Source organism: Lactuca virosa, chromosome 7, assembly GCF_052849685.1.
Source record: "Lactuca virosa cultivar CGN04683 chromosome 7, Lactuca_virosa_CGN04683_v6, whole genome shotgun sequence".
In the NCBI taxonomy this organism is placed as follows: Eukaryota; Viridiplantae; Streptophyta; class Magnoliopsida; order Asterales; family Asteraceae; genus Lactuca; species Lactuca virosa.
In genome coordinates this window covers 217,684,258-217,756,346 of record NC_136432.1, presented here as the reverse complement: position 1 = coordinate 217,756,346, position 72,089 = coordinate 217,684,258, and the positions used below count along the sequence as shown (strand labels likewise).

The following is a 72,089-nucleotide window of genomic DNA, read 5'->3' as shown; positions in this document are numbered from 1 at the left end:
CTAGAAAAGCAACGTATAAACCATATTTTTGACCCAACAATCTCCCCCTTGGTTTATAGCTTTCTTTTCTTAATTGACCCAACAAGCTCCCCCTAAAAAGTAGCTGGCTTTTCTTGTTAATATTCAGTGGGAGCTTGGCTTCAGCATCAATCTTCAAATTCTTCACAGCTTCAAGATGAACTAGATGAATCTTTAATGAATGACTTCATCTTGAGCAGTTGGGCTTTTCTTCAGAATTTGACATTGAACGCACATTGGGTGAGGAGGCTTCTTGTACTGATTCTTGAAAGATAGCGCTTTCAGAATCTTCAGAGAGAACATCAGAGAGAACTAATCTTCTGTATCACTTCAGCAGGTACAAGATAGCAGCAAATTGATTGAGGAGGCTTCAATGCAATCTGTCACATAATCTTCAAGTCAGCTACACCTTGCTTCTGGGGTTGAAGGATTGAATATTGAAAGAATAATCTTCATTTCTTGCTCCTTCGAATGAGAATTCTTCAATGATCACGAATGAAGCCTTGGCTCAGAAATCTTCGACACAAACTCCATGAGTTTCATCTTCACCTGAATTCACTTTTCAAGACAAAACAAAACTAAAAAAAAATTTAGCACACAATATTTTTGGGTTTTTCATATTTTCTGAAAAAAAAAATAAAACAGAAACAAAAATATTTTTGGATTTTTGATTTTCTTGAACAAGAAATAAAACAAAATATAACACTATTTTTTTTTATTTTGAATTTTTTTATTTTTATTTGATTTTTGATTTTTTTTTTTTAAATTCTCCCCCTAAATTTGTTCATAGAGGAAAACTATGAACAAATTTAACAAAAACAAAAATATTTGAGATCAAAGGTGTCAAGCAATCCAATATCGTTTATCAGCACACTCCTGCATGTCTAGATCTGGTCAATCACCGGTATTGTGGTCCACTTAAACACAAAGGATGTTGACAATTTGGACATATTATAGGTGACAAGTCATTGTGATATATATTCCTAAATGGACATTTAGCTGACGACGACCAAGGATATTGTTGACCACTTAAATTAAGCAGCAAGATGTACAGACAACCTATTAAATGGTTCAATTTTAGATGTACTAGTACATGTTTCCCACTTCCTGATATACCCCAGTAATCAAGAACTTCCAAAGAACTCCTTACTTTAGGTGAGTATTCAATCATTAAGAAAGAAGTCAGACATAGAAGTGCATATGTTGTATCCCAGGTCGGATGTCTTCCAATCACACAGAGGGAACAACATATGACTAACAGAGATAGAAGGATTGAGATGTAGAATGTTGCATATGTTGTGTCCCAGGTCAGATCTTCTGATCACGCAGAGGGGACAACATATGACTAACAGATAGAAAGAATTTCATAGATAAGGAGATGCGTAGAATTAGAGTTGCATATGTTGCAATCCAGGTCGGATATGTTCCAATCACGCAAAGGAAGCAACATATGACTGATAGATAGAAAGAAAGAAAATAATTTCCTACAGACCTACTTTATCAGAACCCCCCATTTGCCCTATCAATATCGGAATTAAGGACATAAGTCCATACATCAAGGAAATGTTGAGCCACAGTTCTAGATAATTAACTTTTAGTGTATCTCGCAGGTTCCCATGTTTATCTCACTGCTCAATCTACCCGAGCGTCGTATGGTCAGTCCAAATGAAACTATCTAAGTCTATATTGTCTAGTCCTTTCATGGTCAATCAATGTCTAGTCCATTTGAATCCTTTGTGCCTACCAGCACATTGAATACAGAGTCTAGACCATTCAGCTTTAGTGCATTACACGAATTGCATATTGCCCTTTAGCACTTCATATCACTTCCTAATAATAACTACTAATGAAAAACTATTAAGAAAAAGAAAAATTGTCTTTAAAACGAATCAGAGTAAGATAAACTCAGTAGTATAGAGAAGAAAACGCAAACCGTAATTCACCGATTGAATTTGCATCCAGAAGGTTTGAGAACAACACGCATAATCTCATAACAGATCCAAAAATTCTTCATGTCATTAAGCACTAACCCCATTTGTGATCCCTTCTTTTCTTCCTTTCCCGCAAAGTACACATACTCCCAAACAAAGTTATGAATGTTGTACAGTTGAGAGATGCCCCCTATCTTGTGCCTTGAACAGCCACTACCAACAAACCGAAGTCTGATGATATGCCTCCATAGCTGCTCCGACACAGAGCGGGATTAGTTGGTCTTTGGAACCCAATCCATTTTGAAACTGGGTTGACCTTTGTCATTCTTGCATAGTACTCTCTCCCATGACATGTCCTGCTTATCACAAACAGAAGATGTAAAAATATTAGAATCGTTAGAAGATTTGGGAGAGTGAGCCTTTGGAACCCATTTGTAGTTGGGTTTAACCCATTTCTTTTTCGATCTGATGGGTGGCTCAGTACTTGCTTTTGATCTTGATGTCGGCCGTTAAGATGACTTTGACCTAACCGGTCTTTGTTTCACTGGAGCATCTCTTTTATTGGGCTTCTTGGCCGACATTCCCTTCTTGCCTTTGGGATTCGGATTCTTGGCCTTGTGGGTTTGATTCTTGGCCTTCTGCGCGTCCCAGTCACCATTGTCTGAATGTGACCTTGAGGGGTTTCTTTTGGAGTATCTCCCTCTTGGCGCGTTCTGTCGGCCTTGTGCATAGTAGGGAACATATGCGCGATTACGACAATTTCTGGCAATGTGTCCAGGTGTTCCACAGTGAAAACATGTCTTTTTCTTCACTGTGAAGTTGTTTCTTCCTGCCCCTGGTGGCGTATCCTTGCCTTGTCTTTGATTTTTCCCACATGCACGCTTGCAACAAGCCGTCGGTTGTTTCACTTGATTTGGTGGCCTGTATTTCTCAACAGCAGGTTGATCAGAAGCAGCTGAGTTCGAAGAAACATATTCAGAGTTCAAGGAGATGTTGGTTTGTTCAATGGTGTTCTCCTTGTTCTCATCCTCTGCTACTTTACCTGCACATGAAGTAGATGTGCTAGAAACAGGAACATCAGTATTTTCAAACAAATCATCAAATATGTCAAAAAAATTTAACTCAACATGATCTGATGCAGAAACATCACAAGATGTATCATCAATTTTAACATCAGAAACAATAGAGTTTTCATTCGAAACAGAAACAACAAGTTCAGACACAATTTTATTATCAGAAACATATCCTTCAACTTCTTGCTTTGATTGATTTAAGGATTGATCTGCATGGGAAGTAGAAACATTAGTATTTTCAACATTAATAATGCCTCCTGAAACAAAACCAGCTGGTTTGCCATAAACCATGAATGGTTCGTTGGCAATCTCCTCTTTAGACACAGGGAAATACTGATATTTATGATTGAAAGGAGGAGGCACTTTATCGTATCCTAAACCCTTTTGCTGGTTATTTTTGAACTGCAAGCAATGGTCAATCATGTTGGCAACTACCTCGCTTGATACATCAAACCTTTTAAAATCAAATTTTGCAGTTTCAAATTGTCCTTTTAATGTATCAAGCTCAGCAATTAACTCATCATTCTGTCTCTTGATATAATCATAATTTTCACATTTGTTACTATAGTCTTCCTGAAGTCTCCTAAAGTCCTTTATTTTTGTTTCTAACTGGGCCTTTAGGGGTTTCTGTCCTTTCCTGAGTTGGTATCCTTCATATCTCAGGTCCTCAACTTCTCTTTTTAATAAATCAATTTGTTCCCGAAGAAATTTAATCGTAGTTTCACAAGCTGGAGTACATGAAACTTCATTGACCGGAAGGTTTGCGGAACTCATTGTTTTTCCACACTTCAAAGCGTCAAGTTCTTCAATTACAGCAGCAAGACTAAGACGATTGAGATCTTTTGTCTTCTTGATGACATCCACGTTCATATCCCACGACTTTGGAAGTGCATTCAGCAACTTTTTATTTATCTCAGATTTAGTCAAGAAAATCCCAGCTATATTCATCTCAGTAGTAAGTGTAGTAAATCGCTGCAACTAAGCTTCCTGGGTTTCTCCAGGGATATAGTTGAACATGTTGAATTTTTGTCTTAACATATCTTGACTCTCTTTCATGTCTTCATTTCCCTTGTAAACCTCAAAAGCCATTAAAATCACAACTAGAAGGTCAAACCCTTTGACTACAAACCTCAAAAGTCAACCTTAAAAGTCAAATTTAAAAAGTAAAGCTAAAAAGTCAAACTTGAAAAGCTAAATTTGAAAATTTAAAAGTCAAACGAGAAAGACAAAGTTTAAAGTCAAAGGTCAAACTTGAAAGTCAAAGTCAATTTTTGAAGTCAAAAGTCAAAAATAAAAGTCAAAAATTAAAACCTAAAATTTTTGGAAGAAAAAGGAATTTAAAAACAAAAGAAATTGATTTTTGGGTTAAAAATGTAAAAAATTCGAAATTGGAACCGAGAAGGACGCCTTATGAATTAAATGTGAGAGGGGTGACACAAGGAATCAGCTAGTCGAGTTGGGTAACGCGCTGAGTTTATGAACCAGAGGTCCCGGGTTCGATACCCGACACCCTCAATTTCGCTTCGATTTTTTTTTAGTAAAGCGCTGATGCGAGCTTCGGATGTGCGAGGCCGAGATTGTGATGCGAGGACGAGATGTAATCCGAGGCGAGAACCGTAAGCTTCGACCGTACACGTTCGATGTGATGCTGACCGTGAACCACGGACCGAACACGTGACCGTGAACTCCGGAAACCCTAGCTGATGTCCGTAAACGCCGCCACCCCCTCGCTGGTTACGACCAAAAACAACGATTTTTGCCCCTTTTTGCTCCAAAACTCGATCAAAAACCCGTTTTTATCAAAAACACGAAGAACAACCCCCCTAATTTTCAGAGATCTATCCAAAAACGCAAAAATCTTTCGAAAATAAGATCAAATAAGCTCCAAATCTGACAAAATTGACTGATACAATCCAGGCTCTGATACCACTTGTAAGTCCCTAATATGCTTGTGTATCAATCAGATCCGTTTGATGGTGCGGAATCCCAATCAAACAGATGATGTCAGATCAATTTAGAAGAGAAGGAGAAGAAGAAGATGATGAATCTTGTATGTATTAATATGAATGAAGATCCCGATATAAGATTCACACACACTAACACACACTCTCTTTTCTCTCTATGTAGAACACCTTCAAATGCACACACTTAAGCTCCTTTATTTTATGGCAATTATGCACTCCTCACCCTATATATAGTAGACATGGGCCGTGAATGCGTTTACGGCAGTAAAACCTGTTTACGGCCGTAAACACTGACCGTAAACACATATATGGCCGTAAACACTAAGCTGTTTACGGTCCTAGACATAAAAATACATTTTCCTAGAAAAGCAAAGTATAAACCATATTTTTTACCCAACACTTTTACATCAAGACTGAGCAGTCTTTTGTCATCGTCATCATAACTTGCTACTAGATTTTGCTTCAGAGGGGCAACTGGAGCGTTGTTTGCCAAGGGTTGGTACATAGGAACATGGGGAACCTTTTCAATGATATTTTTACTCTCATAGTTAATGGTTTCAAGAACCACCATGGCCTTGGTTTTCCACATGGCGAAGTTGTGTTCATCGAAGAGAGGTATTTTGTTGAGATCGAAGGATTTGGAATTGCTTGAATTCGACATGATAACTTGAGTATATTACAAACCTACTCTGATACGAATTGAAGGTTTGTATTATGATCATATATACTTCAAATATGAACAAGAAAGGTAAAATTAATCTATACGAAATAAACATAAAGTATATAACCCAAAAGTTCTCCAAATGTTCCTTTCACCAAGAAAATAGGTTTTCTCTTCACCAATAAGACGGGGTTTGCCACAAAGACAATTGAGACAAATATACAAACTAACAAACTACCTCTCTACATTAGGGTTTTCCCTAATGTAGTATATATACTAATCTATACATGTATATCCCTTGATTGACGGGATTGTTACCAGATTGGAGGATCAGCAACCATTATTTGAAGGATCGTTATATGCCATTGTACAATGATAGCTTGAACCATAAGTGGGGGAAAACTGGATGTTCTGCTTGGAGGATCAACAACCAGATTGATTTTTATGGTTTCAATGCAATTGGTCTGAGGAAGTAACAGTTTAAGTATACTGAATTCTGAATTCGGGATTTGTCGATATCCTTCATGGTTTCGAGGTAATGAAGGATTGGTCAGACCGTAAGTATATGGTTGGTTGCTGACAAGTTCATGCCTTCAGGGATGTGTGTGTGTGATCCTCTCATCGGAATCTATTAGGAGAAGACCCAGTTGTATCCAATTCTCCCTTTCTGGGACATTGGACATTAGATTAGAGGCACTTGAGCCGCTTAGGTTGAATTTTAGTTGAAGGGTTGGTTACCTCGTTGAATCGACCGTTAATAATAGTAAGGAAGAGCAATTGTTGATTTATAAACCAACTTCAGGGCTTGGTTGATGCATTTTATCCGGAGCTTTGTTCATTAATAAGTGGATCATTGGATTGGTTATCTATCCATCTATAATAGTTGGTTTATTTGTTTTTTGTCAACGATTGAAGTTGTTCGAGGATTTTGAGTTGTATCAGTGGAAGGTGCTTTGGATGCGTTAATCTTTCATCGAGTTTAATGAAATGTATATCCTGGTTTTAGGGCATGTGTACCCTAGGTCGTCTGGTGATCGAATCTTTGTTCTTGCAAGCTCAAGTTGGTGGTGGTCTTTAATAGTGAAGTCGTGGATGGTTTGGAAATTCGAATGGTTATGAAGTTGTCAGAGTGTAGCTGAATCCAAGTGAGGGAGAATCCCTTGGGATTAATGGAAATATTTCCAGGTGAGGACTCTACCAGAGTTTCATATCCAAGGAAAAGAGGATATCGAGTTCTGGTTGTGGTTTGAGTCGAAGATTATGCAAGGAATGATGTTCATCAGTTAGTCATAATCACAGAAGCAGATGTTAAGGAGTTAAAGTTATCTCGTCCGAAGAAATGAAGCATCGACACCGGCGTATTTTTTTTGGGTTTGTGACTAGGTTCAGATTAAGGATTGTTTGAGCACCTATCTGCATGTTCTTGTCTAATTAAGGCTTTGAGTTTCGAAGCATGACCCAAACTCATGATTGGGTCTAGCAGGTTGGGGTTTCAGATCGTGTTGATTTTGGCTGAGTATTATTATGAATTGTTGGCAAGACCATGGGGTAGGCGCATGGCGATCACAGAAGTGTTGTAAGACTACGGGTTGACCTGTAGCATTCACTAGGCTGAGATAGGCTATTGTGGAAGTGTTGTGAGACTACAGTTTGGCCCATAACGTTACCTTGGTTAAGTTAGGTGTTAGGCGTGTCAAACCCAACATATAAAGGGTACAAATGACTCCTTAAACACTACTACTATGCACTAAAAACGTAGTACAAGGTAAGTAGGGTCGATCCACAGAGACACGGGACAAGTGTTTATACCTTTTTGCGTAAGGTACAAAAATGGTCACAGAATGGGGGGAATTTATAAGCAATGATTTAAACTATAGAATAAAGCAATAAGTAAATGATTGATTAAGTGAAATAAGTTCAAGATTTGTAAGTACTCCAACTCTATGCAAGACAAATTAGCAATGTGATTCCATGGATGACAAGATATTTGTTTAATTCTATCTAAGTTGGTACTTGAAAGTGTTAACAAGCTCTAACACTTCCCATTCACCACAATAATTAACCAAAACAAGCTCTTTGATTAATCCTAACCTTACTAACCTAATCTAAACAAGCTCTTAGAATTAGATTGAAAGGTTGCTTTAAACTTTATGTGAATGTTCCCAACAACACTCAATACTCCTCACAAGCTCGGGAGTGTAAAAGTGTGTGAAAAGATTTACACTAAATTCATTCAATAGAAATCAAATTAGTGCTTGTTACCTAGTCCAATTTACAAAACAATTACGGATTTTGCAATTGGATAACTTGAATGATCTAACCCTAATTCAAATGGCCAATAAGAATCACAATTAGAATCAAACATTCGATTGAGACAAAATCAAATTCACTAGATAGAAAATTGAAAGCAAACATCAAGTCATATGATTGAAATCACAACTAAGAAGTCAAGACATGAAGTTGGAGAAGCTAGGGTTCTAGCCAATCATGGCTAGAACAAGATCACAAATCTAGAAAATGAAATTAAAGTTCTTACAAAATGAAATCAAATGTTCCCAAGTGTTAATCAACTTCAAAATCCTCAAGAAAATCGTTTTCTCTGCTCCAAAAGTCGACCCCCTCTTAAAAAAATTGGTTTTCCCCTTTAAGAATGGTGAAAAACTGCTTTAAAACCCGCATTTACGTTTACACGGCCCGCGTAAATTAACACTGTCGTTTACGCGCCCGCGTAAACGCAAAAATACACTGTGCAGAAATCTACGTTTACACGGCCGTGTAAACGCAAGGCTTCCATTTACACGGCCGTGTAAACGTCTGTAAAGCCAAAATCTTCATTTCTTTAATATCTTGCTCCTCGGTGCTCCGCAAGTCCTGAAATTTTGTCCGCAACTTTTATTTACCTCCTCCAACAATATCCTACCTCCAAAAGTCCCTGAAATATCACAAAAGTATTTGAATGAAATTGCCTCATGAAAAATCCCGAAAAACATGCAAAATGCATGAGTTTAAGCCTATATGCAATGTACTTTTATGAAATAAAGCTACAAAATGGGTACATGAAATGCACCTAACAAATCTCCCCAAGCTTAAACCTTTCTTGTCCTCAAGAAAGAACAAGAAAATTTAAACCGGAGAAAATAAAATAAAAGAGAAGAAAAGAAAATCAAAGTTAAACTTTTTTTTTTGAAACTTGATGCAAGAAATCAAAACAAACATGAAAAAATATATCCAACCCAATTAACCCTGTTTTGTACCATAGTTGAGAATGTACCTGTCATGCCTTGAGTCAACTTGGCTTTAGTCTCAAAATATTATATGATAATAGAAATAAGACTTTGGCCACTCCCTAATACAACTCAACAGAATCAAAGATCACAACACTAATTCCCTTTCAATATCATCAAGTGAATTCTTGGAACAAATTATGGTCTTACTCTCGTGAAATTATATGTGACAAAACATGCTCAACCATCTTTGTTTCATAAAATATAACAATGCCCGATTCCAGCTATTTGTTGATCAACAACAATCTTTTTCTGAAAAATCTTTTCTAAAAATTCCCTAATATTTATCCAGATTGGTTACAAACTTCAAACCACTTACACCAGTCAAAGTAATTAACATTCAGTCCAATGTCATAAGTTCAAATCCAAGTCCAAGGGAATCTTTTGACAGCCAAGTATTTGTCCTAAACACAATATTCAATTAAACTATAAACACAATTATATACAAACTTCTTAATTATATTTTGTACAAATAAAGCTCATGGCTTTCTTTGAAATCCGTGTAACGGGCTTCCAACCAACACATCCAAATCAAATGACCTTAGTGTACTAGATTTAAAGAGATCCCTCGGGTTTACTTGCCCGAACCTCAAAGGCCACAGATTAGCTTTATTTGCTATTATTAAGTTCATGACTTTCTATGGAACCCATGTAACAAATTTTCAACTCAATCAGTCCCAAACAATTTAGCTTTAGGCGATTAGATGTAAAACACCCCTCAGAGTTTACTTGTTCGAATCCCAAAGGTCACAGATTAACTTAATAATAGTTTTTCTTTTTTTTTTCTTTTTTTTTAAGTAACACAAATACAAATAACTAAGTTAACACATAACACTCTTATTAATTTATTTATTTATTTGGCCAATTTCTTTATATTTTCGTCCTTGACTTTTCTATTGTGGGACATCTCACGGTCTATTACCGTGAGGACTTCTAAGACATTTTTTAGGGGACTAAAGGTTAACATGCAAAGACCCGTAAGTATAGTTGAAAGTTATGTCCCCAAGCATGGTATATAAAAGGGAATGAGTAGAAAGGACTTTTTAGAGCGCTGGAAGGCTCGGGACATTGAAATTTTGCATTCTTTTTTTTTTATTTGGCATTTTAAGTTCAATTGAGCATTACTACTCATAAGACCGGTCGTATGTCCCAAAGAATCAACTCATACCTACTGTTATGCTCCAATGTTGACAATCTTCTCACTTTCTGTTTTGCACAAGTAGCTTCGGGAGGTGTGTTCGTGTGCGATTAACTTGCTTTTAGATTTTCAATAAAAAGAGCAAGTCTAATCTCAAGGCACATGACTCATTTACCAGCTCAACTGTTTCGAAAAGATTTGGTTGCTTGGGATTGGATCAATTGTTTTTTTTTTCTAAGAATGCAATGCAAAAATTTGGATGCAAACAAAATGCAAAGAAAATAATAAAAATTAGAATAGAAAGAAAATCTTTTTGGTTTTTGAAAAATTTTCTATGCAGAAAAATGAACAAGAAAATAAAAATTAATGCAATATGTACAAAATTAATGCAACCTACATGCAACGGAATTTATGCATGGATGGATACCCCTCCCCAAGCTTAAAATATAGCATCGTCCTCGATGCTTGGAGAGAGGCATAGCCGGCCTATTGAGAGTCGGATGGTGGAGGATGGTAGCTGGGTTGGGAATGGGTCCAAAACAGTCACAGATGCATACCAGTTGAATTTTTAAGCAAAATATGAACGACTTAAGATATGGAAAGAATTTACCAAATCGTTCTTGGAGCCTTGCAATTATGGTGAGAACCTCCTCTTCATCCTCCCCAAGCTATCCGTGAAGTATTTTTGGAGCCGGAGATTCATTTTCTAGGCATAAAAAATAAGTTTAAAACCATTTGGGACATAAAAAAAATTGAAATTTACCAAAGACTAAAATTTTTTAAAAGAAAGGAAACAAATAACCCCGGGTTGCCTCCCGGTTAGCTGCCCTTGTTTTAAGTCGTTGGCTCGACTTGGCCCCTGAATGTGCTTTGTTCTAAGTAGGTGGGCCTTTACAACACATTAACCTTCTCTCCACTTCCTTCAATTGAAAACTTATCTTCTACCTGGCTTTTTTTTTTTTTTTTTTGAAAGCACCTGCTCACAAAATGCTTGGCATAAACAATTAGTAACACCGTGTCCCCGGCAACGGCGCCAATTTGTTAGGCGTGTCAAACCCAACAAATAAAGGGTACAAATGACTCCTTAAACACTACTACTATGCACTAAAAACGTAGTACAAGGTAAGTAGGGTCGATCCACAGAGACACGGGACAAGTGTTTATACCTTTTTGCGTAAGGTACAAAAATGGTCACAGAATGGGGGGAATTTATAAGCAATGATTTAAACTATAGAATAAAGCAATAAGTAAATGATTGATTAAGTGAAATAAGTTCAAGATTTGTAAGTACTCCAACTCTATGCAAGACAAATTAGCAATGTGATTCCATGGATGACAAGATATTTGTTTAATTCTATCTAAGTTGGTACTTGAAAGTGTTAACAAGCTCTAACACTTCCCATTCACCACAATAATTAACCAAAACAAGCTCTTTGATTAATCCTAACCTTACTAACCTAATCTAAACAAGCTCTTAGAATTAGATTGAAAGGTTGCTTTAAACTTTATGTGAATGTTCCCAACAACACTCAATACTCCTCACAAGCTCGGGAGTGTAAAAGTGTGTGAAAAGATTTACACTAAATTCATTCAATAGAAATCAAATTAGTGCTTGTTACCTAGTCCAATTTACAAAACAATTACGGATTTTGCAATTGGATAACTTGAATGATCTAACCCTAATTCAAATGGCCAATAAGAATCACAATTAGAATCAAACATTCGATTGAGACAAAATCAAATTCACTAGATAGAAAATTGAAAGCAAACATCAAGTCATATGATTGAAATCACAACTAAGAAGTCAAGACATGAAGTTGGAGAAGCTAGGGTTCTAGCCAATCATGGCTAGAACAAGATCACAAATCTAGAAAATGAAATTAAAGTTCTTACAAAATGAAATCAAATGTTCCCAAGTGTTAATCAACTTCAAAATCCTCAAGAAAATCGTTTTCTCTGCTCCAAAAGTCGACCCCCTCTTAAAAAAATTGGTTTTCCCCTTTAAGAATGGTGAAAAACTGCTTTAAAACCCGCATTTACGTTTACACGGCCCGCGTAAATTAACACTGTCGTTTACGCGCCCGCGTAAACGCAAAAATACACTGTGCAGAAATCTACGTTTACACGGCCGTGTAAACGCAAGGCTTCCATTTACACGGCCGTGTAAACGTCTGTAAAGCCAAAATCTTCATTTCTTTAATATCTTGCTCCTCGGTGCTCCGCAAGTCCTGAAATTTTGTCCGCAACTTTTATTTACCTCCTCCAACAATATCCTACCTCCAAAAGTCCCTGAAATATCACAAAAGTATTTGAATGAAATTGCCTCATGAAAAATCCCGAAAAACATGCAAAATGCATGAGTTTAAGCCTATATGCAATGTACTTTTATGAAATAAAGCTACAAAATGGGTACATGAAATGCACCTAACAAATCTCCCCAAGCTTAAACCTTTCTTGTCCTCAAGAAAGAACATGAAAATTTAAACCGGAGAAAATAAAATAAAAGAGAAGAAAAGAAAATCAAAGTTAAACTTTTTTTTTTGAAACTTGATGCAAGAAATCAAAACAAACATGAAAAAATATATCCAACCCAATTAACCCTGTTTTGTACCATAGTTGAGAATGTACCTGTCATGCCTTGAGTCAACTTGGCTTTAGTCTCAAAATATTATATGATAATAGAAATAAGACTTTGGCCACTCCCTAATACAACTCAACAGAATCAAAGATCACAACACTAATTCCCTTTCAATATCATCAAGTGAATTCTTGGAACAAATTATGGTCTTACTCTCGTGAAATTATATGTGACAAAACATGCTCAACCATCTTTGTTTCATAAAATATAACAATGCCCGATTCCAGCTATTTGTTGATCAACAACAATCTTTTTCTGAAAAATCTTTTCTAAAAATTCCCTAATATTTATCCAGATTGGTTACAAACTTCAAACCACTTACACCAGTCAAAGTAATTAACATTCAGTCCAATGTCATAAGTTCAAATCCAAGTCCAAGGGAATCTTTTGACAGCCAAGTATTTGTCCTAAACACAATATTCAATTAAACTATAAACACAATTATATACAAACTTCTTAATTATATTTTGTACAAATAAAGCTCATGGCTTTCTTTGAAATCCGTGTAACGGGCTTCCAACCAACACATCCAAATCAAATGACCTTAGTGTACTAGATTTAAAGAGATCCCTCGGGTTTACTTGCCCGAACCTCAAAGGCCACAGATTAGCTTTATTTGCTATTATTAAGTTCATGACTTTCTATGGAACCCATGTAACAAATTTTCAACTCAATCAGTCCCAAACAATTTAGCTTTAGGCGATTAGATGTAAAACACCCCTCAGAGTTTACTTGTTCGAATCCCAAAGGTCACAGATTAACTTAATAATAGTTTTTCTTTTTTTTTTCTTTTTTTTTTAAGTAACACAAATACAAATAACTAAGTTAACACATAACACTCTTATTAATTTATTTATTTATTTGGCCAATTTCTTTATATTTTCGTCCTTGACTTTTCTATTGTGGGACATCTCACGGTCTATTACCGTGAGGACTTCTAAGACATTTTTTAGGGGACTAAAGGTTAACATGCAAAGACCCGTAAGTATAGTTGAAAGTTATGTCCCCAAGCATGGTATATAAAAGGGAATGAGTAGAAAGGACTTTTTAGAGCGCTGGAAGGCTCGGGACATTGAAATTTTGCATTCTTTTTTTTTTATTTGGCATTTTAAGTTCAATTGAGCATTACTACTCATAAGACCGGTCGTATGTCCCAAAGAATCAACTCATACCTACTGTTATGCTCCAATGTTGACAATCTTCTCACTTTCTGTTTTGCACAAGTAGCTTCGGGAGGTGTGTTCGTGTGCGATTAACTTGCTTTTAGATTTTCAATAAAAAGAGCAAGTCTAATCTCAAGGCACATGACTCATTTACCAGCTCAACTGTTTCGAAAAGATTCGGTTGCTTGGGATTGGATCAATTGTTTTTTTTTTTCAAAGAATGCAATGCAAAAATTTGGATGCAAACAAAATGCAAAGAAAATAATAAAAATTAGAATAGAAAGAAAATCTTTTTGGTTTTTGAAAAATTTTCTATGCAGAAAAATGAACAAGAAAATAAAAATTAATGCAATATGTACAAAATTAATGCAACCTACATGCAACGGAATTTATGCATGGATGGATACCCCTCCCCAAGCTTAAAATATAGCATCGTCCTCGATGCTTGGAGAGAGGCATAGCCGGCCTATTGAGAGTCGGATGGTGGAGGATGGTAGCTGGGTTGGGAATGGGTCCAAAACAGTCACAGATGCATACCAGTTGAATTTTTAAGCAAAATATGAACGACTTAAGATATGGAAAGAATTTACCAAATCGTTCTTGGAGCCTTGCAATTATGGTGAGAACCTCCTCTTCATCCTCCCCAAGCTATCCGTGAAGTATTTTTGGAGCCGGAGATTCATTTTCTAGGCATAAAAAATAAGTTTAAAACCATTTGGGACATAAAAAAAATTGAAATTTACCAAAGACTAAAATTTTTTAAAAGAAAGGAAACAAATAACCCCGGGTTGCCTCCCGGTTAGCTGCCCTTGTTTTAAGTCGTTGGCTCGACTTGGCCCCTGAATGTGCTTTGTTCTAAGTAGGTGGGCCTTTACAACACATTAACCTTCTCTCCACTTCCTTCAATTGAAAACTTATCTTCTACCTGGCTTTTTTTTTTTTTTTTTTTGAAAGCACCTGCTCACAAAATGCTTGGCATAAACAATTAGTAACACCGTGTCCCCGGCAACGGCGCCAATTTGTTAGGCGTGTCAAACCCAACAAATAAAGGGTACAAATGACTCCTTAAACACTACTACTATGCACTAAAAACGTAGTACAAGGTAAGTAGGGTCGATCCACAGAGACACGGGACAAGTGTTTATACCTTTTTGCGTAAGGTACAAAAATGGTCACAGAATGGGGGGAATTTATAAGCAATGATTTAAACTATAGAATAAAGCAATAAGTAAATGATTGATTAAGTGAAATAAGTTCAAGATTTGTAAGTACTCCAACTCTATGCAAGACAAATTAGCAATGTGATTCCATGGATGACAAGATATTTGTTTAATTCTATCTAAGTTGGTACTTGAAAGTGTTAACAAGCTCTAACACTTCCCATTCACCACAATAATTAACCAAAACAAGCTCTTTGATTAATCCTAACCTTACTAACCTAATCTAAACAAGCTCTTAGAATTAGATTGAAAGGTTGCTTTAAACTTTATGTGAATGTTCCCAACAACACTCAATACTCCTCACAAGCTCGGGAGTGTAAAAGTGTGTGAAAAGATTTACACTAAATTCATTCAATAGAAATCAAATTAGTGCTTGTTACCTAGTCCAATTTACAAAACAATTACGGATTTTGCAATTGGATAACTTGAATGATCTAACCCTAATTCAAATGGCCAATAAGAATCACAATTAGAATCAAACATTCGATTGAGACAAAATCAAATTCACTAGATAGAAAATTGAAAGCAAACATCAAGTCATATGATTGAAATCACAACTAAGAAGTCAAGACATGAAGTTGGAGAAGCTAGGGTTCTAGCCAATCATGGCTAGAACAAGATCACAAATCTAGAAAATGAAATTAAAGTTCTTACAAAATGAAATCAAATGTTCCCAAGTGTTAATCAACTTCAAAATCCTCAAGAAAATCGTTTTCTCTGCTCCAAAAGTCGACCCCCTCTTAAAAAAATTGGTTTTCCCCTTTAAGAATGGTGAAAAACTGCTTTAAAACCCGCATTTACGTTTACACGGCCCGCGTAAATTAACATTGTCGTTTACGCGCCCGCGTAAACGCAAAAATACACTGTGCAGAAATCTACGTTTACACGGCCGTGTAAACGCAAGGCTTCCATTTACACGGCCGTGTAAACGTCTGTAAAGCCAAAATCTTCATTTCTTTGATATCTTGCTCCTCGGTGCTCCGCAAGTCCTGAAATTTTGTCCGCAACTTTTATTTACCTCCTCCAACAATATCCTACCTCCAAAAGTCCCTGAAATATCACAAAAGTATTTGAATGAAATTGCCTCATGAAAAATCCCGAAAAACATGCAAAATGCATGAGTTTAAGCCTATATGCAATGTACTTTTATGAAATAAAGCTACAAAATGGGTACATGAAATGCACCTAACATTAGGCCATTACATGAGTGGTTGTAAGACTGTGAGAGGACCACATCATTCATATGGTTGAGTTAGATTATTGTCTGAGTTGGGCCTGGTGTGATATAAGACTACGATTTGGACCATAACATTCGCTTGATGTGAAATGGACTTTTTGTTGTTCGTGTGTTGGTTGGTTAAGCCGTCCTTTGTGTGGATGGTAAGGCTGTTGGATCAATGTTGAAAAATAGGCTAGGATAGCCTTTTACGAACAAACTCTTGTTTGGAGTCTCTTTGTGTGGCCCTGTAAGAGTCCTTAGCTTCAAGAGTCGACTTGGAATTCTGTATTCCAGTTTTACTAATAGGACATCGTGGAACATGGAAGATATCGGACAGATCGATTTGAAAATTTCCTGGTAAGCAGGAGTTGATATTTGTTGGTGTAGATCCAAAGTTTGGGACTCATGTTGGGAGTCGCCATCATATTCGAGTGCAACGTTTCTAAAATCGACAGATGGTTATGAATTTTGTTTTGAGTTGTCAAAAGGTCAATGTTGGATAAAGGAAGGTTTGGTCGACTCAAATTGTATATTATGGTCATCATTATTGCGGTTCGAGTGGTTCTGTCCATCTGGAAGTCAGGCATAGTAAGACGTTTTAGATTTCGGGAAAAGTAGCTATTCCTTTCTCTTTTGTTGGCTAGCTGTGGCGTGTTGATGTTCGTTTCTATGTCAGGATGAACGTTTTTCTGCTAGGCTTGATTCGGTAGTGGTGTCGAAAGGTGGTCGTTTATGTGAGGTGATTTTGCAGTTCTGTATTGGATTCCGGTGGTACTGGCAGTCTAGAACCGTGAAATAAAGTATGTTTTAAGGATAGATTTCGATCGATCTAAAATTCGAATTTCGGGCTGTGTACTACTATGCTAAATCTTAGAAAAACCATAACTTCCTCATACGAAGTCAGATTTGGACGTTCTTTTTATGCACGCTCTTCGTTTAAAGTATACTACGACTTTCGTTTAGATCGCTAAGGCTAAAAAATAATTTATCAAAAATTCACTTTTTACGATATGTGGTGCCGTGTCGGTTTAGTTGTAAAACTTCGACGGCTCATAACTTCTTCGTTACAACTCGCATTTCAGCGTTCTTTATATGTACGGAACCCTTGTGAAATATACTATAACTTAGTTAAGACCATTTATTCTATATTATCTTCTATAAAAAAAAGTCATTTTTGACGCTTATTGTCTCTAAATTGACTAACCCGAATCTGCGGGCGTTACATTAACATATGATACTAATGGGTCACACTAACAACAACTTGATATAATTGATTATTTATTAGAAATTGGTTTTAATAAATATTCAATAAACTCTTATAATTAAATTTGAAATTATTTATTTCTAGGAAATAATAATTTTCATTAGCAAGTAACATATTATATATCATATGGTATGATTTAAGTCATGTACATTATTTTAAACTAGAAAGACTTTCGTCTTTTTTCCAAAAGTCAAAGTTTATATTTTATAAAAGAGTTTACAAAATTTATAAACTTTATGTCCTTTTTTATAAAAGACGGGAGGGACAAAAGACATGTACTTTTGATTAGTTTAATAAAAAGTAAGGTATGGCTTGAAGCATGGGGAGACACTTAAGTATAGGGAACATAATGTTCTTAAAGCATTGAGAACTTTGGGTAATGTTTTAACTTTAAGAAAGGCTTGCACTCTTTTCCTTCCTGTAATCATAAAAAAACATAATATGCATGGTGTATGCATATTCTCTCGTATTTTTGTTCATCTTTAGAAAGAATACTTGAATTTATACTCTCTTGAAGTTCATACTTTGGTTATAAACTTCAAGCTTAAGAGTTAAGAGTTTTCTTACAAGACTAGCATCTTATATAAAGTTGACAACTTGTTGGTTTCTCTAAATTCATCATTCTTCAATAACTTCCAATCCTCCTAAGAGGTCCCAAAGAACTATAAAGGTTGTTACTTCTTCATCTTCTTCTTTGGTTGGTGTTTGTTTTCTTTCCAATCTTTGCAAAATGATCCTTGGTGGGTTTAACTTGTTTATGTTATTCAAAAAATATTAAGTCTTCCGTTGCTAAATCTCTTGTTTTTTAAACTAGTTTTTGAGAAAAAAACCCAACATGATCAGTAGTTGGCTTTTGAGACTCAGAGGCATAGATTATGTGAGGCCCTAATTCTCACGCTCCCGAGGGTTTGGATGATTTTTTGGTCTATTGTGATGCCTCTATTTCAGGATTGGGGGTTGTTCTTATGTAGAGGGGTCATCTGATTGCTTATGAGTCGTGACAATTGAAGCCTCATCAGGTGAATTACTCTATGCATGATTTGGAGTTGGGGGCAATAGTTTATTGCCCTTCAGATTTGGAGGCATTATTTGTATGGGGTTAGGAGTACTATCTACACCGAACATAAGAGTTTGAGGTACTTTATGGATCATCCGAATCTGAATATGCGGCAACGGAGATGGTTGGATGTGGTAAATGACTATGATTGTGAGATCTTGTACCACCATGGGAAAGCCAATGTGGTAGACGATGCTTTGAACCGTAAGGGAGGGATGATCCTATCATGGATATTTGTTTGACGATGGTTATTACTTCGCCGTTGTTGGATTTAATAAAAAAGGCTTAGGTGGAGGGATTGAAAAAGGAGAATTGGAAGGGTGAACGAATCAAGGGGAAGATTCCTTTATTTGTTAGAGATATTCGGGGTTTGTTGAATCAGTGTGGTAGAGTTTGGGTTCCGACTATTGGTGGGGTGAGACAGACAGTTTTGGAAGAGGCATATAAGTCAAAAATTTTGATCCATCCGGGGCCACAAAGATGTATAGCGATCTGAAGTTGAGTTATTGGTGGCCCTGTATGAAAAGGGAAATTACATGGTTTTTTCGAGTGGTGCCTGACTTGCAAGAAAGTCAAGGCCGAGGAGGTTACCATGGACTTCATCACAAAGCTGCCAAGGATGACACATGGAGTTGATTCTATTTGGGTCATTGTTGATAGATTGACGAAGAGTGCACATTTCATCCCTATTGCCGAGATTATATCTGCTGAGAATGTAGCTGACATCTATATTCGGGAGGTGGTGGTCCTGCATGGAGTGGCAGTTATAGTGGTTTCAGACCAGGATGTTCGTTTCACTTCCAGGTTTTGGAGGAAGTTTCATGAGGAGTTGGGCACTGAGTTGCATTTTAGTACAACATACCACCCCCAGACTGATGGTCAGAGTGAGCAAACGATTCAGACGCTCGAAGATATGATCCTGACATGTATTTTATATGTTCGAGGGAGTTGGGATACTTACCCCCTACTGGATGAGTTCTCCTACAACAATAGTTATCACTCCAGTATTAACCGACCACCTTTTCAGATGTTGTATGGGAGGAGGTGCAGGACCCCGGTTTGCTGGGGAGAGGTCGGGAATCGGGTCATGGGGAGTACTGAAGTGGTATTAAAGACCACTGAGTTGATCTAGCAAGTCTATGGCAGATTGCGAGTCACGTAGAGCCGACATAAGAGTTATGCAGACTGTCGGCGTTCTGACCTCGAGTTTCAAGTGGGGGACTTGTTTCTTTTGAAGGTGTGACCTTGGAATGGTGTCATCCAATTTCAGAAGCTTGGGCCCCTAATTTATTTTTCCTTTCAGGAATTCCGCCCGAGTGGGCAAGGTTGCATATCAACTTGATTTACCCGACGATATCAGTCAAATACACAACACCTTCCACATAACTCAGCTTCGGAAGTGTGTGGTCGATGATTCTGAAGTTGTTCCATTGGATGACATTCAGGTTGATGATCGCCTGAATTATGTGGAGATACCAATCACAATTCTCGACTGAAAGATGAAGACCCTGCACAACAAGTAGATGAATTTAGTGAAGGTACAGTAAAAGCATCAGAAAGGTTCTGAATGGACTTGGGAAACTAAGGCCGAGATGAAGGACCAATAACCTGATATATTCAGGGCTTAGGACTTTGAGGACGAAGTTAGATTGAAGTGGGGGAGAGTGGTAACATCCAGTTTTCAGGTACATAACTTTGAGGTTTATTTTTAGCATTTGGATGTAGTCACGACGTGAGCAATGCTTCTCACACCGTGAGTTAAAGTTGACTTTTTGACCTTTATCCCGTGAGTCTCACGACGTGAGCCCTTGTTGCACATGATGCGAGAGGGACCCGATGGTAAAAACCCTAAATTTTTGGTATTTAATGAAATCTGAGGGCTGGGGTTGTTCACCCTCAGCCTTCCTCACACTCTAAGCCTTCAGAAACCCTGCTATCAACCATTTTGAAGCTATTTTTCATTTTGTCGCACTATCTAGTTTGAAGAAGGAGAAAAGAAGAGGAAAAGAAGTGTCTTAGTGGTGAAGTTTGCAAAGTAGCACCATCATCTGCATATCTTCATGTTGTTGGACCTTTGTAAGTGCGAAAGGTTCAAACTTTATTACATCTTATGGGTAGATCTTGGTTTTTGTCCATATTTCTTCATGTTTAGCATGCTTGAGTTAAGAAAACCCATAAAGTTAACAACTTTATGGATTCCAAGGGCTCCTTGATCATCATATTGTCTAGATCTGGAAGTTGGTGAGGTATAAGAGCCATGCATGAAAGTTTGATTCTTATTTTCCCACTTTTTGACGTAGATGGGTTAGGTCATGCATGGTGCAAGAATAACCATAAATCAAACATTTTTATGGACCTTAGGGGTCCCTTTTAACTTCTGAATGAGATGAATTCAATGGCTTAACGGAATAAGGACTTAGAACCATGACTTTTAGCTTCAGACAGAAATCACGACGTGAGACATAAGGTTCTCACGACGTGAGAATGGGGAAACACGTGACTGATTTGTCTGAGTCTGGAGCGAGTCATTGGATTTGGACCAGGTCGATTCTCAGGACGTACCAAGGAAGGATCACGACGTGAGACCTTATATTTGGGTTTTGTCCAATCGATTTGATACGGTTGACTTTTGGCTTTGACCAAGATTTTGGCAAAGTTTGACTTAGGGGTATTTTGAGTATTTTGATCGACAATCTGAGTTTTGGCCACTGTTATTTGTAAAGGTGACCGATAGAGTTAGTTTCTGAGCAGCGAGTTATTTCAGCCATTATCCGTCTGTGAGGTGAGTTTTTCTCACTGTATACATGGGTCGAAGGCACCAATATTGGCCTATTATTGTGTATTTAGGATGATGGCTACTATGTGGCTTATGTGTGTGGTATACTGGGTTGAAATACATCCCAGGGGGGCCCACTATTGTATGTTCGGGTTAAATTAGACCATAGGGAGGGGCCCACTATTGTATGTTTTAGTTGAAAGATAACCCATATCGGGGCCCATATGTATTGTCGAGTTGAAATACACCCCAAGGTGAAGCCGTAGGGCGGGGACCATATATGTATGCTTGGTTGGAAATAGCCCAAGGCTTAGCCCAGTTGTATGTTTTGATATGTGGTACTTTGGGGAACCCATTAAGCTTAGTGCTTACGGTTTATGTTTATGGTCTCAGGTACTTCTGATTTGAAAGGGAAGGGACCGACGTGATGGCACAACATTATCCCATCTTGATTTCCGCATTCTGAATAATTGTACTATGATGTTTTGGATATTATGATTTGGTATTGGATTATGAAATAATTAATGAATGAATAGATAGTCTTTGATCAATGAAAAATTTTATCACTGTTTTTGGCCTGTTACACACACACACACACACACACACACACACACACACACACACATATATATATATATATATATATATATATATATATATATATATTGTAACGCTTGTTCCATGTATCATTTATTTTTCAAGTTGTTAGGGTTTTGCAATAGGACTCAACGAGTTCGGGAGCCGGAACTCGACGAGTAGAGACCAATTTGGATGCAGGACTTAGGGTCTACTCGACGAGTTGGAAGGTCCCAACTCGACAAGTAGACACTGTAAAGGAAAACCCTAATTTTCAGAGGTTTGAACCCTATTTAAGGACCTTATGGATCATTTTTTGGCCTCCCTCATCGTACTAACTATCCAGAGAGAAACCCTAGCCGTGCTTTAGTGCTTTCTTGAGTGTTTGTGAGCCTTGGAGAGTGAATCTTGTTCTTTTTGGAAGGAAACGTGAAGATTGAATAGATTGAAGTGAGAAAAGGGCCATAAATCTGGCATCTACTCTGTTAACGCAACCATATTGAGGTATAAAGTTGCTACCTAGATCTTTATTTTCTTACATCTCACTTTTGGTGCATAATGGTGTAAATCTCGGATTTGGACTTGTCATGGGGATATGGTTCCAGATCTAGACACGTCTACGCCTCCATGGACATAAAGTTGCTCACTTTATCTAGTCTAAGCCCTTATCCATTCCCTAAACCTTGTATGAGACTTAGTTTAAGTGTTTTAGCCTCTTGGGGCCTTGCACGCACATAAAATTTGCAAATTTACATGATATTTCAGTCCTTAGGGACTGGATTTGTAGTTTGGGGTTTTTGGATTCGACTAGAAGGATTGAATATATTTACAGGGTAAAATCAGCGAGTTGATAGGATAACTCGACGAGTTGGATCTGGTTTTTCCTCTTTTCGGTAGGTGCAGTGAGCTTGATTAGGTGATAAGATAACTCGGCGAGTTAGTTAGGGCTTTCCCCAGTTTTCTGAACACTGAAGGAACTCGACGAGTTGCTAGATGCACTCGACGAGTTGGGTCAACACGCACTGTTGACCTTGACTTTGACCATGGTTGACCAAGTTTGACTTTGAGGATATTATTGGTATGTTTGGATTTTGACAAAGTAGTCATATGATAATCGTAGGAAGTTGAGTTGGAGCTGCGCGTTGGGACTTATCTGATCTTATCTTATCAGTTCATCATTTTTGAGAGGTTAGTCTTCTCACCATACCAATGGGTCTAAGGCACCAAGGCCAGCCCATGTTATGTTATGTGGATTATTGATTGATTATGCATTATGTTGGTATGACATTTGCATGAAAGACCCCGGGGGGTTCCCGTGACAATAAATTGAGACGATGTGGGGGTTCCCATGGCAGGAAGACGATGTGGGGGTTATCATGGCAGGTATTTAAGACCACGTGGGGGTTCCACTGGCATTAGGTATAAGACCTTGGAGGGTTTCCATGACATTCTTATATGTTGTATGCATGACTTATATGGTTTATGTAGCTTTTATAGCTAATATGGTGTTTGTGATTATGTGGATTGTGTGGGGTATGCTCTGAGGAAATCACTAAGCATTAGCTTACAATTTGTTGATTTGTTTCAGGTGCTTCTGAGCCTAAGGGCAATGGCAAGGCTTGATGGCCCGACAAGCACTCTCCGACATTTGATTTCATGGCACACTTTGATATTTTAAATAAAATGTTGATGTTATGGATTTGAAAACAATTGTCTTTGATATTTCACATTTTATGGGAATGTTTTGATTAATTAAAAATAAAAATTTTTTAAGGAAATTTGGGTTGTTACAAGTTGGTATCAGAGCCTTGGTTTGAGGGATTGGGCACACTTTCTGGTGTGTCAGGACTCAAACTAAGGAAATGGTAAAATTGTTTTCAAAAATAAAAAGTTAAAAACTTCTTGAAAAAGAAAAAGGGGAGAGTGCAATGCGCGTGATCGGACGAGCTCAAGTAAGTTGTTCCCCAATATGTTAGCCATGTTATATTGATATTTGGGTTATGATAGTCTAATGGATTATGCTATATGTATGCTTTAAAATTTGTATACGGTTAGGATCTTATAGCCTTAGAATAATTAATTTGGCCTTATTTCCTGTTCCTTGTCTGGTTGTGGTCCTAGGGTAGAGTCTATTATTCGAAAGTCTATTTGATCTTGTTCTGTGTATAATTTTCATGCATAATGCTACCTGTTATAATTGATTTGAGATTTGATTGATGGGACTGAGCAAATCTTAGGATAGCCTAGGGTTTGAGTTATACAGTAGTCCGTGAGATATGTTTTGTTCTTGACGAATTAGGGTTAGCAGGTGGAGCTTCGGGGAAGGTACAGGTAGTTGTGTAAGGTAGTATTGGGCCCATACTACTGAAAGCACAGGACATGTACCCGAACTACAGTTAGACCTGGAAACTCTAAGGAGAACCGGTATTGGAAGATCCCCTTTTTGGATATTTTAATCATTCTATCTTATGGTATTACAGATCAGGATGGCGGTGACACGGATGGGAGCAGGGAGATCAGGATCGGGATCTGGTTCGGGCGACGGTACAACGCCCATTGACGAGAGACTGTGCGAGATCATTGCAGCCAAGGTTACGAGGGGCATCCTTGATGCTACCCCAGTGATTTTTGGGACGGTCAAGGAAGGGATGATAGAGATTATGGAGGAGAGGCTCAGGTCATTCATGTTGGATTAGGTGTCTAAGCGCATAACTATAATTGGTATGTACTTGACCCGAGAGTAGCATGATCCATTTGGGTTGCACATCACCACGACAATTTGATAGGATGGACTTTTGAGAAGAGTTTATTTATGACTTATTAATATATTATAAGTTCTAATATATTACTATGAAATTATATGGTTTAATTAGTATTGATCAAGAATTAATTTGCAATTAATTTAGTGATCAAAAGAGACTAATTCAATGTACGGGGACTGATTAAGTAAATCAATGATTCTTACAGTGTGGGCCAATTGTTTTTTAGGATGGGCTAAACCAATATGGTAGTCCATGGAAGTTTAACCCATGGATCCTAAGTAATATGAAAGGTCATGGGCATTAGGGTTTGCATGGATGTAACCCTAATCTTGCAACACTATATACAAAGCCCATTAGCATCCAAAATCACACACTAGTGTTGTTGGAGATCATTGAGCTGATTTTGGTGTAAGATTATTCTATCAAAATTCATTTTTTGTCCAAGGTGTGTTGTGAACCATTTGAGGTGTCACACTTGGGGCACTAAGTTCTTAAAGGCCAAAACTACAAGCTACAAGAAAGAGGTAATTCTAAAACTCGTTTCTATGATGTTTATGTCAATTGTATGCTAGTTCTAGGCTTAATGCTTTCGAAACAATATTGAATGTATAATTAGAGAAAACATAGATCCAAAGCATTTAGGGTTGTATGTGTACCATAGGATGTTGTAGTATACAAAACCCAAAAATTCATAGACGAGATTGCGGCGGGCCAGGTCAGGGCCCGATCTCCCTCGTTACGGGAGTTCAAGGCATGCGGGGAGCCAGAGTTCTTCGGGGTCAGGGACCCCATAGTTAGCTGATGTTGGGTGGCAGACATGGAGACCGCCTAGCGCACGAGTTCTTGCCCTGATGCGGCAAAGGTGGGATTTGCTTCGTGTATGCTGAGGGGTCGAGCCCGGGATTGGTGCGGTGAGGTGACTAGCCAAGTCGGAGCAGCCGGTTGTGCTGAGATGACATGAGCAGATTTTGTCAGACGCTTTGATCTGGAGTTTTCACCACCTATTGAGGTGCAATGGATAGTGAGGGAGTTCCAGGAGCTCCAACAGACCACCGATACTATAGCGTAGATCACTGCCAAGTATGGGGAACGAGCATTGTTGATTCCACAGTATGCTACACATGAGGACATGAGGAGGACGAGGTATCATTCCATGCTGAGGGATGATATTCGAGGGTTTGTGAGCTTTACAGGGGGAAAAACCCTGAACGAGATGGTGGACAAGGCCCGTGAGCGGGATATAGAGTTGGATTTCCACACCCAACGGAAATCAGAGCAGGCACAGAAAGCAGTAGGTCAGGCTAAAAATCCTAAGAAATCGGATTCTTCTAGTAGGGGCCAGCAAGGTCGTGACCGGTGCGCCAAGTGTGGGAGATCTCATGGTGGATTTTGCCGGGGGATGGGCCTGGTATGTTATATGTGTGGTCAGTCGGGCCACATGAGCAGGGATTGCCCCAAGAAGGGCCTGATTTGTTTCTACTGCAACCAGACTGGCCATAAAAAGGCCGCTTCTCCGAGGTTGCAGGGAGGAGGAGGAGCAGTAGTGGCGCCCGCGCCCGCCACGATGAGGATCACTGATGGCCGCCCTGCCAAGGCGGATGCTCCAGCGGTGAAGAGACTTGCATTTCAGTTGACCACCGAGGAGGCCCGGGCAGCGCCAAACGTTGTGGCTGGTACGTATTTTATCTTCCTGCTTTATATTGATTTGCATTGCTTATGTGTATATTTGTGCTTATGTATAGGGACCTTTTTTGTTAATGGTATGTTGGCCCATGTTCTATTCGACTTGGGTGCTATCCAATCGTTTGTATCTCTTGCACTTAGCAAGAAGTTCCGGGATGCGCCGGGGACTTTGGATTCCCCGCTTGAGGTTAAGATTGTGGATGACCGCACCGTGAGTACTGCTAGGGTGTATTGGGATTGTGTCCTGAATGTGCTTGGGGAGAGGTTTCGTGTTGATCTAGTCCCGATAGCGTTGCGAGGGCTGAAGGTGATCGTCGGGATGGTCTGGTTGGGGGCCAATGGGGCCATGATAGATTGCGAGCGCCAGCGGGTGAGGGTTCAAACCCCAAGTGGGGGAGAACTGGTTATTCACGGAGAGAGGGCCTCGCAGGGGCCAACCCCCAGTTCAGTTGTGAGGGCTAGGAGACTTCTTCAGCAGGGTTTTTCGGGATTTTTGGCATATATCTCGGATACGAGGGTTGAGACCTCGACATATTTGGGCAGTGTACCGGTTGTACATGAGTTTCGGGATGTCTTTCCTGAGGAGTTACCTGGAGTGCCTTCGGAGAGGCAAGTGGAGTTTCACATTGATTTGGTGTCGGGTGCCGCTCCGATAGCCAAGGCACCGTACCGGCTAGATCCGCCCGAGATGGAGGAGCTATCTACGCAGCTTCAGGAGCTAATAGACCGAGGGTTTATTCGTCCGAGTAGTTCCCCGTGGGGAGAGCCGGTCCTGTTTGTAAAAAAGAAGGACGGGTCACACAGGATGTGTATTGATTATTGAGAGCTGAACAATATAATGGTGAAAAACCATTATCCGCTCACGAGGATCGATGATTTGTTTGATCAGCTGCAGGGTGAATCTTGGTTTTCCAAGAGTGATCTTCGGTCGGGGTACCATCAGATGAGGATTAGAGATGAGGATATAGCGAAGATAACTTTCAGGACATGGTACGGGCACTATGAGTTTGTGGTGATGCCATTTGGGCTCACCAATTCCCCAGCAATGTTTATGGATCTCATGAACAGGGTGTGTTGGCCGATGTTAGATCGGTCAGTGATCGTGTTTATCGATGATATCTTGGTCTATTCTAAGACCAAGGAGCAGAACGAGCAGCATCTGAGAAAGGTATTAGAGTCACTTAGGACGGAAAGGCTATACGCCAAGTTCTCAAAGTGTGAATTCTGGTTGAGAGAGGTGCAGTTTTTAGGAGACATCATCAACCAAGAGGGTATTTTGGTTGATCCAACCAAGATTGAGGCGGTGATACAGTGGGAAGTACCGAAGAATGCATCTGAGATTCGTAGCTTCTTGGGTTTAGCGGGGTACTATCGGAGATTCATATAGGATTTCTCCAAGATCGTTGTACCTTTGACCCGTTTGACCAAGAAGAATGTGACTTTTTGGTGGGGCCCGGACCAGCAGTTGGCTTTCGAGACCTTGAGACAGAGGTTATGTGAGGCGCCGATTTTAGCACTACCCGATAGGTTGGATGATTTGGTAGTGTATTATGATGCGTCTATCATGGGGTTAGGCGCTGTACTGATGCAGAGAGGACATGTGATCGCATACGCCTCGAGGCAGTTGAAGCCTCATGAGGCAAACTACCCCACTCATGACCTGGAATTGGGGGTGGTTGTGTTTGCCCTCAAGATTTGGAGGCATTACTTGTATAGAGTTTAATGCACCATCTTTACTGATCACAAGAGTTTGAAGTATTTGATGGGACAGCAGAACCTGAACATGCGGCATAAGAGGTGGTTGGATGTACTGAAAGATTATGATTTCGAGATCTTGTACCACCCAGGGAAGGCCATTATGGTGGCCGATTCTTTGAGCCGCAAAGCGGCAAGTGCACCGATCGGGAATGTTTGTTTGATGATGACAGTGATCTCTCCATTGCTGGATATGATCAAGAAAGCTCAGGTGGAGGGTGTGAAGAAAGAGAATTGGAAGATAGAGCGGATTTGGGGTCAATTTCCCTTGTTTGTTCGAGATAGTCGAGGTCTTCTGACATAGTGTGACCAGGTGTGGGTACGGGTAATTGGAGGTGTGAGGCAGAAGATCCTAGAGGAGGAACACAGATCCAAGTTCTTCATTCACCCGGGGACCACGAAGATGTATAGAGATCTGAGGTTGAGTTACTGGTGGCCCTGCATGAAGTGAGAGATTGCATGGTTCAGGGAGTGGTGCTTGACCTGCAGGAAGGTCAATGTCGAACATCAGAGGCCTAACGACAAGGTTCAGCCGTTACCCATTCCTATGTGGAAGTGGGAAGAGATCACCATGGACTTCATCACGAAGTTACCGAGAACGGTGAGGGGTGTGGATGCCATATGGGTTATTGTGGATAGATTGACGAAGAGTGCTCCCTTTATTCCAATCTCCGAGAGCATCTCCGCTGAGAAATTAGCGGATATTTATGTGCGAGAGGTGGTGGCGAGGCACGGGGTGCTAGTTTCGGTGGTTTCTGATTGGGATGTTCGATTTACATCAAGATTATGGAGGAAATTCCACGAGGAACTGGGCACTCAGTTACATTTTAGCACGACTTACCACCCCCAGACAGATGGCCAGAGTGAGACGACGATCCAGAAACTGGAGGATATGCTCCGGGCATGTGTATTGGATTTCGGAGGGAGTTGGGATATATACCTCCCACTAGCAGAGTTTTCATATAACAATAGTTATCATGCTAGTATCGACCGACCATCATTTGAGATGTTGTATGGTTGGAGGTGTAGGACCCCTGTTTGATTGGGTGAGGTAGGGCACTGAGTCATGCGGAGCACCGAGGTGGTGCTCAAGACTACTGAGTTGATTCAGCAGGTGTGTGACAGACTGCGAGATGCACAGAGCCGTCAGAAAAGCTATACTGACCGACACCGATCGGATCTTGAGTTTCAGGTGAAGGATTTCGTCTTGTTGAAGGTGTCACCATGGAAGGGTGTCATTAGCTTTCGGAAGAGGGGCATGCTAGGGCCCCGATATATCAGATCGTTCAGGATTACTGCCCGGGTAGGTAAGGTAGCCTATCGCTTGGATCTGTCAGGTGATCTTAGCAAGATACACAACACCTTCCACGTGTCCCAGCTTCGGAAGTGTGTCACAGACGAGGCCACGGGTGTTTCTATGGACGACATTCAGGTGGATGAGAGCTTGAACTACATTTAGAGGCCCATTGTGGTACTAGATAGGAAGACCAATGTCCTTCGTAACAAAGAAGTGAAGTTAGTGAAGGTGCAATGGCAGCGCCGAAGAGGCTCCGAATGGACATAGGAGTCGGAAGAGGAGATGTGAGATCACTACCCGGATTTGTTTGCGTCAGTGGACTTCGAGGACAAAGTCTAGTTCAAGTGGGGGAGATTTGTAACGCTTGTTCTAGGTATCATTTATTTTTCAAGTTTTTAGGGTTTTGCACTAGGACTCAACGAGTTGGGGAGCCCCAAGTCGATGAGTAGAGATGAATTTGGACGCGGGACTTAGGGTCTACTCGACGAGTTGGAAGGCCCCAACTCGGATAGTAGACATTGTAAAGGAAAACCCTAATTTCCAGGGGTTTGTACCCTATTTTAGGACTTATGGATCATTTGTGGCCTCCCTCATCATCCTAACTGTCCAGAGAGAAATCCTAGTCATGCTTTAGTGCTTTCTTGAGTGTGTGTGAGCCTTGGAGAGCGAATCTTGTGTTTTTTGGAAGGAGAATTGAAGATTGAAGAGATTGAAGTAAGAAGAGGGCCATAGATCTGACATTTACTCTGTTAAGGCAACCATCTTGAGGTATAAAGTTTCTACCTTGATCTTTATTTGCTTAGATCTCATCTTATGGAAGTATATTGTCACTTTTGGTGCATAATGGTGTTAATCTCGGATTTGGACTTGTCATGGGGATATGGTTCTAGATCAAGACACATCAAGGTCTCCATGGACATAAAGTTGCTCACTTTATCCAGTCTAAGCCCTTATCCATGCCCTAAACCTTGTATGAGACTTAGTTTAAGTGTTTTAGCCTCTCGAGGCCTTGCATGTATATAAATTTTGCAACTTTACATGGTATTTCAGTCCTTAGGGACTGGATCTGTAGTTTGGGGTTTTGGATTCGACTAGAAGGACTGAATATGTTAAGACAAGGGAAAACTCAACGAGTTGCCCTAGCAACTCGACGAGTTGGATAGGGTTTTCCAGTTTTCGGTCTGAAGGGTAAACTCGCCGAGTTAATAGGATAACTCGACGAGTTGGATGGCCTTTTCCCCGTTTTCGGTAGACGCAGTGAACTCGACGATTTGATAAGATAACTCAGCGAGTTGGTTAGGGCTTTCCCCAATTTTCTGAACACTGAAGGAACTCGACGAGTTGCTAGATGCACTCGACGAGTTGGGTCAACATGGATTGTTGACCTTGACTGTTGACCTTGTCTTTGACCATGGTTGACCAAGTTTGACTTTGAGGATATTATTGGTATGTTATGTTATGTGGGTCTAAGGCACCAAGGCCGGTCCGTGTTATGTTATGTGGATTATTGATTGATTATGCGTTATGTTGGTATAACATTTGCTTGAAAGACCCCGGGGGGGTCCCGTGGCAATAGATTGAGACCATGTAGGGGTTCCCAAGCCAGGAAGACCATGTGGGGTTCCCATGGCAGGTAATTAAGACCACATGGGGGTTCTAGTGTCATTAGGTATAAGACCTTGGAGGGTTTCCATGACATCCTTATATGTTGTATGCATGACTTATATGGTTTATGTAGCTTTTATAGCTAATATGGTTTTTGTGATTATGTGGATTGTGTGGGGTATGCTCTGAGGAAATCACTAAGCATTAGCTTACAATTTGTTGATTTGTTTCAGGTACTTCTGAGCCTAAGGCCAATGGCAAGGCTTGATGGCGCGACAAGCACTCTCCGACATTTGATTTGATGGGACACTTTGATATTTTAAATAAAATGTTGATGTTATGGATTTGAAAACAATTGTCTTTGATATTTCACATTTTATGGGAATGTTTTGAGTAATTAAAAATGAAACATTTTTAAGGAAATTTGGGTTGTTACATATATATATATATATATATATATATATATATATATATATATATATATACACACACACACACACGTGCCTTATAAATACATAATAAATAAAGATACAAATGGCCCAAGAAATGATGGAATAATGGAAACCAAAAATAGGCCTAGTAGTAATAGAAAAATATACATTTTTGCTATATTTTTAAGTTGTAGGTTCTTACTCACCCTTTGACCATATCAAAATCAAAATTATTCATAGGACAATATTATTAGAGTCTCAATGTTTGTCCTTATTGGAAGATCTTAGGTGGTTCTCTTATATATGTATCCTCTAAACATATGTAACCTATTGTATGCAATCAATTTAGAAGTATCGGTAAAATCTATGATGTGTCTTCATCTAGGAGTTGTCGTCACTCTAATCGTGTGAACTGCATAAAATATTATGTTCTTGTGTTTCGTTTGCATCATTAGTTTGGGTGATATCGTTACAATCCGTTTAAATTGTTAATCCTAATAATTGGTATCTAGATTATAGCTGAAGATGGGAATGTTAGGATTGATAAATTTGAAGGTCGCAATTTTATGTTATGGAGAATACATGTCGAAGATTACCTCTACTAGAAGAAGTTAGACAAACCCTTGGTCGAAATGAATTCAAAATCGATGAAGTCGGAGGACTGGAATCTACTAGATTGGTATGCCCTTGGCATGGTAAAATTATTGCTGAAAAAGAGTGTAGCTTACAATATTGTTAAGGAGAAGACTATGTATAAACTTGTTATACAACATGTATGAAAAAACCTCATGAGCAAATAAGGTGTTATTGGTCTGATAGTTGGTAACATGAAGTTAAAGGAAGGCAGCTTGGTTACAGATTATGTAAATGAATGTATTCTAATCATATCATGGCCGCTTTCGTTTGACATTAAACTCAAAGATGAATTCCAATAAATGCCATTGTTATCATTAATGTATGAGAGTTGGATTGGTGTTATAACAACACTTAGTAGTTCATATAGAGCTACTAAGTTGACATTTCAGGGCATTCAACATCTAATCCTTGGTAAAGATGTTTGCAAATGGAATAGGAAGTATCCAATAGTGTCTCGCGTACAAAACACATGGGAAGAAGAACCAACAAAGAAGGTGGTGGTGGTAGGGGAAGATCAAATTCGATGAAGTAAATTTAGTTAGAGACCATGAAGGATATTACATGTTGTAATTACAAGTAAAGTGGTCACTTCAGAAATCAATGCCCAAAATTCCTCAACATATATAGGGAAGTGAGAAATGAATGTGGCAACAAACTTTGGTGATGATGCACTTATATTTTGCGTCAATAATTCTATATAATCTTGGAACATGGATTTAGATGCATCATTTTATGTTACTCATTCTTGAAGTATAATGTAGAATTTTAGTCATTATAATAGAAACATTCGGTTGGCGAAAACAAAATCCTAGATATCACATGTATTAGGATGTTGTCCTTAAGAAGAATTTATAATGAACATATTGGAATTTGAAGAACACAAAGTATATTACAGATCACAAAAGAATGATGATATATGTAGGGAAACATGATGACGATGTTCACCATGTTACTTTTTGTGATCATCAGTGGAAGGTGATAATGGGAAACTTGTTTATTGATTAAAGGCAAAACATGGTGCACTTTACATGGTGGAGGTTTGTAAATACGAAGTAAATGATGCAATAGAAAAAAACAGGGGCATCTACTATGTGGCACCAATGACGGGTATAACAATGTGAAGAGAATGAAAATGTTATCCTTCAAAAGGAAGATTTCAAAATTAAGAACTGTGATAATGGCCTTATTTGAGCCATGAGTTCTTGGAAAACAAAAGAAAGCTACACTACTAGAAAAAAGGTTTTCCATGACAGACAATGTCTATCGTAAACGCCTATACATGACAGAAAAATGTATATCATTGAAAGTCATGTCATAAATGAAAATGACAAATATTTGCTTTGTCATAAAACTTATGACATATATTTATGACTTACAATTATGACAAACATACACAACATGCATTTTCGACATATATTTACGATTGATTTTGTACGTCATAATTCGTAACATTTTTGTAATTATTGACAGACATTTAGGACTGACAATTACAACATATTGTGTATATCATAAATTTGATATAAATTTTATGATATATATATATATATATATATATATATATATATATATATATATATATATATATATATATATTATATATATATATATATATATATATATATATATATATACACACACTAATAAAACTACAATACACATTTAATATCACATAATGCAAAATAAAAAAGATAATCCATTACGCAAACCATAATGCCAAATACAAAAGTATGTTCCAAATTCATCAAAACGTAATTGTTATATATATATATATATATATATATATATATATATATATATATATATATATATATAACTAATAATAAATTTTGCAACATAAGTAGTCCATTCTTCACACGCTTTATCGAGTTCGACGGTTGTATAATCTTTTTTTCCAAAACTAAGATAAAAATTAATATATTTGCAAAAAAAAAAAACAATTATAATATATTTATTTGAGTATAACATTGGCACGCTTTAGAGAACCAAAGTAATGAATGTCTAGTAGTCTACTAACATCCAATTTGAACTTGGCTTATTATTTTTACACTCCACTCTCTAAACACTCCATACTATACAAGCTATTTTGACTTCTTTAACCTTTTTAAAGGAATGTTTGACCAATTTTTACTGCCTTTTTTACTATACTTCAGAACAATTTTCAAGAAAATTATCCTCGTTTTCCATATTTAATTTTCTATTTTCCAAGATGAAAACACAAAAAACCATAACTAATTAATCTATACATTGTCTATAAGATTGTTTACTTAATCAGTAAACTTAATACGGTAAACTTAATACAAAAAATCAATAAACTTAATACAAACCGCTGGAAAACAAAACATGTTCGCCGGAAAATAGTTGTCGAAGTCGTTCGTCGGAAAACGGTAAGTTCTCTCTTTCCAACTTCGTATCTTCATTTATATGTTGTTCGCGAGTCTTCCATCTAATGGCGGTGGCGGTAGTAAAATCACCGGTTGTGTTGTTCGCCGGAGGCTGCAACAGAAAAAATCGGCTTGCTGGCAGTAGTGTTCCATCAAGAGAGAGACGGGAACGTGCTAAAAAACCGGATTGCTCCGACAGAAAAAAAAAAACGATGAAACGCATGATTGCATTTTGGCAAAATTCGGCCTTTTTCTCCTTCCTCGACTTTAGATAGACAAATCGAATTTCCAAATTGTCTTTGAAGTCTTTTGCCTCAAATTGTATGAGAACATGGTTGCCGGCGGAAAAGGAATTCGTTAAGCTATGTATATAATGATTTAAGTGTTAGGGTTTTTTTTTAATATATATACATGGAACAAATGGGTTATTATTGGACTAACTCATGGGCTGAATTTGGACTAAATTTTAGGTTATAATATTCCGAATTTTTTCTGGCTAGAAAATTCTATTAATTCCTAATCATTTATTTTTATTTTTTTTAAAAATAGATTATTAATAATATATATATTTTTTAATAAAATTTAGGTTATTAATCAGCATTTTTAATTTGTTTTTTTTTAATTTTTGCAGGAAAAAATGGAGAATATTTCGGAATTTTCAACCGACCAAGTATATCTCTAATCTTATTATTTACTTATGTGTAATTAATTAATGTATTTTATTGATTTTATTAACATGACTTTTTTTCTCAATTGTTAGGTCTTTAGATCTCGTGGAGATTTAATGACTTGGGTGCAAAATGTCGCACGTTCACAAGGTTATGTTATCGTCACTAAACGATCAAAGGCAATAACTAAGAACTTCATTTCTAAAATAGAACTTGGTTGTGATCGTGGTGGCATAGCCAGAAATAAAGATGCGCAAAGAAAAAAAATTAATTGTCCATTCGAATTGGTAGGAAAGTATTTGAAGGGACATGATGGTTGGAAGTTAAGGGTCGTACGTGACGAACACAATCACGAACCATCAATGTACATGGAGGGTCATCCTTTTGCAATGCGTTTGTCGGATAAAGAAGCTCGTTTGGTGCAAAGTTTGATAGAGTTGGATGTGAAACCACGAAATATTTTGCCAACTCTAAAAGCGCAAAATCAAAATAATGTGTCTTCATTGAGAACTATATATAATTTTGTCCAGAAGTTGGGGAGATCTCGGCGAGAAGGTAGAACCCCGATACAGAATGTTATGCACATTTTGCAAACTAAAGGGTACAACTTACAGTATCGTGTAAACACGATTACTAACGAGTTAGAAGATCTATTTTTTATTCATCCAACATCATTAAAGACGTGGCAAGCATTTCCGTATGTGGTGTTGATGGATGCTACATATAAAACAAACAAGTATAATCTTCCTTTTCTAGAAATTGTTGGTGTCACTTCTACAAACAAGACATTTTCCATAGCCTTTGCATTCATGCATAATGAAAAAACGAGCAACTATATATGGGCATTGACTTGTTTGAAATTGACGATTAACGATTCCTTTTGTCCTCGTGTTATCGTCACTGATAGAGACTTGGCATTGATGAAAGCATGCGGAGATGTTTTTCCACAAAGTAATCATTTACTTTGTAGGTGGCATATATTCAACGATATAACAAAGCATTGCAGACAACGAATCAAACCACAAAAGACTTGGAATTCTTTTCATCTAAAGTGGACGAAATTAGTCGAATCTCCAACACTAAATGCATACATGCAAAATTATGCAGACCTTCAAACATTATTGTTCGAACATGCAGGTATTATTCTTATATTTGTTGAAGTCTTAATTTGATTAACAATTATTATTATATCATTCAAACTAATTTGTTTTTTCTTCTTCACATTTTAGATGTTTTTGATTATCTTTATACTGTTTGGTTGGGGAAGTATGCTGAAAGATTTGTATCGTTGTGGACTGACAAACATGTCAATTTTGGAAATTCAACAACAAACAGAGTCGAGAGCCAACACGCCAAGCTGAAAAAACACCTGGAATCTGCGAAATGTGATTTGGACAAATTCATACATGTTATTGAAAAAGTTGTACAATCACAAGAAACCGTTATCAAAGAAACTTTCACACGTTGCATAATCACTTATATGCCAAGGTTTAAGGATCGGATATTCGAAGTACTACGAAAACGTGTTTCAATGCATGTTATGGATAAAATCTTGGAAGAGCTTCATCGGTCAAAAAGATTTGTACCAACTCCTGAGAATTGTGGATGTCAATTGCGGACATGTTTTGGATTACCATGTGCTCACGAACTTGTGATGTATGTCGGTACAGGTATGTTTAATATATTGGATTAAATTGACATTTTTATAATTATAAACACTTTATGATATTTTGTCTGTTTGACTATAGGTTCACCTATTCCATTAGATTCGATTGATGATTTTTGTAGAAAGCTTGATTTGACGCCTTCTATATCTGTGGGATATGGTGATCTTCATGTTGATCATCGTATGCAAAGGTTTAAAGAAATATACAACAATCAACCAGATCATATCAAATACAACTATTTAAGGAGAATGGAGGAGATAACAGATCCATCAACAAATTTGATCAATGAACCTTCGGTTAAGAAAAATAACCGTGGACGCCCAAAAATAAAGCGTGTCCAACATTAAAGTCAAGCACCTCACAGATACAGTTGTTCAGACTTAAACCAGGAGCCACCATGGTATAGTTCATCCTTCATGGACTTGAACGATGATCCGGCCAGACATAGTTCATTCGTCATGGGTTCGTACGAGGAACCAATAGGCCAATGTTCATACAACATAAACTTAAACGAGGAACCAATAGGTCAATGTTCATACAACATAGACTTAAACGAGGAACCAATAGGGCAGTGTTCATACCAGACAGACATGAACGAGGATCTGATAGGCCAATGTTCATACAAGATTAACTTAAACGAGGAACCACCATTGGGACATAATTCATTGTTGGATGAACTTTCATCTATATTTCATCCATACATCACACATATACAAAATGTATTGGGTGATGGAAATTGTGGTTTTCGATCAGTAGCCGTTTGTCTTGGATATGGTGAAGATCAGTGGCTTTACATTCGTCAACAATTGTTAGACGAGTTATTGAGTTCATATGACGACTATACAAGAGTTTTCGTTGGATGCGATGAAGTAGTTACTTCACTGTCTTTCTTTACGAAGAATGAGTCAGCACCAACAGAACATTGGATGCTTATGCCTGAGACAGGCATCTTGATAGCCAACAGGTTTGGTGTGATCGTTCAGTTTTTGACCACTGAAGGCCCCGTAACTTTTTTTCCTCTTTGGAGAGGTCCTAGAGAGTTTCAAAATCTTCGGGTCCTTACATTTGCACTTGTGTACACCAATCATTATGTGATGGTACAATTGGAAGGAGAGTACCCAATGCCTCCCATTGCGGCATTGTGGATCCGCAATAAAGCCCTGTCAGCAACCGAATGGCAAACTATGTATAAGTCACGGCTAGAATTTTATAAGCATCTGAAACCTACTGAAAGATCTTTTATGACTATAAATGATTAGTTGTTGCTTATTTTTGTATCAAATTTTTGCTATGTAATATTTGAAATTTAAAAGAAAAAAAAGATTGGTGAGGATTTGTTTAGAATATATTTTTTTTGAAATTTATATCGTTATTATCTTATTTATCTTATAAATCGTATGAATAAATGGTCCAATTTTTTTTAAAAAATAGTTGTATTAACATATGTAAATCACAATAATAAGTTAAAGACTAAAACATGTTACTGTAAAAAAATACGACGTACATAGAAAAAAAAAGTCATATTTGTTACTATTTATTTATAAACTATTATTTAAATAATAATAAGATTAATAGAAATCGTTAATTGTAAGAAATAACTAATAATTGAAAAATAAAGTTAATAAAATTAATTGGTCTGTGATTAGAACCATATCTCATTTACGTCAAAGTACGAACACATATTGCTTCGATTCCAATTTCAAACCATATATATATATATATATATATATATATATATATATATATATATATATATATGGTCGATAATAACTTGATCAAGTTACCATGAATTTTAAAAGTTTGTGCAAATAATTGAAAAATAAATAAAATTAATAAAATGATTATATAATAATAAGATAATAAATAGTAAAAGTTAGTAAAATATTAGGTAACATAATAACCTATATAGATTAAAGTGTATTAGACTATATTAGAGTGGAGTGTCCACATCAACACTCTTTGAACTTACTTGTGTTTCCTATGTTTTGGGCTACAACTAGAGTATTTCCAGTATCCATCCCAGTGGCCGACGGAGAAGGTTTTAGTAGGGGTGACACTAAAAAAAAATTTCCGAAAAAAACTAAATTAGTAGTAGCATTCATATTTTAAGCCGGTGTACCTAATAGAAAAAACATAAAAAAAACATTAAATTTTTTTTTTACACTACGTGCCGGAATCGGAGCAGTGGCCCGGGACCCCCGGACACCACTAAGGTCCGCCACTGATCCATCCCATATCCTACAAAATGGTACATAATTTATCGTAACTTCAGAAACCTGGGGAAATTATGGTATTTCATCATCCATGTATTTTAACAAAAACAAAATGTTCAAAAAAAAAAAAAATACAAACCTCTTTGCAAAATCAATATCTATTTCTCCACGCTTCCTTTTTTAGGTTCAAGGTACCATACATCACAAACCACAACGCATGATGTCATCAACCGTAATAAATGAGTCGTAAACGATTTTCTGCAAAATAGGGGACAAATTACCAATAAATTTAATACTAACTAAAACTAAAAATACTTTAATGGAAAGGAAAGAATTGCTCACTTCTTATAAAACTAAAAAAAATCATTTATTGAAAAATGCAATATAGATAAACAAATGTACCTGTTTGAACGTAATAGTGAAATGATTATTTACACAAGTTCCTTCGTGTAAGATAAGAAGAGCATTGTTGTCAACTCCTTCAATATGGTCCCTTAAACTAAAATCACTATCTCATGTCACAACATTAAAAAAAATTATAAAATAAAAATAAAACCACAGACTAGTTTAAATTTTTACATAAATAATTAAAAACTTACATGTTGCACATGGTCTAGGGCCATTATACTCCACTACCTGTCCATGATGCAATAAAGAAGTTGTAAATTACCTCCACCAAAGCCTTTTGCCTTCTGAACCCAAAATAGTCAAAGTACTAGTAAGATTTCTTCTATTATATGAAATTTTATAAACTTTGTAAAGTTTTAAAAGATATCAAAAATAAAATGCTTTCAAACCTCTAGCCTGTTTCTTAACTTATCACCAAAATAGCATTAATATATAAGGTTTATGTCATATATAACCATCAAAATAGAAGTCCAACCTGGACCTGGATGTATATATCAAAGAGACGCCTGGGATGACCCTTCCAGTTGTTTGTGCTTAAACTGAAGACAGTTTTAGCAAAGAATAGGGTTATAGTATAAGGACCATTTTGTAGCCTTAAACCATAGTATCTTATGTTATTGACTCTGATTGTTGTGGTTTGCATGAATGAAGGGTCTTTTCTGTCAATTATAATACCCCCATTGCTCCCAACCCATTTTTCTTGAAATAAATAGTAGGATGTAGGTCCCACGGCTGTAGAGTTTAATGTATCAAATTGTATGTAATTGGATCTTACTCCTGAACCACCACACTTGATTGCAAAACTAGTATCTTTAGTAAAAAAATAAAGATTATTAATATAAAAAAGATAAGTTGGGATGAAAATAAGGAAGTGAAATAAGCATTTAAAGAAATAATGAGCAACTTACAAGGTGGTGTTGTGTTCCTGTTAGAAGGAAAGTCTCGTTGAAGACAAACTAATCTTGGGAAAATACTACAAACAGAAATAAGAATTAAAATAAATAAATAAATAAATAAAAAGATATGCCAAATAGAATGAAAATTTGATTGGTTACCTTAGAGTAAATTACACGAATGATCCCTATGGTTTGGGGTAATTTGCGCGTTTGGTCTCTAACTTATTTATTTAACTCGGAAGGTCCCTACTGTTTGTTTTTGTTACGCACTTGGTCCTTACTATTTGTTTTGTTACGCACTTGGTCCTTACTGTTTGTTTTTGTTACGCGCATGGTCCCTGTTTTACTTAAAAAGACTATTATTTAAATAGGAAAAAATGGTGGGGTAGGTAAGGTAAGGTGAGAGGGTGAGGTTTGGGTGTGTTTATTTAAATAAATTAAAAAATCAAGGGAAAAATAGTCTTTTTAGGTAAGACAGGGACCAAGGACATAACAAAAACAAACAATAAGGATCTTCTGAGTTGAAAAAATAAGTTAGAAACCAAATACATAAATTACCGTAAACCATAAGGACCATTCGTAAGATATTGTTCAACTCAATATCTTTAACTTATTATTGATAGGAAAAAAAAGGATTATAGGCCTACTTCTTGGAAATGACGCTTTTCATTTTCTTCGTTTTTTTGTAGAAGAAGAATTTATTAACAATGAATATACTTTTTTAATGGTAAATAAAGTAAGTTTGTAGAACCTATTAAGAGGCACAAGTACTAGATCACCTAAAGAAGATAATCATTACACTGATGTTCATCATAACTAAGATCTATATAATCATTTGTCCCTTTTTGTGTGATATAGTCTTTCAATCTCTAGGTCATAGTTATTGATGGTGAATAGCGGTAAATAACGACAAGTTACCTATATGTTATGTAGCGATAGCAATGACATAGGACCACTATTTCGTATTTAGTGTTAGGCATAAAAAAAATTTAAAAATATTTATTTTGTTTAACTATTATAGCTATTATAAATTTATAATTAATAAATAAGGAAACAAATCATTAATCTAGCTAAAAACGTTCAAAACTTCATCCTTAATCACTTTTATTCTAATTTATCCCTTAAAAAGGAGAAAAAAATGAAATAAAACCCTAATGCCGCTATTTACCTCGCTATTTTCCGCTACACACTCAATAGCGCCTCTATACCTATACGCTACTCTATTCACTATAGTGACTGCTATGGTCGCTATTGACAACTATGCTATAGATTTTAAATTGAAATCATCGATTGCTACATTGTACTGATAGAAATAAAACATTTACAACATGATCTTTTCTTTATGAAACTTCATTGGTATTTGGCAAGTGCAGGGAGTAATGTTTGTATCTATTTGCATGTGTGTTGTCGAAGTCTTTGCTTTCTGATGTCTTGAAGGTGATAGAGAAATTTTAAAGACGATTAAACATGTTATATCCTCATATATAATCAAACTTAAATTGATATAAGGCATTGACATCGAATTCAAACAAAAAGTCCTCCTATTAGGCACGCAATGTTCATAATTTGTGAGATCCCAAATTCACAGAGTAGAAATATAATATAAAGCAAAGTTTTACATGAGTAACATGGCTAAGATCGAATCAACCAGCAATGTGTGACATAAATTCCACCAACACGTACAACATATATAAATAAACTACAATACACAAGCAAATCATAGAGAAATTAAGGAATTAGTCTACATACCTCCACAGAATTGTCGTGGATTTGATGGAGTATGACTTTGTCTATGCCAGTGATGCCTTTAGCGATCTCAACAGATTTTTTTTGGGTCATCCATACTTCATCTACAAATGCTAAGGTAGGTTGCAAATGCATCCATAAAACAATAGATATGATTACATAAAATGAATATGAAATCATTGAGAAAAGAAAATAAAAATCAACAACACTAAAATCGTGGAGTAACGTTTGTATCGTTTTACCTATATTGAGATGTTTATGATACCTCAATTTGTAGAAACCCTAAATCGCAATGTTGGTGATGGTGATGTGTAAAAGAAAAGAAGCCCTAAAATTGTCGGTCGATATTCTAAGGCGTGACTGGCGGTGACAATGGCGAGTGGTGGAGTCGATTTCATGAATGTGTGAGCAACGGTGGAGTCGATTTGGAAATCACGGTTGGATTCATTTGTGTGTGAGTAGGTGGTGGAGTCGATTTGGAAATCACCGATGGATTCATCTGTGAGATTCTCAGCTTGATTTATTAGTATGAGTATTTGATGTATACGCGATCGATGAGGAATGGAAAACAAGATAAAAGAGTCATCAAATTCATTTAAGGCAGTTGGGAAAATTATACCACATAAAAATTATGGCCGTCATAACATAATAAAATCCTATTGAAGATGACATAATATTTTAAAATGTCTGTAAAAATTCTGTTTGTGTTGTAATTCGTCTGTCACGGAAAGCTTTTTTTCTATTAGTGCTACTTTTGCAACGATGGATCAACCACCCATGGTCGGGAAGTTTGAATTAGTTCATTCATATGTATATATACTGTCCCACTAGAGTTTCTTCGGTGGGAGGTTCTTGGTATTATGTTTCTTTCATTAACGACTTGATTAGGAAAGTTTGAGTTCATTTTTTGAAAAATAAGTTTGAAGTGTTTAACACTCCAAGAAATGGAAATTTGTTGTGTAAAGTGAAACAAATATGAAAATTAAGTACGTTTTAAGTAAGATAATGGAAGTAGGTACAACAATAGAGAAATCCTAGATTATTATGTCAAACATGGGATCAAGATGCTAAAAACGGTCCATGAAATACCTCAGCCGAATGGAGTAGTAGAGAGGATGAACTGTATAATGAATGATAGGGAAAAGAATGAGACTACATACAAGGATTCCCAAGATGTTTTAGCCAAATTCAATTAGTACATCAATATACTTAACCAACAACCGACCCTTAATCCCTACAAGGTTCAATATTACAGGAGAGGAATGACAAGGTCGAAAGTCTCTTGCAGACACTTGAATGTTTTTTTTTGTTTTTTCTAATCTAAATTAATGACTAAAAAACAGACAAGCACTAGTACAAGGAAAGAAAGTGCACCGTCATAGGCTATACTTTGGATGACATGGGTTTCCGCTTTTGGGATAATATGAACAAAATGGTTATCAAAAGCATGTATGTAGTGTGGAACAAGAGTTCTCTATACAGGGATGGGAGTGCAACAACACTCTTAAAAACGTAAACAACACAAGATTTTCCCAACGTCGTCATTTCATTCACTATGAAACAGATGGTTTACATATACAGATTACAACAGAAAATCTCACTACAATAATCACTCACACTCAAACATATAACGAGAACAAAAGTAGACTATAAGAACAAGTTCTTAATCTTGAAACCCTAACTAAAACCCTAAGTATAGTAATCAGAGAGAAGAGACGATTGAGATGAATGACTGAATGACGAAAAATATATGCTGCTTCATCCTTAAATACACCGGGTAAACCCAAATAACCATATACCCACAGAGTACCCAGAAACCCACGTGCGAACCCGACACAATCCTAAATAACTTATAATTTAACCCACACAAAACAGCACATTTACACAATATACCCAATGCATGAATTAATATTAGTTTTTAATTATAAGAGTATATTTTTCAACGCCCCCACAAACTGAACATTAATTCAAACATTTATTATTATTATTTTTAAAAAAAATTATTAAAGAAAGTCTACTAGAAATATATTCATGTTAAGCATATCCAAGAGATTTGGTTAAAACATCAGCATTTTGATTTAAAGAATCAATTTTATTAGCTTTTATAATACCATTTTCTACTTTTTCTCTAACAAAATGAAGATCTAACTCAAAATGTTTAGATTTCTCATGAAAAACAGGATTTAACACAAGTTTAAAGGTTGATTCATTATGTCACACCCCCGATCCAGGACGGCGGAAACGTCCGGGGGCGGGTGACTTCATCTTATAATATCATAACAGTTGATATAAATGAGACAATCAACCAAACATCATACATTCAGATACCAACATGTATTGTTTACAACTTTGTGTTTGTTCATGAAATTACATCACAAAAATAATACAATATATGACATTTCAAAAATACAACAATCATCCAAAGATCCATAGCTGCAAACCTGCTTACTGAGTCCCTGAGAATACAAGTTGTTTTGAAAAGCATCGACATAGAATGTTGGTGAGTTCATAAGCATGTTTGTATGAAAACTTTGTAATAGTTTGTAAAATTCCAGAAAATCCAATATTTTCTTGTAAGAAAAAAAAGAGTTTGTGAGTCTCGTTTCAAATCATGTATAATTGCATGAGTAGTCTTTGTTTACCTAGTTTGAAAATATATAGAGAGTGTTTCCCAGAAAATCCTATATTTTCTATTTTACAAATGTTGTCGTCCTAAAACCCTAAGACCCGAGTGGTGAAGTTAGTTGCAAAATAGACGATCTGTAGGCTTGTACTTTATAGAATGGGTAGAGTGTGTGTTTTGCGTAAATGTTAAAATAACATTGTTATTCTCTATGTGAGTCGTTACAACCATACTAATGTGACTAAAGCACCCGTCTTGACGTTCTTCAGGCGTCAGTTTCTAAAGATAATTGTCACCCTAGACTGGCCTGTCTAGCTGGAGCGAACAGCTCAGGTGTAGGGGTGTCAACCCCGTATAGATCTATACACAATACCCCGCTCTCCCTCGAGGAAACTCTGGTTATAACTACAGGACTTACGATGTACACTAAGTAGGTACGATTGAAGTAGTGTCTCACAAGAGCCTTAACGGAAATACGTGAATATTGAATTTCATTATTTAACGTTATAAATAATGTTACTAGTGTATATTTTTTACTACAAATTGTAAGTGTCAAAAATAGTCCATTTTTACCATAAGTGTCAAAAATAGTCCATTTTTACCATAAGTGTCAAAAATAGTCCATTTTTACCATAAGTGTCAAAACTAGTCCATCTTTACCATAAGTGTCAAAAATAGCCCATTTTTACCAAAATTTTCATAAAAGACCCATTTTTACTAAAGGTGTCATAAATGGCCCTTTTTCACTAGTTTTTGAGATAAAATGCAATATCTCCAAAATGTTACCATTTTTAGTGTAAATTCTCATATTTTACCAACTTTCAAATTTTTTTACACCCACATATGTTTTAATATTTTTCCTTGACATTAAGGTGATTTTATCACACTTCAAAGATAACACATAAAACATATAAACTACACAAGATAATTTGTTTCCAACATCTTGAGACTTGTAAAAATGTCGAGTTTATGAAATTTTAGCATGAGATCACAACATTTCACACACATAACATATAACACATACACATGCAATCAAATATCCATGGATTTTAAACAAGACTTTGACTTGTATTCTCCCCTAAAGAAGAAAAAACTCGAAAACGAGGGGTATGAAGCTCACCTTGGGGCCTTTTCGGTTTTGAAGAGGAAGATGGAGGAGGTTTTCGGCCCTAGCTTATTTCCTTGAGAAGATTTTCGAGTGAAAGGTGTTTCTAAGAGCATAAACACAAAAATGGAGTGGTAAGAGGAAATATTTTTAGTGTAAACTTGGAATAAAACTATAGAGTTTATCAAAAACTTACCAAGTTATGGAGCTTGAAGAAGACTTTTTTGTAAACACACACACAAAACCTACGGAATTTGAAGAAGGAAATGAGAGGGTTTCTTGAGTGTTGAGAGAAAATGAGCTAAGAGTTTGAGTTTGGAAATAAAAGGTGGGGAGGGGATGGAGGGTGAGAAGAAGGCCGATCAAAGGACCGGGGGGGGGGGGGGAGGAGGGGTGATAGGGGTTGACTTCTAGCTAGATTGATGTGAGTTTCCTTAGATACATGAAGGATAAAGGCATAGATATTTGCCATGCAATATTGAGGTGGCATGTATAGATCATTTCTCTTTTTTTTTTATAACCAAACCCTAACGGGCCAAGTGGGGTTTCGGCCCAAGAAAGGTTTGTGGGCTTCGAACTTGTCTTGGTCCAAGGAGTTTTCGGCCTAATAATGTTCTAGGAAGGGTATTGGCCCAATTAAGGGATTTTCGGCCCAATGAGATTTTACGAGGGAGCTTTCGGCCCAAATGAGGCCCCAATAATGGTTTTCGGCCTTACAAGGCCCATTAGAGGGTTTTCGGCCCAAAATAATGCCTAATAGAGGTATTTAGACCATTATGGTCTAAGTAGGATGTTCACGGCCCAATAAGGTCCAAATAAGGGTCTTACGGCCCAAAACAATGTTAAATTCAAGTTTTCGGCCCATTAGGGCCCAAAAGTGAGTTTTTGACCCAAAAGGACCAAGTTGAGAGGTTATCGGCCCATTAGGGCCCAATAAGAAGGCCTTGGTCCAATAAGAGGTTTGGACCGAGAAAGCTTTGGTTAAGGCCCAAAGTTGAGTGGACATAGCTTATTGGGTTAGGTTTTGGGCTTACACGAGGAGGTTTCGACCCAAAATCACAATTTTTTTTGGATGTATAAACTGATATAACATTGAAGTTTGCTTTATCCCAAATGTAGGGTTACAAGATTACACAAAGAAATTATTTTGCACAAGATAGAAATCTTAACCCTAATTTGCTGGTTGTGACATCATCCCCTCGTTAGAGGGAATTTCGTCCCGAAATTCTTTCGAAAGTAATCCTTAAGAACTAGAGAAGAGATAGGGGTACTTTTGCATCATCTGATCCTCACGTTCCCATGTGAATTCAGGTCCGCGTTTGGCACTCCACCGAACCTTCACAATCGAAATGCGGCTTTGTTTCGTACGTTTCACTTCTCTATCCATGATTTCGACTGGTTCTTCAAAAAACAGAAGGTTTTCATTCACCTCAAATCTCTCCCAAATCTCTCTAACTATGTGAAATCTCTCCAAGTATGTGAAATCTCTCCCAAATCTCTCCAAGTATGTGAAATCTCTCCCAAATCTCTCTAAGTATGTGAAATCTCTCCAAGTATGTGAAATCTCTCCCAAATCTCTCCAAGCATGTGAAATCTCTCCAAGCATATGAAATCTCTCCAAATCTCTCTAAGTATGTGAAATATCTCCCAAATCTCTCCAAGTATGTGAAATCTCTCCAAGTATGTGAAATCTCTCCCAAAATCTCTCTCGAACTTTTTATAGTTATCCGGGTCATCCCGACCCTTAACTTGGTCAAAAATCACGCAAAACGGAAAGATTTCTCGAAAAACAGCTATATAGGACAGAAACCCCTCTTAGGAACCGAAACTCCTCTTAGGAACCGAAACCCCTCTTAGGAACCGAAACTCCTCTTAGGAACCGAAACTCTTATGAGCCGAAAGTGTCAGAAGCATCTCGGACCGAAACCTCAGCAGACCGAAGCTCAGCAGCGAGGACCGAACTTCGGCTCCCATGCGAGACCCTCGCACCCCCCCCCCCACTTCGGACCTTCGGTCTTCCCTCCTACTCTCGGTTCCCTCTCGGTTCTCACACTCCTAAGAGCCGAACCTCGCAGGTTCGGTCCCTATTGTCCGGTTTTCGACTACTTTCGCCTCCTAAGCCCGTTTTTGACAGGATTTTTTCACCGAATTCATATTTTTTATCATTTTTAACCCCCAGAACTATTATTTTAATTATTTTTCAAGGATTTATTAATTATAAATCATTATTTTACAATAAGAAGAGCATTTTACACCACAAGTGGGTCAAGTGTGCCCACTTGCCTCCTATGTGTCACTTTCTCATTGGTCCAACCTTATCCACATCACACAAACCAAGGCAAACATCTCTTCACCCTAGCCACTTGCTCCAGCAACCCTCCATATAAGGAAATGCCTGGGATTCCCTTGATCCTTTACTTCACCATCAAAATTATACACTTCTTAAACCATCAAGAGGGCCTCTTTTCTCTCAACTTTCAGCCACACTTTTGATGTATTCTTGAGTCATTTGTTCACTTATTGGTAAGTATTTCCTTCTAACTCAAGTGTTATTACATGTTTTCATAACACTATTGGATTAACGACTCATATCTTCACACCAAAAATCGTTCTTAGGATCATCCAAAACTTCGTGTGTTCATCAAGTGATCTAGACTTGAAACTCATCATCTTCAACCTTCCACTCTTCAAGAAATCACTCAAGGTGAGTTCATACCCCTACATTTTCTAGTTTTCTTCAGTTTTTAGGGGGGAATACAAGTTAAAACACCAAAACATATTCAAAACTCAACTTGACAGCTTACAACAGAAAAGTTGTGACCTGTTCACGAACTGTTTTACCAAACGTAAACTTAATATCTTTCAAAACTGTATAATATGCAAATAGTTCAGGTTTATACCTTTAAAATGACTACTTGCACATCTCCATATGATTTTTCTAAGATTTATGGTGATTTTTACAAAACTGCCTATCATTTCAGAAACGAATTCGGACCAGTCTGTGATTATGAACACTTTCACATAAGTTAGGGACTTCTAAAAATCATAATAAAAATTATGAGTAAACTAGACACATTTTCTAAACTCTCAGAGTTTACGGAGTTAGTTTTCGACTTCGTATCATTTTTCTATGATGATTTCAAAACCGTGCAGAAAGGATAAAAACTAGTTACATAGTTTACCATATTAACAACACTTTGTAGTATGTTGAGCAAAGTGCATAACGATTAGTTTCTCAATGTTTGGATGCATTCTTGTTAGTTTATCATCATGAACAGAAATTATTCACTCATGTTAAGGTTTTTCCTCCATTCATTTCGAACACATATAATAAACTACATTAAGTATAGTTTATGAATTTTCGATAAAAGCATACTACATGGAAAAGGTTTTACTCTCAAAACAAATGAGTTTTTCATATACTACTTGATAAACTATAATAGTAATAGTTTATGGATTTATATCACAAATGTATTTTCATAAAAGGTGATTTCACTTCCTCCACGGAAGAGGCTTTATACTCAAAACTATATGTAAACTAGTTAACGTAAGTTGTGAGACATTGTCCTTCGGGGTACTCTTAAGTACCACAGAAAATCCTGAATTAGTTATAACCAGAGTCTCTTGTAGGGAGAGCGTGATAATTGTGTATAGATCTATATTGGGATTGACAACCCACACCCATGCTGCTTGCATAAGTCCGATCGGCCAATCGGGGGTGACAAGTGTCATTTCGATTCCGACGCCTGAAGAACGTCGTAAGCAGGTTATTCTGTCGTAGTATGGTTATAACGACTCACATAGGGAGTTAACAATCTTTCAAGTTTACAGGAAAAATTCTACTTTGAAAAGGGGTTTTACTTCTAAATTAAACGAGTTTATGCCGATTTAAACTTGCATGAATTACTCTAAGTATGGAAAAATACTTGTATATTCTCGGTCTTGACGCTTAAGGCTACATGACTTTTTATAAGGAAAATATTGGATTTTCTTTGGAAACACATTCCTATTATGAACATTATAAGCACAAAACACACACATATTCTCTGTCTTAACAATTAGGACTACATGACTTTTATAAGGAAAATATTGGATTTTCTTTGGAAACATATTTCTATCAAAACTACATTTCATCTAGAATTGTTAGACTTCAGCTATAATTGCTAAGTGTATATGCTAGAGTTATATAAGAATCTAGTCGCAATCGACCTAGAATTGGTGGGCCCGCCTTACTTCCTGTTCCTTGTTTGGTTGTGGACCTAGGGCAGACCCATTATATTCGACCGTTTATTTAACTTAAATTTATATATATAACTTATATACAGTGGGTGATTATAGAAGGAATCTACAGGTCTTTCTAGGGTACATTATTGCATAGCATAGGAGAGTTCATTTCGCGTTTAATAAAGAAAATATTGAATTTTATGAAATCATACTCTATCGCTTTTTTTTACAAGGAAAACGGTTTCTTTCTCAAATAAAACTCTTATAAACTCACAAACTTAATTGTTGACGCTTTTTCAAACTACTTGTATTCTCAGGAATTCTGTGAAACATGAAATCAACCGCTTTTGAGGATGGGACGTTAAATCGTCAAACATTTCATTTTTGTCATCATAAGTGTAATTGATTGGAAACATGTAAACACATACTATTGTATAACTTTTTCAATTATATTTATGATGGTTGTATTTACTTTGGACACTATTATACTCGTTGTTGTGATACTATACATGAAGTCCTCCACCCCCGGACGTTTCCGCCATCCTTGGTTTGGGGGTGTGACACATTGGTATCAGAGCATTGTTTATAGTGAACTAAGTATATCGAACCACATAAGATATACAAACTATAAATGCATTGGGACTTAAGTCTCTGATTTAAACATTTTCAAATAACTATAATTTTAGAAATAAATAGTTTCTTGTTAAAAGTATAAGTACATACATGCATACCGGTTTAGTGCCACGTCTAAGAAAAACACAAAAGTTAAAAATAGAGGAGTTGTGCAATGTGAATATGCCCTGGGATATGCAATCAAGTCTGGGAGGAATATAGCATGATCAACTATATTCGTCCGAGAAGTGACTAGTATGTGCCGGGGGATAGTCATAGTGGACAACGAGTCTATCAACTTACCAACACCCATACCAGAAAATCGTTAACAACCAAACATAACAAGTAAAATACTATAGGAGTATTTTGTGGTAGTATAACTTATGTGAAAACTAAACTGATTATTGCTAGTAGGTCTACAATCACTAAATGGATACGCTAAAGTTATATATAACCTAGATATGTAACTAGTATGCACCATGTCATCATAAAAGTAACTAAAGAGGATCAAACCCCTATAAGTAATTCTAGGAATATAATTATTATAGGCCTCTTACCTCACCCCTATTCTCGCACGGACACCATGACAAGATCTTACTTACCGGGAGACCCCTACTTTCCGAACTCAGAAAGTTAGTGGGTGATGAGGAAAAGAGTCGAAGATGGAGCCAGAAGTCGACAACTCTCCTTACATAGCCAGGGCTCTCGCGAACCACCTCGACTACATCGAACATGTGCCCCGTTGGGCAGCATTGATCAAGGGATGGAGTCGCCATCAGCAACAACAATCGCCATTTGGGGACGAATTGTCGAGAGTAAAGTTCATTTTACTCACAAGACCTGGTAGATTAGGCCCATGAGTATGCGTTGGTGTTACTCCCCTCCATGTGTAGGCCCGACCCCGCGAGTTAGTGATTACACTAGTCGAGAGATTTGTTTGCGGTCCAAACCTTTCCTTGCAATAATGTGGTGTAGACCTGCATCAGGCTCAAAACCTTTCTCTAAAAGCTAAATATACTAGAATCATACAAATGAAAGGGGCATGCGTATTATTTTCATTGGGAGCAATACTACTAAGAATTCATAAGTTTATTATATATAGACTCTCGTTATGAATTGTTTTCAAAAGACACCAAAAACATTGGAACTCGATACACTCAGAACTAAGATAAACTGAGTGAGATAACTCCTGACGTATAAACCCTTATTCAATACTCATTATCATTTCTTCTTTTTAAACCTCATGGTTGAAAGGTGCCTTTCCATAGACCTATAGGGTGCGGTCATACCAGCACTAATGCACCGGATCCCATCAGAACTCCTCAACCAAGTGTGTTTGGACAAACCTAATCCTAGGATGGGAAAAACTTAACGCCCGTACAAAACCTACTTCTACCCACTACCATAAACTCCGTCTCCGGAACGTTAGCAGAAACATCAAGACTAGTTCAGTAAATTGTGAAATTTATATATGTGTATATAAATGATAAGGGTATAATTAGAATCATCTCCACTCACAAAATCGTTTCTCCACATGCAACAGAGTTATGTCTTCACAAGAAGGTAACCAGCCAACAAGCAAGGCAGCAATCCTGCAGATAGACTCTGCTACTTTTCAAGCTGCGGTCACGGCAGCCGTGACAGCCGTCATGGCGCAACTCAATACTAACAACGCCAGCAGAGTTGAAGGCGGTGTTGACAATTCTAACCGTAGTAACAGTTAAGAACACCAGCGGGTGCCTACCCACGAGGATGCTTCAGGCCACAAACCTAAGAACAAGAAACGAAATTTTTGCGACAAAAAGGAGTGCAACCTATCTCAAAAACGCGCTAAAGGACAATAATCCATGGCTGCCCCCGTAATTACAACATCAGTCCCGACTCATGCCTCGACACTAGCCACAACGTCTGTCACTCAAGCACCGGTTAGACAATATATGAGACCACTTCCAAAGTGTAACAAGTGTGACTACCATCACAATGGAGTTTGCCGGGTGTTTCACTGTAAAAACTGTAACAAGAACGGACATATTGCCCGTTTCTGCAGGACCCAGACCCAGCACATCGCTTCAATCACCAACATCAGTGTAAGTCCAGTATGCTACCTATGCGGTGAAACGGGACACTTCAAGAGGGACTGTCCAACTGAGAGGAATGACGGAGGAGCAGGAGGAGTGTGACAACCAAACTAGCAGGAGCAACACGAAACCTTATTAGGACTTTTGTAATGTTTCCAACAACAAAAACGTTTAAATACCATATGTTTGTAATGAAATTGGTATGTTGCTAAAATTACCGTATATCAAAAAGTAGTTAAAAAAATACTCTCTCGTTCAATCAAATCAAAGACACTTATATATGATCTTAGGATCATTACCAGTAAGCTGGGATAACTTGGTATATACATCAAGGTTAATTATAATCAAAATACTAAAGACTTAAAGCGAATAATTCCATCTTAACTCCTATTCCATGTCTAGTAGTGAGATTAGGGTAGAGCCACCCACTCGACGGGTTCACCAATACCAATTTACATGCGACTTACATATACCGATCGATCATAGAATGATCGGTCGGGGATCATGATATAAGGAATCACTACTAGTATTCAGAACACACTTACTACCAGTGCTAGCTGTTGTGGTATGAATCATTTGCAGTAACAATAACACCGATCGAAACGGAGCACACTAACAAGAATCACATGATACTCCATCTCCCTAATGAATAATTCGCACGAATACAACCTAACACATGTGTTACTAAAAAGATCCGTTGCCATCATTCGATGTCGATTGGTATAGTCCTCACTTTCCCAATTACACGGCTACCAAAAGACCCTTCACCTAACCTTGAAACCCTCGTCTCTTATAAACGCAAATCCGACACGGACCTCCGGGCCATCTCTCGCTGTGAAACCTCAAAACACTCACCAGAGGAGTATTACACTTTCCGCACCTTTTCAAATTATTCCTAGTAAACCCTTCGAGAATATCACACGTATAACAGGGCAAGAGCAAGCACAGAAGCTTGAGATGAATACAGTTAGTCTATCACTACGAAGTGTATACGCGAGGATAATATATAATTAAGATTCTATGGACATTGGATGCGTGTTTCCGCCCTATTTCCTGTTCCTTGTCTGGTTGTGGACTTGGGGCGGAGTCACCCATCCAACTGTCTTACCAATCCTAATTACATACGACCTCTATACGCAAGTTCAAGATAGAGGGACCAGGTATGAGTCCTACCATGAACTTCGGGACAAGGCTACCCAGGAGTGCGAATGAACGTCCTACCATCCGAATAAGTATAGTCTCGAAAACCGAACCCATATGCTCCTACCGACCTAATCAAATGAGAAACACTAAAGCAGACCTTATGCAGCGCTCCGAGGGGAAGTATTACTTACGACTTAGTATAAATTCGAGAAAAGCTGAAAGCATCTCGAAGCCGACAAAAGAACTACACAGATAAGCGACGCAAACCCTCGGAATTGCGGGTTGGTGACCGAGTTCTACCAAAGGCCTCACCATTCAAAAGAAGGATATGTTTCGGTAAACAAGGAAAACTAAATCCAAGGTACAGAGGACCATTCGAAATCCTTGCTAGGATTGGCTCAGTAGCATACAAACTTCGACTGCCCCAAGAACCTAATAATGTACATCCAACCATCCACGCGTCAAATTTAAAGAAAGGTATGTCCGACGAGACTCTTGTGATACCTCCCGACGAAACCAAAGACGCATCCCTGTTGTGAAGATCTATTGGACCGTGAAACAAGGACCCGAGTTCACCTGAGAACGCGAAGGCCAAATAAAGCAAAAATACCCTCATTTATTCCCCAACCCTTGATGTCCCACTCAAATACAAATTTCGGGACGAAATTCCTTCTAACGGGGGGATAACGTGACAACCGTCAAATTCAAGTCAAAGTCAAAGTCAACAAGTCAAACCGGTCAAACATAACTAGTACTTGTATGTTAAAAGTTATTCTATGTATAAAAATGTGCATCTTTATGTCAAAAATTCAAGTGTCTCGAAGAATCTATGTGTTAACAATGTAAAAACCTTAAAAAGGGAGTTAAACGCATCAAAACACGACTAAGGACCCTTTCGGGGACTTAAAACGATCATTAACGAAGCATAAAGGGGTTCGCGAACCTTGTATTTGCGAGATTATGCGATAATAATGGCTAAGGTTAAATCTCTCCCAAATCTCTCTAAGTATGTGAAATCTCTCCAAGTATGTGAAATCTCTCCCAACTCTCTCCAAGTATGTGAAATCTCTCCCAAATCTCTCAAAGCATGTGAAATCTCTCCCAAATCTCTCTAACTATGTGAAATCTCTCCAAGTATATGAAATCTCTCCAAGTATGTGAAATCTCTCCCAAATCTCTCCAAGTATGTGAAATCTCTCCCAAATCTCTCCAACCATGTGAAATCTCTCCCAAATCTCTCTAACTATGTGAAATCTCTCCAAGTATGTGAAATCTCTCCCAAATCTCTCCAAGTATGTGAAATCTCTCCCAAATCTCTCTAAGTATGTGAAATCTCTCCAAGTATGTGAAATCTCTCCCAAATCTCTCCAAGCATGTGAAATCTCTCCAAGCATGTGAAATCTCTCCCAAATCTCTCTAAGTATGTGAAATATCTCCCAAATCTCTCCAAGTATGTGAAATCTCTCCCAAATCTCTCCTAAAATCTCTCTCGAACTTTTTATAGTCATCCGGGTCATCCCGACCCTTAACTTGGTCAAAAATCACGCAAAACGGAAAGATTTCTCGAAAAACAGCTATATAGGACCGAAACCCCTCTTAGGAACCGAAACTCCTCTTAGGAACCGAAACCCCTCTTAGGAACCGAAACTCCTCTTAGGAACCGAAACCCCTCTTAGAAGCCGAACCTCTTATGAGCCGAAAGTGTCAGACCCGAAAGTGTCAGAAGCATCTCGGACCGAAACCTCAGCAGACCGAAGCTCAGCAGCGAGGACCGAACTTCGGCTCCCATGCGAGACCCTCGCACCCCCCCCCACTTCGGACCTTCGGTCTTCCCTCCTACTCTCGGTTCCCTCTCGGTTCTCACACTCCTAAGAGCCGAACCTCGCAGGTTCGGTCCCTATTGTCCGGTTTTCGACTACTTTCGCCTCCTAAGCCCGTTTTTGACGGGATTTTTTCACCGAATTCATATTTTTATCATTTTTAACCCCCAGAACTATTATTTTAATTATTTTTCAAGGATTTATTAATTATAAATCATTATTTTACAATAAGAAGAGCATTTTACACCACAAGTGGGTCAAGTGTGCCCACTTGCCTCCTATGTGTCACTTTCTCATTGGTCCAACCTTATCCACATCACACAAACCAAGGCAAACATCTCTTCACCTTAGCCACTTGCTCCACCAACCCTCCATATAAGGAAATGCCTGGGATTCCCTTGATCCTTTACTTCACCATCAAAATTATACACTTCTTAAACCATCAAGAGGGCCTCTTTTCTCTCAACTTTCAGCCACACTTTTGATGTATTCTTGAGTCATTTGTTCACTTATTGGTAAGTATTTCCTTCTAACTCAAGTGTTATTACATGTTTTCATAACACTATTGGATTAACGACTCATATCTTCACACCAAAAATCGTTCTTAGGATCATCCAAAACTTCGTGTGTTCATCAAGTGATCTAGACTTGAAACTCATCATCTTCAACCTTCCACTCTTCAAGAAATCACTCAAGGTGAGTTCATACCCCTACATTTTCTAGTTTTCTTCAGTTTTTAGGGGGGGAATACAAGTTAAAACACCAAAACATATTCAAAACTCAACTTGACAGCTTACAACAGAAAAGTTGTGACCTGTTCACGAACTGTTTTACCAAACGTAAACTTAATATCTTTCAAAACTGTATAATATGCAAATAGTTCAGGTTTATACCTTTAAAATGACTACTTGCACATCTCCATATGATTTTTCTAATATTTATGGTGATTTTTACAAAACTGCCTATCATTTCAAAAACGAATTCGGACCAGTCTGTGATTATGAACACTTTCACATAAGTTAGAGACTTCTAAAAATCATAATAAAAATTATGAGTAAACTAGACACATTTTCTAAACTCTCAGAGTTTACGGAGTTAGTTTTCGACTTCGTATCATTTTTCTATGATGATTTCAAAACCGTGCAGAAAGGATAAAAACTAGTTACATAGTTTACCATATTAACAACACTTTGTAGTATGTTGAGCAAAGTGCATAACGATAAGTTTCTCAATGTTTGGATGCATTCTTGTTAGTTTATCATCATGAACAGAAATTGTTCACTCATGTTAAGGTTTTTCCTCCATTCATTTCGAACACATATAATAAACTACATTAAGTATAGTTTATGAATTTTCGATAAAAGCATACTACATGGAAAAGGTTTTACTCTCAAAACAAATGGGTTTTTCCTATACTACTTGATAAACTATAATAGTAATAGTTTATGGATTTATATCACAAATGTATTTTCATAAAATGTGATTTCACTTCCTCCACGGAAGAGGCTTTATACTCAAAACTATATGTAAACTAGTTAACGTAAGTTGTGAGACATTCTCCTTCGGGGTACTCTTAAGTACCACAGAAAATCCTGAATTAGTTATAACCAGAGTCTCTTGTAGGGAGAGCGTGATAATTGTGTATAGATCTATATTGGGATTGACAACCCACACCCATGCTGCTTGCATAAGTCCAATCGGCCGATCGGGGGTGACAAGTGTCATTTCGATTCCGACGCCTGAAGAACGTCGTAAGCAGGTTATTCTGTCGTAGTATGGTTATAACGACTCACGTAGGGAGTTAACAATCTTTCAAGTTTATTGGAAAAATTCTACTTTGAAAAGGGGTTTTACTTCTAAATTAAACGAGTTTATGCCGATTTAAACTTGCATGAATTACTCTAAGTATGGAAAAATACTTGTATATTCTCGGTCTTGACGCTTAAGGCTACATGACTTTTTATAAGGAAAATATTGGATTTTCTTTGGAAACACATTCCCATTATGAACATTATAAGCACAAAACACACACATATTCTCTGTCTTAACAATTAGGACTACATGAATTTTATAAGGAAAATATTGGATTTTCTTTGGAAACATATTTCTATCAAAACTACATTTCATCTAGAATTGTTAGACTTCAGCTATAATTGCTAAGTGTATATGCTAGAGTTATATAAGAATCTAGTCGCAATCGACCTAGAATTGGTGGGCCCGCCTTACTTCCTGTTCCTTGTTTGGTTGTGGACCTAGGGCAGACCCATTATATTCGACCGTTTATTTAACTTAAATTTTATATAACTTATATGCACTGGGTGATTATAGAAGGAATCTACAGGTCTTTCTAGGGTACATTATTGCATAGCATAAGAGAGTTCATTTCGCGTTTAATAAAGAAAATGTTGAATTTTATGAAATCATACTCTATCGCTTTTTTTTACAAGGAAAACGGCTTCTTTCTCAAATAAAACTATTATGAACTCACCAACTTAATTGTTGACGCTTTTTCAAACTACTTGTATTCTCAGGAATTCTGTGAAACAGGAAATCAACCGCTTTTGAGGATGAGACGTTAAATCGTCAAACATTTCATTTTTGTCATCATAAGTGTAATTGATTGGAAACATGTAAACACATACTATTGTATAACTTTTTCAATTATATTTATGATGGTTGTATTTACTTTGGACACTATTATACTCGTTGTTGTGATACTATACATGAAGTCCTCCACCCCCGGACGTTTCCGCCATCCTTGGTTTGGGGGTGTGACACCAGGGTTTAGGCACTACGTCTCATAGTCGCCAGGGTTTATACAACAGACACTACGTCGCATAGTCGCCAGGGTTTAGGCACTAAGTCTCATAGTCACCAGGGTCTAGGCACTAAGTCTCATAGTCGCCAATGTTTACTTATATCCTCTTTCATCCCTCCTCGTTCATCTACCCATGTTTTACCCAACATATTTGTAAATATAAAATACATATACATTTTAAATCATTTAAAACATGTATGAAATCGTTCATCCAACATAGATAACAAGTATACAGATAATATGCACACATAGCACGTAATTTATATAAAATACTTCATATCTATGTGTAAGATGAAAGTAATTATGCACTCACAACACGTAATTTATATTAAATACTTCATATCTATGTGTAAGATGAAAGGGACTACGCACTCACCTAATAAGGTGGTGACTCGGTACTCGGACAGCGCTTCGTTTACTTAAAACAACTTCTTTCGACAAAACCTAGTATCATTACCACTAGAGTTTAGTCTAAGGTTCAACAAGACTAATTAATAGTCTAGCTATTATTACTATTATATAAGCATTAAAAAATACTATTCACCTACTATGTACAGACAGGGGCTAGACACAAAACACCGGAGGGCAGGACCATTTTGGCATATAGCACTTCTGAAATCCAACAACCCTATGCGGCCCTTTAAACCAGATTCCCCGTACCGCGAGTAGTTAAAAAGATATTATAACGACACTTATATAAACCATAATAATAGCTCAAATAATTATTATAAGGTCCTAATAACATTACTATATTGAAACATAAGTTATACTAAAGATAGGGTAGGCGTAGCTCACTTACAACGGGTTTTTCTCAAAACCGGGCTCCACCGAAGCAGAGTTTCTGAGCTGAAGGCTCTTCTCTCGGGGCTTCGGGAGCCACGAGGCTTCCTTCAGGTGCTAGGTGGTTTACCTCGACTTTAGGGGGGATGGGGTTTGGGGCTTAGAGAGAGAAAGTAGAGAGAGAAAGTGAGTTTGAGAAGGTGTGAAGAATGAGGGAACCCGACACCTCTATTTATAGGCTGGAATCCTGCTCTACTCGTCGAGTAGGGGGTCCTACTCATTGAGTCCATGGCCAGGTGTCACCATCTGATGGCTTGCCTTGGGGAGAAAGCCTTGACCCATATTCAGCCACGTCACCCGATTTCGCACAACACCTTGCCGACTTCTAAACGGGGTTTAACTTTCGCATACGAGCTCCGTTTGTGACATTATGTATATCCACGCGTAGGTAAAAGAAATATCTACAACTTTCATTTAGACTCTGTCGGGTAATTTTCGACCGATCTTAAATTTAACAGTAGGAGGTGATTAGACTAGTAAATGACCGCGAAGAACTCGTAACTCCTTCATACGGACTCCGTTTTAGTCTGTCTTTTTATCGTTGATTTCCTATTAATGAGATATTCAACTCTCATTTAGGTTGCGTAGGTCAAAAACCGCTCGAATTAAAATTCGAGTTTCGGGTCGTGCACTGTTATGTCAAATCTTAGAAAATTCATAAGTTCCTCATACGAAGTCAAATTTGGGCGTTATTTTTTTTGTATGTTCTCGGTTTAACATATACTACAACTTTTGTTTAGATCACTAAGGCTAAAAAGTCCTCTATCGTAAATTCACTATTTACATATCCCGGTGCCGTGCCGGTTTTGCCGAAAAACTTCGACGGGCCATAACTTCTTCGTTATAACTCAGATTTCGGAGTGCTTTATATGTACGGAACCCTTGAGACATATTCTAAAACGTGGTTAAGATTATTTATTCTAAATAATTTGTTGTCGAAAAGTCATTTTCGACCCCTATTATCTCTAAATTGACTAGCCCGGATCTACGGGCGTTACATCTTCTGTCGGTCTCGAGATGCCTGGAGCCGTGCCTTGATCTCAACGATTTTCTCAGTTGTTTCCCGGATGATCTCGGGTCCTGTGAGAGTGTTGTTTGGTACCTGTCCTCTTGCCAGCTGGCTGTCTCCCACCTCAGCCCAACAGAGAGGTGATCTGCATTTTCAACCGTATAAGGCCTCGAAGGGAGCGACTTTAATGCTTGTGTGGTAGCTATTGTTGTACGAGAACTTGATTAGTGGCAAATGGGTATCCCATGCCTTGCCAAAGTCTAGCACACAAGCTCGGAGCATATCTTCTAGTGTTTGAATGGTTCGCTCACTTTGGCCGTCAGTCTGGGGGTGTTGGGCAGTGCTCATATCCAGCTGAGTCCCCAATGCCTTCTGGAGCGACTGCCCAAATTGAGAGGTGAATCTACTATTTCGGTCAGAGATAATAGATATCGGTACTCCATCTAGTCTCACCACCTCCTTTATGTAGATCCATGTTAGTCTCTCAATTTTATACATTTCTTTTATTGGTAGGAAATGGGCGGATTTAGTCAACCGATCGACAATCACCCAAATGGCATCCAGTCCGTAGGCCGACTTAGGCAATTTAGTTATAAAATCCATTGTTATTCACTCCCATTTCCACTCGGGTATTACTGGCTGTTGTAATAATCCCGATGGCTTCTGATATTCCACCTTAACCTTTGCGCAAGTTAGGTAGCAATCTCAGCTTTCATATTCGGCCACCAATAATGTTGTTTGATATCCAGGTACATTTTGTCGGACCCCGGGTGGACAGAGTATCGTGTCTTGTGTGCTTCATTCATGACTACGTCTCTGAAACCTCCAAATATTGGGATCCAGATCCGGTCCATAAGATAGTATGCTCTGTCCTCTCTGACTGTGGGATTGTTGTCCATCCCCCGCAAGGCTTCGTTTGCGACGTTCTCCGATTTTAAGGCTTCCAGTTGAGCCTCCTTGATTTGGGAAGACAAGTGGGAATGGATGGTCATCGTTAGTGTTCTTACCCGGCGGCCAGAGTATTCTTTTCGGCTTAGGGCATCGGCCACCACGTTAGCCTTGCACGGATGGTACTTGATCTCGCATTCATAGTGGTTTAGCAGCTCGACCCATCGTCGCTGCCTCATGTTTAGCTCTTTCTGGTTCAGGATACGCTGGAGGCTTTTGTGGTCCGTGAAAATGGTGCACTTCGTTCTGTAGAGGTAGTGCCTCCAAATTTTTAGAGCGAAGACCACATCTCCCAACTCGAGATCATGAGTAGTGTAGTTTACTTCATGGACCTTCAGTTGTCTGGATGCGTAAGCTATCAATTTCCCACGCTGCATAAGCACGCAGCCTAACCCTTGATTGGAAGCGTCGCAATACACTACGAAATCAGCCATTCCCTCTGGCAGAGACAACACTGGAGCACTATAGAGGGCTTGTTTCAGGGTTTGAAAAGCAACTTCTTGTTTTGCATTCGAATTGAAGGGTACACCTTTCTGGGTTAGAGTAGTGAGTGGCTTGACGATCTTGGAGAAATTTTGAATGAAGCTCCTGTAATATCCAGCAAGGCCCAAGAATTGCCTGATCTCCGTTGGTGTTCTCAGATTTTCCCATGTTGGATTAGATGTCTAAGCCCATAACTATTATTGGTATGTATTCGACCCGAGAGTAGCATGGTCCATTTGGGTTGCACTTCACCGAAACAATTTATATGGATAGTCTTTTGAGAATAGTATGTTTATGATTTATATTAATATATTATTATGGAATCATATTATTTAATTAGTATTCATCAAGAATTAATTTAGAATTAATTTAGTGATCAGAAAGGAACTAATTAAATACGGACTCTTATATATAGGATGGGCCAAGTTCATTTAGGTTGGGCTAAGCTTGCATGGATAGTCCATGGAGTTTTTAACCCGTGGATCCTATGGAAATGAAAGGTCATGGGTATTAGGGTTTACATGAATGTAACCCTAATCCTCCATACTATATAAAGAGGTCTTTGGCACATGAAATCGCACTAGTGTGTGTGTAAACAAGAGTGGGTCAATTTCTAGTGTGCTTACTAAGTTTTCCAAGGTGGTTTTGGTGATTTGTGATTCCACTTGAGGCTTCCACATTATTGGTGCTAAGCTCTTAAAGTTCAAGACTTAAAGCTCAATCAAAAGGTATGTCATCTAACTACGCTTTTGTAGTATAGTTGCTTCATATTATGCTAGTTAGGATAAAACCTTGGAATATTGAATATTTGCATGTATGATAGAGAAAACATAGATCCAAGGTTTATAGGGTTGCATGTACACCATAGGAGTGCTAGAATGCTCAAAACCCTTCAGTCCAGCCCTCAATAGCTTTGATCTTGGAAGGGTCCACATGTATCCTTCTTCACTGACTACGTGTCCCAAAAAGTCCACCCTGCGAATCCAGAACTCGCATTTGGAGAATTTTGCGTATAGCTTCTCAGCCCTTAAAGTTTCCAAGACATGTCGTAGATGGTGGCCATGTTCTTCTTTACTACGAGAATAAACGAGTATATCGTCGGTGAAGACAATTATAAAGTTGTCGAGGAACGGTCGGCAGACTCGGTTCATTAGGTCCATAAATGGTGCGGGTGCATTTGTCAGACCAAAGGGCATTACTATGAACTAGAAATGGCTGTAGCGAGTTTGGAAAGCTGTCTTGGGTATATCTTCTTCTCGGACCCACAGTTGGTGGTATCCGGATCGTAGATCTATCTTGGAAAAGTAGCTGGCTCCTTGAAGCTACTCAAATAGATCATCAATCCGAGGTAGGGGTATCGGTTCTAGATAGTAAGCTTGTTTAACTCCCGATAATGGATGCATATTCTGAAAGATCCGTCCTTCTTTTTCACAAACAAGACCGGAGCTCCCCATGGTGAGAAGCTCGGTCTTATGAATCCCTTGGCTAGCAGTTCGCTCAATTGGCTAGATAGCTCTTGCATTTCTGAAGGGGCCAATCTATACAACGACTTGGCAATCGACTTGGCTCCCGGTACTAGGTCAATTCGAAATTCGACATGTCGATCAGGGGGTATTCCCGAGAGGTCTTCCGGAAATACGTCAGGAAAGTCGCGCACCTCCGGAATATCCTTGATGTGCTTTTACTCTTTCTGTTTGTCCACTACGTGGGCTAGAAAGGCGTGGTTCTTTTTAAGCAAGCACTTTTGTGCCTTGATTCACGAGATAAGAAGAAGGTTTGCACCGGGTTTATCACCGTAGATAATTAGTGTTTCATTGGTGGGGAGGTGAAGTCGAACGACCTTCTCGTGGCACATAATACCGGACGGTGTGCCTTTTATGATTACAGTTAGTGCACTGTAGATCTCGGCATGCGCCACTATGGTGGAAACTGCATTTATCACATTTTGGTTGAGTCCTTGCGTAAGGCCTTGCAAGTGTTGGCGTGGTTGAGCCTGGTGCAGCTGGAGTTGGTGTGATCTGAGTAGTAGCAGCGTGGACTGCCACAGTTTTTTGCTCGATATTTCTTGATTCTGTCGCCCTTTTCTTTTGTTTCCCCGGTTGTTCTTGTTGTTGTCCTACTTCTTTGTTTCAGCGCCAGAAGTCTTTGCGCCTTTGTTATCCCCATGATCGTACAATTTCTACGCTAGGCGCTTAGCACTATCGAACGTTGAGGGGTTCGCATCAATCACATTCCCCTGGATTGGAGGTGTTAACCCCCAAATAAAGTGTTCGATCTTTTTTCCCTCAGAATTTATCATTTCTGGGCATAAAAGTGCCAGGTCATTGAACCTGGCAATGTAGGCTTCGATGTCAGAGTTTTGTACGGTAAGATTCCACAATTCGTGCTCAAGCTTTTGTACTTCACCTCGGGGACAGTACTCCTCCAAAATCATCGTTTTGAGATCTTCCCATGACATGGCATTTGCGACGGGGAGACACGAATGGCGATGAGTTTAAGAATCCCTTTGTTTCAAACGGTTACGGTGATTCAATTGTACTTATAATTGAACTGTATTATATCAAATATAAATGAAAATAGAGAACATAGCAGACCACAACATCACAAATAAAACACATAATCGTTTCATTAATGATAAATTCTTAGTATATAAATACATGAAAATTGACCTTTAATAGTCTATAGTACATAGAGAATGAAAATCTGCCAGCATAACGACTCTACGAGCAGTGTAATCACTTAATCGTAGGGTTGGTCCTACATACATAAAGTAAAGGAGAAAAGAGAGTCACATCAATATAGGGGTGAGTACGATGGGTCCTACTCACGCCGGGAGGTATCTGGTGGTGCCGACGACGAAGTAGAAGCGCCCTGGAGTCTGGCTAGCTGGCACTCGGTGACCCACATTATCGCCTCTAGTGTGACCTGTCGCTCCTGGTAGTCCTGCCCTATGTCCTGGGTCTGCCTCTCCGCACGTTCCACTGTGGCTTTCATCACGTCCATGTAATTGGCGGTCGTCTGGGCCTGATCACTAATATCCCTGGTCCGCCTGACCATCACCGTAAGGGCTCAGTCCGCTGGCTCTCCATGTCTGAGGTCGAAAAATCCTTGCTCCATGCCAAACGGCGGACGCAGCCCCTGGTGCCTGCTCCACCTCCATATATCGTGTGCCCACGGGGGCATAGGGCCATTGGGGCCCATCCGATGTGCGGGTACCCTAGCCATGTATGGTGGGTCGATGACCTCAGACTCTACGTCTGAGTCATCTCCGTCACTCTCCTCATTCTCCTCGATGTCTTCATCAAAATCCTCTTCCTCAAACTCCAACTCTTCTAGGTCCTCTTCTGGTTCTTCCTCGAGCCATCCCCCGTTCCCCTGATTTGGGGGAAAAGGATCAACCGGCTGGTGAAAGTCTGCCATAGTGTCTATACGAGAACATAAGTACAAAAGGAGATATAAGAAAGTACAATGAAGACTCCACATAATGCCAAAATACTCATATAGTATTTTTAATTGTTTATGTTCGGTTCCTTAAAACTTTTGGGTATTAGGTTGGCAAGCTTTTAGAATTGTTGTCCACCCCGATCACTCCCAAACACATGTTGGTCGTATTTTGAATAAATATAGTTGATCAGACTATATTTATCCCCAATACGATTACATAACTGCCTGGGTTTAACCGTGATGTCCAACTCTTCTAAAAACCTTTAATTATTTTATTATTTTCGTTATGAGTATTTGAGTCCCATCGTATTTATAGTTACATATCTTGTATGGTTAGATATACTAGTTCACTCTAAACAATGCTCTGATACCAATCTGTCACACCCCCGAACCGGGACGGAGGAAACGTCAGGGGTCGGGTGACTTTATCTTGTAATATCATAACAGTTGAATAGAAATGAGACCAGCAACCAAACATGATACATTCAGATACCAACATGTATTGTTCACAACTTTGTGTTTGTTCATGAAATTACATCACAAAAATAATACAATGTATGACATTTCAAAAATACAAAAATCCTCCAAAGATCCATAGCTGCAAACCTGCTTACTGAGTCCCTGAGAATACAAGTTGTTTTGAAAAGCGTCAACATAGAATGTTGTTGAGTTCATAAGCATGTTTGTATGAAAACTTTGTAATAGTTTCTAAACTTCCAGAAAATCCAATATTTTCTTGTAAAAAAAAGAGTTTGTGAGTCTCGTTTCAAATCATGTATAATTGCATGAGTATTCTTTGTTCACCTGGTTTGAAAATATATAGAGAGTGTTTCCCAGAAAATCCTATATTTTCTAGTTTACAAATGTTGTGGTCCTAAAACCCTAAGACCCGAGTAGTGAAGTTAGTTGCAAAATAGACGATCCATAGGCTTGTACTTTATAGAATGGGTAGAGTGTGTGTTTTGCGTAAATGTTAAAATAACATTGTTATTCTCTATGTGAGTCGTTACAACCATACTAATGTGACTAAAGCACCCGTCTTGACGTTCTTCATGCGTCAGTTTCTAAAGATAATTGTCACCCTAGACTGGCCTGTCTAGCTGGAGCGAACAGCTCAGGTGTGGGGGTGTCAACCCCGTATAGATCTATACACAATACCCCGCTCTCCCTCGAGGAAACTCTGGTTATAACTACAGGACTTATGATGTACACTAAGTAGGTACGATTGAAGTAGTGTCTCACAAGAGCCTTAACGGAAATACGTGAATATTGAATTTCATTATTTAACGTTATAAATAATGTTACTAGTGTATATTTTCGACTACAAATTGTAAGTGTCAAAAATAGTCAATTTTTACCATAAGTATCAAAAATAGTCCATTTTTACCGTAAGTGTCAAAAATAGTCCATTTTTACCATAAATGTCAAAAATAGCCTATTTTTACCAAAATTTTCGTAAAATACCAATTTTTACTAAAGGTGTCATAAATGGCCCTTTTTCACTAGTTTTTGAGATAAAATGCAATATCTCCAAAATGTTACCATTTTTAGTGTAAATTCTCATATTTTACCAACTTTCAAATCTTTTTACACCCACATATGTTTTAATATTTTTCCTTGACATTAAGGTGATTTTATCACACTTCAAAGATAACACATAAAACTTATAAACTACACAAGATAATTTGTTTCCAACATCTTGAGACTTGTACGAATCTCGAGTTTATGAACTTTTAGCATGAGATCACAAAATTTCACACACATAACATATGACACATGCACATGCAAGCAAATATCCATGGATTTTAAACAAGACTTTGACTTGTATTCTCCCCAAAGAAGGAAAAACTCGAAAACAAGGGGTATGAAGCTCGCCTTGGGGCTTTTCTGTTTTGAAGAGGAAAATTGAGGAGGTTTTCGGCCCTAGCTTGTTTCCTTGAGAAGATTTTTGAGTGAAAGGTGTTTCTAAGAGCATAAACACAAAAATGGAGTGGTAAGAGGAAATATTTTTAGTGTAAACTTGGAATAAAACCATAGAGTTTATCAAAAACTTACCAAGTTATGGAGCTTGAAGAAGACATTCTTGTAAACATACACACAAAACCCACAAAATTTAAAGAAAGAAATGAGAGGGTTTCTTGAGTGTTGAGAGAAAATGAGCAAAGACTTTGAGTTTGGAAATGAAAGGTGGAGAGGGGATGGGAGGGGGGTGAGAATTCGGCTGATCAAAGGAAGGGGGAGGAGTGATAGGGGTTGACTTCTATCTAGATTGATGTGAGTTTGCTTTGATACATGAAGGGTAAAGGCGTAGATATTTGCCATGCAATATTGAGGTGGCATGTATATATCATTTTTTTTATAAACAAACCCTAACGGGCCAAGTGGGGTTTCGACCCAAGGTTGGCCCAAGAAAGGTTTGTGGGCTTCGAACTTGTCTTGGTCCAAGGAGTTTTCGGCCCAATAATGTTCTAGGAAGGGTATTGGCCCAATTAACGGATTTTCGGCCCAATGAGATTTTACGAGGGAGCTTTCGGCCTTACAAGGCCCATTAAAGGGTTTTCGGCCCAAAATAATGCCTAATAGAGGTATTTGGCCCATTATGGTCTAAGTAGGATGTTCACGGCCCAATAAGGTTGAAATAAGGGTCTTACGACCCAACACAATGTTAAATTCAAGTTTTTGGCCCATTAGGGCCCAAAAGTGAGTATTCGGCCCAAAAGGACCAAGTTGAGAGGTTATTGGCCCAGTAGGGCCCAATAAGAAGGCCTTGGTCCATTAAGAGGTTTGGACCGAGAAAGCTTGGGTTAAGGCCCAAAGTTGAGTGGACATAGCTTATTGGGTTAGGTTTTGGGCTTACACGAGGAGGTTTCGACCCAAAATCACAATTTTTTTGGATGTATAAACTGATATAACATTGAAGTTTGCTTTATCCCAAATGTAGGGTTATAAGATTACACAAAGAAATTATCTTGCACAAGATAGAAATCTTAATCCTAATTTGCTGGTTGTGACACATTATCACCAAAAACATTTACTGGATTTAATCCAATTATTCCCAAATCAAAAATTAACTTTAAAATCCAAACAATTTCACAGGTTACAGAGTCTAAAGCTCTGTATTCAGACTTAGTGGAAGAACGAGAAACAATACTTTGTTTCTTGCTTTTCCATGATACAAGAGATCCTGCAAAGTAAATAAGATACCCTGTAACAGACCTTCTACTAAATAGACATTTAGCCAAATCAGCATCAACAAAACCCACAAAACTAAGAGAAACATTCTTAGTTATATGAACTCCTTTTCCTGGACAATCTTTTAAATATCTCAATAGTCTAAAGGCTATATTTAAATGTAACTTATAAGGCTTGTGCATATATTGACTTAAAATTTGAACTGCATATGAAATATCTGGACGAGTCATGGTCAAATAAATCAACTTACCAATTAATTTTTTAAACTCAGTAATATTTACCACATAATCAGAATTATCTAAATCACATTCCCTGTTAATAACAATATTAGGTTCTAAAGGTGTCTTAACAGGTTTATAAGCCATCATTCCAAACTTATGCAACAATTCCAAACAATATTTTCTTTGATTAAGACAAAATCCTTTTATCTGTTTTTATTACCTCAATTCCAAGAAAATACTTTAACTCTCCTAAATCTTTTATTAAAAATCACGACTAAAATATTCTTAACATTTTCCAATTCAACCTTGCAATTTCCAGTGATAATATCATCCACATAAACTAAAAGAATGAATATAATATGTTTCACTTATTTAACAAATAATTAGTAATCATTGATACTTTGTTTAAAGCCAAATGAGGAAAGTGAGCAACTTAATTTCTCATTCCACTTTCTGGGAGCTTGCTTAAGTCCATAAAGAGACTTAATTAATCTACAAACTCTGTTATCATTCTTAGAATGATATCCTTAAGGAAGTTTCATATAAACACTTTCAGATAAGTCACCATATAAAAAATCATTGTTTATATCAAGTTGATATAAGGGCCAAGAATGATGAATAGCCAAAGACAAACAAATTCTAACAGTAACAATTTTAGCAACAGGAGAGAAGGTCTCCTCATAATCTATCCCTTCTCTTTGGCTGTACCCTTTAGCAACCAACCTATCTTTATATCTTTCGATTTCTCCATTTGATTTATATTTAATTTTATAAATCCAACGACAACCAATAACTTATCTTCCCTTAGGAAGATTAGTGATTTCCCAAGTATTATTTCTATAAAGAGCTTCCATTTCCTCATTCATTTTTATCCAGTTTGGATCTAAAGCAGCTTCACTATAACTTTTAGGTTCAATTGTTTTATTAAGACTAGCAACAAAACAAAGATTTTCACTAATAAGAGTTGAGTAGTTAACATATCTTTTAATACCACATTTGTGTTTTCTTTCCACAACATAATCACTGAACCTAACTGGCATGTAAACATTATGTCTAGACCTAGTGACCCTAAAGGATCGACAAACAGAAGGATTAGTATCAATTAAATCATTTTCCTCAGTCAATGTAGACGAACTTGGAAACACCACACCAGAAGAAGGAACATGTGCCTCACGAGTCTGGTTACTGACATCAGAGGAACAAGTCTCATCCAAGTCCTGGTCTGCACTAGCACCATCCGGCTGATGGACACTTCTCAAAGTCTCTAAATCAATATTATCTAGAAGAGTACTAGAAGGCATTGACTAATCATAGGAAAAGAGATCAGTTAAGGGACATTAGATTTATCTGTCAAAGAGGAAGACTTTAACTTGAAAGGAAACACTGATTCATAAAACTTTATATCCCTGGAAACAACAACAAGATTTGAATCAAGACTCAACACTTTATATCCCTTTTTATCAAAAGAATAACCAAGAAATATCCACTTATCATCTCTTTCAGAAAACGTATCAGAATTATTCAATGTAGTTTAAAAACACAAACAACCAAAGACCATAAGTTTATCAAAAACAGGAGTATTATTATAAACAAGTTCGAAAGGAGAAGCCCCATTTAAAAAAGATGTAAGAGTTCTATTAATTAAAAACACAGAAGTTAAAATTGCTTCTCCCTAATATTTAAGAGGTAAACCTGATTGAAACATCAAGGACCTAGTGTCACACCCCCTAAACCAGACGGCGGAAACGTCTGGCGTGGAGGACTTCATTTGTAGTATCGCAACACATAAATTATAGTAATCAAAGTACAAACAACCACTGTATTTAAAAAGTATAAATATTTACATGTGTTTCATCATTATATATTGAAACCAAATAGTTATACAAAAGAAGAAGACAAGACATAAATAGCTCCATCTTCTCAAAAACATGGGGAGTACCTGTGTACTGGTTCCCTGAGAATACAAGTAATTTGAAAAGAGAGTATCAACATAAAGTTGAGTGAGTGCATAAGTATTTATGTTTGAAAGAATGTTTTCTGTTTCTTGAATATGTAAACTGGTCCAGAAAATCCTATATTTTCTGTTGTATATGAAAAGTAGTTTTAGTTACATAAAACTGTTCTATTTGTAAACCAATGTTCTGTATTTGTAATCTTTTTGTAAACTTGTATCTGAGAGTATGTCATATTTCATCAATTGTTATTGTAAACTGTAATGTAATACTGGAAACTGTATCTTGTAAACTAGTACTTTGAAAATGTACTTAGGTTTAGTTAATTATACACTAACGTATTGTTAATATCTTTTATATGAGTTATTATAACCATACTGACTAGATGGCTTGAACCAACGCTATGAATGCGCTGAAAACTGTTGATAACAATTGTCACTCACAGGCGTGTATGCCAGAGTATAGCTAGCAGTCCGAGTGTGGGGTTGTCAATCCCAATATAGATCTATACACACATTGTTTCGATCCCCGACTGGAGATTCTGGTTATAATGTCAGGACTTTACTATATTGTTTAAATGAATTAAACAACCTGTACCACTTGAATCATAAAAAGCATATGAACGTTACATGTATAATACTTATGAAAAACCCAATCGTTCTGAAATAAATGACTGACTGTATGTTCTTGAATTGGTATGCTTAACATGTATCTGAAAGATGTATACTCTTGATTAGTTTTGAATCAAACCTTTGTTCTTATAAAACAATGTACTTTAGTATACTTGAATAGTGAATTAATGTTATGTGAATCATAAATTTTACCTATTATAATTTATATGTACTTTCTGAACTGATACTTAGTATTCATGAATGCAACCTCTTGCTCAACATGTTACAAAGGGTAATTGAACTTAATGAACTAACTTTTATACTTGTATACATATACAAATATATATATATATATATATATATATATATATATATATATATATATATATATATATATATATATATATATATATATAAGTAAAAGTTAAATGACACTCGGTCAAATAACTGATGCTTATAATCCCACATCCAAACAAGGAAAAGGAACCAAAGTGGGTTATCAGTCCTAAGCCTTTTAAATCTTATTTATATAAATATATATATAATAGTATATTTTTGGGAGAAATTTAAGTTTATAAAAACATTTAAAAGAAGTTTGATATTCTGAAATTCATTTTGGTGACTTGATGTCATTTTGATACAATCATTGAAAACCATTTGATTTGATGATAACTGAAATTCATTTTGATTTGATGTCATTTTGATTTGATTTGAAATCCTTTTAAATCATTGAAATCATTGAAACCATTTGTTTATAACACAAAATCTTTGTGTTAGACTTGTATCCCCCCCTAAAACAGTAAAAACTATGAAAATATGGGGGTATTAACTCACCT

General features: G+C 37.5%; 1 protein-coding gene and 1 long non-coding RNA gene across 2 annotated transcripts; one reads left to right on the top strand and one right to left on the bottom strand.

Annotated features, from left to right (window-relative positions):
* The first annotated feature begins 34,597 nt into the window (after positions 1-34,597).
* Positions 34,598-37,214, top strand: LOC145127552 (PKS-NRPS hybrid synthetase cheA-like). Its single transcript, XM_079062730.1, has 5 exons — positions 34,598-34,759; positions 35,164-35,202; positions 35,293-36,337; positions 36,430-36,870; positions 36,949-37,214. Exons 1-5 carry the CDS (start codon positions 34,598-34,600, stop codon positions 37,212-37,214), a joined length of 1,953 nt encoding a protein of 650 aa, XP_078918856.1.
* Positions 37,215-39,301: 2,087 nt separating this feature from the next.
* LOC145123992 (uncharacterized) lies at positions 39,302-40,107 on the bottom strand. The gene is made up of 4 exons (XR_013715422.1): positions 39,964-40,107; positions 39,680-39,772; positions 39,483-39,579; positions 39,302-39,338 (listed from the first exon to the last, which is right to left on the bottom strand). It is a non-coding gene; the product is annotated as an uncharacterized LOC145123992 (long non-coding RNA).
* Positions 40,108-72,089: the final 31,982 nt, after the last annotated feature.

Coding starts and splice junctions, on each gene's coding strand:
- LOC145127552 (XM_079062730.1), top strand. CDS start 34,598: ATGGCGGTGGCGGTAGTAAAATCACCGGTTGTGTTGTTCGCCGGAGGC. Junction 36,338..36,429: donor ATTATTGTTCGAACATGCAG/GTATTATTCTTA, acceptor TTCACATTTTAG/ATGTTTTTGATTATCTTTAT. Junction 36,871..36,948: donor TGTGATGTATGTCGGTACAG/GTATGTTTAATA, acceptor GTTTGACTATAG/GTTCACCTATTCCATTAGAT.